This window comes from Carassius auratus, chromosome 22, assembly GCF_003368295.1.
Source record: "Carassius auratus strain Wakin chromosome 22, ASM336829v1, whole genome shotgun sequence".
Classification (NCBI taxonomy): Eukaryota; Metazoa; Chordata; class Actinopteri; order Cypriniformes; family Cyprinidae; genus Carassius; species Carassius auratus.
This window is the reverse complement of record NC_039264.1, coordinates 5637068-5709156: the sequence shown is the minus strand read 5'-3', so window position 1 is coordinate 5709156 and position 72089 is coordinate 5637068. Positions and strand designations below refer to the sequence as shown.

The following is a 72089-nucleotide window of genomic DNA, read 5'->3' as shown; positions in this document are numbered from 1 at the left end:
TCCAGAAATCCTCTACAGAAGAAGACATCACCATCAAACTCTGATTAATCAGATACTCCTGAAGGTGGAGATGCTCTTAGAACAACTGCAAAGAAAAGTAATTTAAGTGATTATTAGATTATGATTTTTAGATAAATTGATTGTTATACGTTTATCAGAGTAGAATCTACTGGTTGTCACAATTTCTTCACTCACTGTTGTATTAATGACAACCTAGAATGATGTAATATTACCAATCAAATATTTGTTTTAAGACACGATTAATGCTCAGTTTTTGTAACTTTTTTTAGTATAGATAAGAATGTCATGTAAGTTATTGTGATTTTTTTTTGTGCTGTTGGTTTTCTTCTCCCTTTTCATGCTTTGTATCTAAATCTTTAATCTCTTTACCTGTGGGCTGACATTTTTAGTGTCAACACACAGACTTATAATTCAGTATAATTTCTTACATTTGTTGTAATTTGTAGTTTTAAATTACTGGACATTTTTGGTTCAAGCTCACATTTTGAAGAGTTTTGTGTCTCTTTATATGAAATAAATCAATAAATCATTCTAAAAACATTTGTTGTCAAAAGTGTTTCAGGAGTTGGCATGTCTCTGACTTAAATTTAGTGAAAATTTATGACACAACCCCCCCACCCCACTATGGAACAGTGTGTATCCGATGTGACAGCAATGTTACCTATCTGTACCAATTTTATCTGAGATTAAGGTTTTGGGTTTAATTTAGGGTTTTGCAGGGTTTGCACTAAACTGGTTTGAGAACAAAAGAATCATGCAGCTTCATTCTTCAGGATCTGAACTGGGGCTATCTTACTGTGTAGTGAGATAATGTTAACATTAATCACTTTTCAGTTCTTATATCAGCTCTGAATTTAATGTCAATAAAGTCAATTTGATATGAAATGCTCACAAACTCTTGCAAGCAACCTCTTAAAATACTGAATTGGGAGGCATAGGACCATAAGCCAGTAGTAATAGCTCTTAAATTGCAATAATACTAAAACGGGTGTACTGTTTTTAAAAAACCATCTCTGAGAAGGTTCCCATCTCTGAAGGGAGGTGCTCAGGGGTGTCTATTCACACTGAACTACAGGAACTAAAGGCTTTGTCTAAACCACCTCACTACAGACTAGCAAAACTCTCCTCTTAAGCTCATCTGTCACATTAACTTTGAAACAGTTATAACATTTCTGTTGTCCTTGGTTAAAAAATTCACCTTTTTAGAATTTAGAATTGTTTTTATTGGAAACGGTTCAGCGAACAGCTGAAGAAAATGTTGGTGTTTATTTTCTTCTGTTTGTGCTCATGGAGTCTTGCTGGTAAGTATCTTTATGGCTTCACTTCTGTTCACATGATAATTTGTTCAGCTGCATATTATTTTGTTATTTGTTATTTCCATCATTCATTTTGCCTCTAATGTTTTCAAGCGTTATCAGGCTAATATACTCAAATACTTTTTACAGAGGAAGAACGGTTTTGCGATGACAATTTTCTACATGTTCTAAAATGACTAAAACTGCAAAAGTCTCTCTGAGAAACTGTTTGTGTTTGTTCTTCAGGTGTGTTTGGTGATGAAGTGAAGTCAGTGTCAGTGACGGAGGGAGATTCTGTCTCTCTACACACAGATTATACTGATACACAGAGAAAAGATTCGATTGAGTGGAAATTTGGATCTAAAAACATTCTCATCGCTCAAATCGACAGAAAGAACAATGTCTCAACAATACATAATGAGAGTGATGGTGGGAGATTCAGACACAGACTGAAGCTGGATCAGACTGGATCTCTGATCATCACAAACACCAGAACCACAGACTCTGGACTTTATAAAGTATTCGGCAGAACAGAGACGCCGCTCAACATCTTCAATCTCACTGTCTACGGTGAGTAGAGAATCACTTGCCCTGTTTGATTTTGAGTGTTTCTTCTGTGGTTCATTTTGGCTGAATGGACTGTATGGGAAATAAGCATCTTAAATATTTGAAATAGCATTGCTGTCTCATTTCTGTTTCACTAAATCTAATTTTATTGCTTTTCATAGCCAAATTACAGAGGGTATGTTAGTATATATGTTTGTTATTAAAATACACAAATGCTAGCTGGGCCGTTCTCAACTCAACCAAAGGTGCCTGGGTCAGTTTTTTAATTGTGTTCCTTTTTTTTTTTTTCTGGTGAAAGAAATATCAAAAGGATGAATTTTTCGTGGTCAAAAAACAAACACTGGTTACGTTATATAGAGCTGATGCTGATTTTATTTAAAGGGGAATGTCTGAAGAATAAGTAACACTGAAACTAGATATGTATCTTGTTTCCCTAAATAAAGACAGTTGTATAGGTCATATTTGTCTGTGCCACAGATATTCTTTTTCCAAGGTTTGCATGCCTGTAACTCAAGAACAATTATAGTTATGTTAACCCTTGTTCGACCCTTTGGACACTTTTGTCCTTTTCAGATTTTTTTATAATTTTGCCTGTTATTGCCAACTGCACACATTTTGGCAGAGGTGTGTATTTTTATTTCAATTTTACTATCTTATTCTATTTCCTTTAATAAATCTATTTTGCACCAGGACAAAAATGTCCCCAAACTGCTATTATTAATCGCTGTGCCATTTAACTGTAAAATGTTTAGGCTTTCTTTCTGTTGGCAAGACTTCAACACTTAATATTTTAATATTTCTTTTAGCTTTGACCTATAAAGCAAATACTCGCTTTATTCATGTTTTTTGCTTCTGCATATTAAAGGAAAAATAATGCAGATATAATTGTGTCACAGTGTGGATAAACTCTACTGCAAATCACAAATCCAACCACTGTGTGCATCAGTGGAAGAAAATTATATACTGTGCCCAAATAAAAGCTTACTGAAAGCTAATTGTTTGAGATATAAACCTCAAATTTGGAAAACAACTTGTTTAGAATTATTTAGATTAAAGGTGTAGAGTTCAACATGTTTCATAAAATATATATTTTATATAAAATATTGTTTCAAAGTTTGAGTTAATATCAGGAATTCTGATTCAAAAGAAAATAAGTATCATCTTTATGCAAAGTGACCCACATTTGGTTTTTGACCAGCGAAAATGTTTACAAAATTTAAATATCTCAGAAACCAAACCATATAGGGCCTTAAAATTGAAGATGCCAAAAGGAAAATTTGTAAAGACTTAATATCTAAAATGGCATTAATATATGTTTAATACTTCTTGAGTTACAGACATGCGAACTTGAAGAAAAAAAACTGAAAAGTGCTCTTTCCCCATTTTTGAAAGGTCACCATTGGCACATAATGTAACAAAGATTGCTAAAGTCAACAGATTTTATTAATAGACCTACAATTTCTGTGTAAAAAAAAACATCTTGCTGAAGTCATTTTGCCCCCTGTAATAAGGTGAAACAAAGTGGACAACTATGTAAATAAACATCTATGACATTTAATATTTTAGCTTTCTTCTTCATTTAGACATTTCTTTCATCAAAAAAAAAAAAAAAAGGAACACAATCAAAAATCTGACCTAGCTCTGGTTGAGTTGACACAGATTGACCCAGTATTGGTGAATTTTAAGAACAAACATAACATTTTCACACTCCCTGCTTAATTTGACAATTACAGCTTAATTGCAAATGAAGCACTAGAAATAATAATAATAATAATAATAATAATAATAATAATAATAATAATAATAATAATAATAATAATAATAAAAACATTATTATTTGTGTAATTTAGCTTGATTTCGGCTTGTTTTGTTGATATCACTTTAGATAATAATGGTCCATTAGTTAATGTTAGTTAACTGCTTTATTTAACATGATCTAAGCAAGAACAATCCTTCTACAGCATTTATTAATCTTAGTTGATGTTAATTTCCACATTTACTATAGCATTATTCAAAATCAAAAGTTGTGCCTGTTAACATTAGTTAATGCACTGTTAATTAGCATGAACTAACAATGAATAACTGTATTTTCATGAAATAGCATTAACAAACATGAATAAATAAAGTAATGTTTGTAATGAATAAACTAACATTAACTAATGGACCATTATTCTGAAGTGTTACCGTTCTGAAGTGTATCAGTTCTCATTTCATCTCGAGCTTTTTACTGACAATATATTCTGCTTGCTAAAAAAGTACACTAACCTTTGATAACATTATTAGTGGCAAATGTAAAATATGGTGTAAATTACATCACAATTATAAACTGTTGTACATTTTTAACTAGGCCATGTATGCTGTATTAGAAGGGAGGTCCACTGTCTTTAAATTTGAAAAACCTGTTTCAAACTAATACTCGTTTTAAAAATCTAAAATGTTTGCAATTATATAGTTTAAGAATATAAATTATTTTCACACAAAACTAAAAACTTAAACATGTTTATAAATATTTTTATTTTTATTCTTGAATATTTTCATTTTTTGTATTTCTAAGACTAGGACAAGAGTAATATGATAAATTCATACAAAAAATAAAAATCTATTTCCAGCTCGTCTGCCTGTTCCTGTCATCAGCAGAGACTATTCACAATGTTCATCATCATATTGTTCACTGGTGTGTTCAGTGGTGAATGTGAGTGCTGTGACTCTCTCCTGGTACAAAGGAAACAGTTTATTGTCCAGCATCAGTGTGTCTGATCTCAGCATCAGTCTCTCTCTACCTCTGGAGGTGGAATATCAGGATAATCGTACCTACCAATGTTTAGTGAACAATCCCATCAGCAACCAGACCACACATCTCAACATCAGTGAACTTTGTCACATGTGTCCAGGTAGGACAGTGGTGATATTTGCATTTATTTACTGATCACATAAGTTATATAGTGCTGATATCTCTCATTGTTTGTTTTAGATCAGACTTAGAGATTCAGTCACACTAATGGCTCATTTCGTCCATTATAGGACTGGGCTTATTTTACAAAGTGTTGATCTCTGCTGCTGCTGGTGGATCTCTGTTGGTTGTAGCTGCATTTGGGATGTTCTGGATCTGCAGAAAACCAAGAAAAAACGACCAGAAAGGCAAGTATTACCTACTAGAGAAAACACAACTTTTCTCAAACATCTTTATTTTTTTATTGAGAGTTTCTTTTTTTAATACATTTTTCATTATTGTTGAAACAGTTCAGACCTGTGATAAAGAGATCACTTACGCTGATCCGACGTTCTACAAAAGAAAACCACAGAAATCAGTAAGATTATATATTTCTATGTATGGTGCATCTCCATATGATTTAAGCATTTAGTCAAATGTGTGTGAGGTGAGGCATCAATGCAAATGCTGCCAGAATATGCCAATAATTTGGAAGTAAAACTATAAATAAATATTTTAGTTGTAAGGTTTATGCAGGGTAATGATGGTGACACTCTACATAAATAAGTTTTGAAAATACTGTAGTTTTTCCATTAACAAGCGATGTTCAGTGATTAGCGGCGAGTCATTGCAAGGGATGTGCCAATAGTGTGGCTTACAGAGGACTCGACAGTGTAAAGCAAATTTTTGTCCTTTGAAAGACTATAATAGCTAAAAGTCATAGGTTAGCTGTAGTGATATTACATTTATCATGATGCAGCATTATTTTGCTTCTTAAAAATGCATTATGTCAGGGCAGACACAAATTCAGCTTTCAACTGCTGCTTACACACTCAGAGTTAACACAAGCTTAAAGATGCATGTAAATACTGGAGATTTTACTTATTTATACAGTCACACTAAATATGCACTTTTTTATTGATTTTGTTTTTAGTTTAGCAAAAAAAAAAAAAAAAAAACGGCACAACCAGTAGTACAGCTGCAAATGCAAATTTGATATTGAGTTATAAATGTATGTACAGGCCCAATCGCAAAGTTGGGGAGGGTTCCCAAAGGGCTGCACATAAATTGGACCGGTAGCATTACCACTTCGACATAAAGAGTTCATGGTAAAAGAAGAATAAATAATAATAATAATAATAATAATAAAATAAAAACCACTAGTCTATAGCTAATTTTCGATGAGACACATGGAATGCAGGAAATTGGTGGTAGATACACCTTTGCTTTATTGGTGACAATGGTTCCATGTTCATCCTAGGTGGTACTTTTGTAAAACAGCTCCATAGGTTTATTTAAATGTTAAATGTTCTTTTTATACTTTTCATTGGTTAAATATTTACTCACAGGCAGTAAGGGTGATCAATAGTAATGAATTATATACAAATTATAGAAAATACCTATAGAAAAATTACCGTCTGCATGTGATGCTTCAGCATTCATGACTGAGTACAGAATCACATGTCAAATTTGTATAGCTTTATTCATAAATTAACCCAGAAGTTCAAGTAAATATGATAGAAATTAGTCTAGGACTTGTATATAAAGCATGGACATAGAATGAACAATGCAAGCTATGTCTGAAAATGAATGTGCAGTTCAGTTGAATGATGTAGTTTACACATGCGCGTCAAAGGTGCATTTCTTAATATAGCAGCATAGGTGCATATGTGTGCATATAGCCAGCTATTCTGCTGTTGTTTGTTCCTTGTTCCTTTTTCTAATATTTATATATAGACATTCAGTTCCACCTTCTCTTGTACACCCAACAGTGCTGTTTAGGATAACTACAGATTGCGTAAATACTATATGGGCAATTTACTAAGCAAAAAAGGTATTAAATGTTATTCTTTATTGTGTAGTGTATTTTCATGTAGAAGTTGGATGAAGATAAATGCTCAGTAATGTGAATGTGTTTGTGTTTTATAACAGAGAGTTAAAGAGGAAGATGATGTGGTGTACGCTGGAGTCACAGTGAGATCAAACTCTTGATCAAAACTGTTCTATGATTATGACTATGATTCTGGAGAAGTAGAATACTGTATTAGTATGAATATTTTTTTAGTTTGACTATAAATATATGCATAATATAAAGCTCTTATAGATACAATAGATGTTTATGATTTTATTTCTTTGAGGTTCACACTTGTGAGAATGTGATAATATATTGTTGCCACGAGATAGTTTTGTCAGTTTTGGTAACAACATTCTTATATAATGGCCACACAATGGGAAGTCCTGGCCTAAACATTACAAAACTAGTGGCATTCACTCACGTTTTTTATTCTATGGCACCATAAAGACAGACCACAAAACTTCTGTACTACATTAAAAGTTTTCTGAGGGGTGATTAAGTTGAAATTATTGTCTGGAGGCCCCTAAGGGAAATCATCCACATATATTTTCCTCTACTATCTCACATTCATTCTTTGGCATTAAAAGTGGTGCATTACTCAGGCATTACTTTCCTCTGGATTTCATTTATAGATACATTCATGACCAAAAATATCAGCCCCCTTGGTAAATATGATCAAAGAAGTGTGTGAAAATTCATCTCCATTTTTAATCCTTTTGATCTTTCATATAAAAAAAATAAAAATCACAAAAATGTATCCTTTCATTGGATAATACACATTTAAAATGGGGGGAAATATCGCTATGAAATAAATGTTTTTCTTTAATACACATTGGCCACGATTAATGGCACCCTTTTATTCAATACTTTTTTAAACCTCCATTTGCCAGTTTAACAGGTCTAAATGTTCTCCTATAATACCTGATGAGGTTAGAGAACACCTGACAAGAGATCAGAGACCATTCCTTCATCCAGAATCACTCCAGACCCTTCAGATTCCCAGCTTCTCCTCTTCAGTTCCCTCCTATCATTTTCTGTAGGGTTCAGGTCAGAGGACTGGAATGGCTAGAAGCTTCATTTTGTGCTCAGTGACCCATTTTTGTGATGTTTTTGAGGTTTGTGTTTGGATTATTGTACGGTTGGAAGATCCAAACATGGCCCATTATACGATTTCTAACAGAGTCAGTCACTTTTTCATTTTTTATCTGTTGGTATTTGATAGAATCGAAGATGCCATGTATCTAAAAAAGATGTCCAGGACCTCCAGAAGAAATATATGCCCACAGTAGTGTTGTCACGGTACCAAAATTTCAGTATTCGGTACCGATACCAGTGAAAATCCACGTTTCTGGAGCAAAACACAATATGCTAATAAAAAATAAAAAACACACTTTTTATCACTAAAAATAAAACCAATTCCATTCTTTATACTTATTTAAAATTGTTATTAAAGTTTTTTTTACAAGTAATACAATTATGAAAAACAGTTAACAAGTTTCACCCAAATTTTATTTGTCTTTTAATTAATGAAATTTGAACACATTCTACGGACACAGCTCTCTATGGACACCTCTGCAATTGAGCTGCCATTGGCCATTAAATATTTTAGTTTACTTGCCAGAGTGATATATAACTTTAGTAATTAGAAGTAAACTTGATAACCATGCTTAAATGCATATTAGTCAATTTAACTGAACATTTTAACTGGAATGGTGGTGGTGCTTTTTTTTGTCATTCAGTGATTCTGTAAAAAAAAAAAATACTGGTGAGAAAAAAAATACTGATAAGATAATACTGATACGAATTCTAATAAGAAGAACTATAAAAACACACTAAAGATTACTAAGGATTAATTAGCTGCTGGATTCATGAATATTAATCAGGTTTTGTGCATTCGCTCGAACTGATTTGCTGAAATCAAAACGAACGATAATAGGTGAGCGCCAGCCAATGAGATTGCCATTTGCGCATTAACTCAACACACTAACGTTAAAGGAAAACCCAGCTATTCTTAAAAGCTGAAGATTTCCATAGATATGCCAATATTTTGACAGAAGAATACAACCAAGGATAGTTTAAATGTAGTGCGTCAATTCTCGGTCTCTGCGTGTGTGTGAGAGAAAGCGAAAGCGATCTGTGCGCCTTCACACTAGAGGTAAACACAGGTGCGCTGTGCATCCATTGAGATGAACTGAATCACACAGATTGCCTGACTGAGAGTGAAACTTTAAAGCGCTCAGTCAGAGAGTGTTCGGCGAGTGAACATATATCTGAGCTAAACTTATACTTATCCTCCAACTCACAAAATGGCGAGTAAAATCTGAGAATTTATTAGCCATTGGCTAATATTAGACATCATTTAGTCACCAGAAGGAAGATTTAGTCGCATATGCGAGTGATGTACTCCCAATGTAGAGGGTTGCTATGTAGTAAACAAACCCGCACTTCTCTGCCATTCATAAATTCACACAGAGACACGCAGAACATGCAATTTGAGATTCTGTCCACGTTTTCTGCTTCGCGGTAATCATAGAGCTGTATGCGTCAAGAACCGGGTTTGAACGGGACCTCGGTACTACCGGTACTTAAAGAAACCTGGTACCGTCACATTTTCATTTTTTTAGTACCGACTTGGTACCGAAGTACCGGGTCTTTTGACAACACTAGCCCACAGCAGTATATTTCATTGTACACATGGGTTACTTTTTATCCCTGTGTTCACCAAGTGTTTGCTGCTAAAAAGCTCTTTTTTTTTCATTTGACCATAGAAGCCAGTCCCATTTGAAGTACTTGTTGTGTCTGATAAATGAATATGCTGTAGTTTTAAGTTGGATGAGCTAGGAGAATTTTTCTTGTAACCCTCCCAAACAACATATGTTGATGTAGGTGCTGTTTGATAATTTTTTAAAGGTTTTCTGAACCCGAGACTATTTTCTGCAGTTTTCCAGCTGTGGTCTTTTGAGAGTCTTTAGCCACTTTGAATATTCTATTTTGAGCTTGATTAGTTTGGTTAACTTTGAGTATAAATACAGGATACCTCTAGTTTAGAACATGCAACAACAATTATGGGAAAGACTACTGACTTGACAGTTGTCCAGAAGACAATCATCAGAGGGTACGCCACAGAAGGTCATTGCTGAAAGGGCTGGCTGTTCATAGAGTGCTGTATCAAAATATATTCATAGAAAGTTGACTGGAAGAAAAAGGTGTGGTAGGAAAAGGTGCACAAGCAACAGGCATGACCACAGCCTTGGGAAAATTATCAGGAAAAGCTGATACAAGAACTCGGGAGAGTGTCACAAGGAGTGGACTGAAGCCAGAGTCGGTGCATCAAGAGTAACCACACTCAGACGTCTTCAGGAAAAGAGCTACAGCTGTCACATTCCTAGAACCAAGCCACTCCTGAACCAGAGAATAACGTCTGAAGCATTTCACCAGGTGTAAGGAGAACAAGAACTGGACTGTTGCTCAGTGGTCCACAGTCCTCTTTTCAGATGAAAGTAAATTTAGCATTTCATTTGGAAATCAAGGTCTGGAGTCTGGAGGAAGAATGGAGAGGCAGAGAATCCAAAGTCCAGTGTGAGGTTTCCTAAATCAGTGTTAATTTGAGGTGCTGTGATGTCTGCTGGTGTTGCTCCATTGTGTTTTATCAAGTCCAAAGTCAATGCAGCCATCAACCGGGACATTTTTTGGGAACACTTCCATCTTCCATCTGCTGACAAGCTTTATGGAGATGCTGATTTCCTCTTCCAGTAGGACTTTAGCACCTGCCCACAGTGACACAACCACTTCCAAGTGGTTTGCTGACCATTATATTACTGTGCTTGATTGCCCAGCCAACTCACCTGACATGATATTGACTCGGCTTCAATAACACCTCAGCAGTGCCATAGACTGATCGCCTCCATGCCACGCTGCACTGAAGCACCACCCAAGTATTGAGTGAATAATTATACCTACTTTGGATTTTAATTTTTCTTTAAAAGTTTCCTACTTTTAATTTTTCTAAGCTCTAAGTCACCATCAGAATTAAAACAAAAAACTCTTGAATTATTTCAGTCTGTGTGCAATGAATCTAGAATATAAGAAAGTTAGCTTTTTTAAATTAAATTACAAAAAAATAAAGAACTTTTCCATGACATTCAAATTTGTTGAGATGCACCTGTATATGATCACTATGGTTACCGCTACAGGCACAATTGAGGCAGCCACCAGCTCCTCGGAGGACCCTGGGGTCAGGAGTCATAGCACACACACACACACACACACACACACACACAGAGAACGTAAACGTCAGTGGCAGCACCATCGTTGTGTGTTTGACAACAGAACAGCGTGTAGTGGATACAAAGTAATGGATAGATTATTATTGTGCTTCAGCCTGCTTCTGCCCTGACCCGATTCTTTAGCACCAAAACACACCCATACCCCAACAGGACCTGCTATGGTGGCCGAGAGAGCTAAACGTGCTGCAAATGACAAAAATACCTGCAAATTATGAAAACATCTTCATCAGTTTGACAAGACGTGCTGCAAATACTCACAATACAAACAAATAAAGAAATGTGCTGCAAAAACACAGACCACATCAGAAATATTTAAGGAAACCGTAAAGTGACAAATATGGCTGGGACATAATTGATCAATATTTGCTCTGACAAGATCTTTGTTTATTTTAACAATCCTGGTCATACGATTCCTTAGCTTTTTTGTGTGGATATTATTAGCCTAAATAAGCTGACTAAATACACAATTACTGGCCGCTGTGTTGATGGCCTCCTTTACTGCTACTCGGACTACTACACAGTGTTTAGACATCCTCCCTCTCAACCGTGTGTCTTAATTTGATTAATTAAAAATCTATTTCAACCATGGTAAACCGTTGCTGTATTGTGGGGTGTAAATAGCGCAACATATAATCGCCATGGGGAAAATAAAATGAGAATGGATTAACTTTCCACCACTTTCCTGCTTGGAGGTGCGACCACGGAGACCATAACATCTGAATATTAATTTATATAGCTTAAGTCAACATTGAAAATAAGGGAAATTTCCCGGGTTACTCATCCAAAATACGGGTAATTTCAACATTCATCTTTTTTATGCTCTCCCTCTCCTGACATAAAAAATTTGTACTTTCGCGATTTGTGAAGCTAGGTCTGACATGACTGCTTACAGATTGTCGTGAAATCGTGCTCTCACAACAACCACCCTATCTTAAAAAACCAAACATCACGCTAAGGTTGCTTTCAAGTAAGCGAAACGATGCTTTGAAAACATCTGTTCGCTGGAAGGACAAGGAGTAGCAACAGGACAACAGCACAGAGACTTGACAGGTCCGATGGAGGGGCTAACGGGATATTTTACAGGAAAATACTAAAACGGGAAGACAGCGGGAGAAGAGCTCAAATACATGAGAACCCCCGAAAAAACGGGAGGGTTGACAGCTTCTAACTACATTTTTGAAACACAGTTAAAAGTCCATGTGTGAATGGTTTTTGGCACTAACAGTTACTAAATCAGCAGCTAGGTAGAGCATTTGTGAACTGTACATGAGACTCCAATGACTTGTAGCTTCAGAACTATTCTGAAGTGTAGGCACTCACAAAACAAACAAGATAGCTGAAGATATCTATAATGCAAAAGTGCGGCAGCAAGTCGTCGTCAATGCTCCGCTCTTTGTTGAGAATTTCATAAGGATCCAAATCGTTAATAGTGCTGATTTTGTCCACATACCGTCTCTGACATCCCTATTTAGCGTATCCCTTTAAATCCCACAACCTTTTCGCGATTTTAACATCTTTTTTCTTTCTCCCAACTATTCTTCTTCTCGTTCAACTTGCTGTATGTTTACATTCGCGAGGCTATCAACATGGCTGCCATGTACCAGAATGCAACGCGGCACCCAAACCCTATTTGCAACACGTGTGCTGTCAAAATGATGAAGATGTTTTCTTAAGTTACTGGTGTTTTTTCTATTTGAATGTGTTTCGTGAAGTTGAGCTCTCTCGGCCACCGTGCCTCGCCCCTATTTTGATGACTAAATGTAAATGTAATGTAATATGCATCCTGTACACTCAAATTGAGCGCTCTCTTCTCGCTATCAGGACAAGACATGCCCCCTTACTGCTGATTGGCTACAAGTGTGTTGGTCAGACACTGCGGTCAAAAGCGTGTTTCAAAAATCGTTTAGTACACGTTTAAGAAGCGGAGGGCCGGGATGCTTCTACTTAGACTTATATACATAGCAGGAACTCATATTAATCCTATGTTTACCAATAGAGCCTTTTATTGAGACAGTGAGGGGGGCAGATCTGGTTACTATGAATCTGGGGAGGTAATGTTACCCATCCGTCCCTAGTGCCATCTGCGGCACTAGTCATTTTCCAAAATTGTGGAAATTACTGGGAATATACTTCAGAGATATTTTACTCATAAGAATTTCTAGGGGTGCTAATAATTGTGTCCAATGTGTATTTGAGAAAAACCTTTATTTCATAATGATATACCCCCCCCCCCCCCATTTTAAATTCTTATTATCCAATGACATTTTTGTGAATTTTTTAAATATAAGATCAAAAGGATTAACAATGCAGATGAATTTTCACAGCCTTTGATCATATTTACCAAGGGTGCCAATATTTTTGACCGTGACTATAGTTACACACAAATAACAAAAGACAAGAAAACTTAATTTTGGCAAAAATGCCTGAATATGAGATGGTTGGCATTCCCTAACTCCATTAATGTTGTTCTTAACCTTTAACTGTATCACAGTTACAAATGTGTTTCAGATATGCTTTTATTTGTGTTTTGTATCATTTAAAGTTTCTGTAAGGATTTTGGTGAATATGAATGTGTGATTCAGTTAAAACATAATAACATCATAATGGGATTTTAATGTAGGCCTGGGCTCTCAGTCTCTGCGGGTTGTTATCTAAAGCGTTACCGTTTTTCTTTTGTGAATGTGTGCATTGTTTTCATGTTTCAAAGCAAATCATTTTGTCAGTGCTGTTGTAACGGTGTACACCGCCATCTATTGGATAAACAACTTGCACTAACAGCTCTCACATTTTCACTGTAATATTTTTTATAGTATAAAAATTATTGATGTAGTGATATGCAAAATATGTCCATTTTTTATTATTATTAATTTACACTTCTTTCTGTACAATATTAAATAAACATGTTCTACACTGAACATGGCTGGGTTGAGTCTTTTGGGTCAATTTGTTGGGTTATTTTATTTCTTTTTAAACACTTTTGGGTAGTTTCAATTTACCAGGAGTTGGGTTAAACCTGCTGGGTTGGGTCACTGGGTTGTTTCCAGGCGGCAAGGAAGTCGACCGGAAGTTGAAGTCGGCTGCGTGCTGCCATCTTGTAGCAGAACTTCACTTACGTTAGCATTCCCATTGACTCCCATTCATTTTGGCGTCACTTTGACAGCGAATAACTTTACATCTGAGGCGTTTAAAGACTCCGTTTGTCCATTATTTATTTCTAAAGATACACGACAATGTATAAAGGGCTCCATTACCTTCTATGTTACATTATGGCCCCATAGAAACAGTTTTTGTAAAAAATAGGCTAACGATTGCGTCATAACCACTCGACTCTCTGTCGCATTACCGTACAGACAGGAGGAGAAGCTCGCAGGCAATTAACTTAATATGGCGTACTGGCGTTACATTTTAAAATACTATACAAAATAATTAATCAGAATACTTACTCCTGCTCACTCACGACAAAGAACTCCCCGCTCAAGCTCGCCGTCTCTGCAAGATTAACGATGGCAGTTTGCACGCACAGCTACTAGAAGATTTACATCTGTCAGACAGGTTGCTGATGTCATCAAGCTTAGTTTGAGTCTGCGCGTCAGAAACAGAAGTGCTAAAAAACTCTAAAAATTGGCTTCATTGAGTTCCAGTGGGGTCGCTGTGTCCATTTCTTTTACTGTCTATGGTTGTTTCAGGCCAACGCTGGGTTATTTAAAGAGTAACTAAACCCTAAACCAACTTTTTTAGTTAATGATCTATAAGAATGGGGCTTAATTAGTGCTGTTCATTGATTCGAGTAACTTTTTTGACATTTGAGTATAAAGTGTTTTAATTCTATATATATATTTCAAATATTGTCAGTGGGTGGAGTTAGATACCCTATAACGCACCTTGAAGATGTTTAAATCGCTCCCTAACTGTCATTTTGGAAGAACAACGGGGCAAAGCCACGGCTTTCAACTGTTTTAAGGTAAGTTTATTTAATGTTTTCATTAATAATTATTTTAAATTGGCAGAATTATAAAAAAAAAATTTCATAACAATACAGGCCAACATTATTTATGTTAAAGGGTAACTAAACCCCTGGTCAGAGCCTGACTCCACCCACTGACAATATTTGAAAAATGCTGAAAAGCGGGCAGATCACAGCAGAGATAGAGGGGACGAACCGAGGGCGGGGCTGAGCGAGAGCGACGTGAACCTGAGACCCGCAGTGACGGATTGATTGACAGCTCCTGTCAGAGACGCTAAAATTGAGAGTGACTGTAATGACGCAAGTAGCTTTGCAAACAGAGCGATCATTTGAAGTAGAGGACTTTTCTCCCCCACTTTCACCTGAAGTGGAGGATGTCGAGGTGTTCATATCAATTCGAGCAACTGGCTCAAACTGCAGTCTTAACTCCCCGCAACGCGTCGCTCTTCAGCGCGAGCTGTGTGGAGAAGCCCCTTTCCACCTCCATTGCATTGGAGAAGCAATTTTAAAATATAGTTTGTATACTCCAGCTCTAGGCGGGAACTCGCGGTCTTCCAGGCCAAGTGCATGCAACCATTGGTGCCTAATTTTAAAGTCTGCTGGTAAACTATGCAGTCCAGCAGTGCTGTCGCAACCAGCAACACACCTACTTACACTGAAAAAAGTAATAAGTAAATTTACTTAATTTTTATTTGGCAAGTTTTTGCACAAGCATTTTTCAAGTAAATTTAACACATTTGGAAATTAAGTAAATCTACTTAACTAAGTTAAGTAAAAAAAATTAAATAATAATAAGTACATTTTATTGAGTAAAATTTAATTAAATAATATTCAATTAACGCATTTAGCAGACACTTTTATCCAAAGCAACTTACAGTGCATTCAGGTTAACAATTTTCACCTTTCATGTGTTCCTGGGGAATCGAACCCCCAACATTGCACTTGTTGCTAATGCAATGTTCTACCACTGAGCTACAGGAACACTTCAAGATCTTGTGAAAATTTCACTTACTTACTTTTTTATTTTGGAAACGTTTTTACACTAACAAAAAACCCAAAACAGATATTATAGAAATTTCTAAATGTAAAATATTTTTTTTCAAAATAGTTTTATCAAATGAGGGTAAATAAGTCTCTCACTTCTGTCCCTTTAAACCAGTTTACAGCAAAGACAGCACGAAGGACTGGATGCACATGATAAATATTCTGCAATTAAGAAAACAGACAAAAGAAATAGCACTGTAAAACCCGATAAGTAATCTTTACTCAAACCGTTTGAGTAAATAGATTGCCTTGACTTAAACCATGTAAGTTTTAAACTTTGCATTTAAGTAATTAAGTGATTAACTAAGTGCTGATTGAGAATTAGTGATGAACAGCTGCTGTTAACAAACAGAATCACTGAAGAAAAGAGAAACACAAGAACTACTACAACTGACTTCAGACACAGACTTAGATGAAATCAACTGAAATAAAATACATGAAATCTCTCAAGATCTGATTAAACAACCCACAAACAGCATCACCAGCTCCACTTATTAATAACCAGACTGACTTTATTTCTGTCAGACGTCTACAGAAGATCTTATTGAGAATGAACTAAGGTTTAGATGTTGATTTATTGTTTCATTTGAAGTAACCATGTTAGAGATCAGTGTTTGCTTTAGTTGGGCTCTTGATCCTTGATTTCTGTCTTAGTCTTTTCTCTGGCTGTTATAACCGTGTGTTTCTAAAACACATTTGTTATAACACAATAGTCCAGAAGAAAATGCCATCAGGTGTTAACCTGTACCTAGGTGTAAATTGTTATACTTTATATTAATGATGATAATCATCAATTATTGAACTGTACGGAGTCTAATCTCTGATGAAATAGGTGTTGTGTAATTTGATTGATCATAGTAAAAGTGATTCAAAGAGGAAGTGATTCTGTGATAATCAGTTAATCTGAGTGACTTTTCAAACAGTGTGGTCTTCTACGGGGTCAAACAGTCACACAAAGACATCAATAATCAGAATATGAACCTCAACAATGGTGACCATAAAAAAAAATGTTGCAGAGCATGCTGGGAGCCATGGATGAGTTTTGTACTACAATAGTACCCAGAATGCATTGCAGCATGTTATTTTCGTCACCATTGTAGAGGTTAATATTCTGATTATTGATGTTTGTGTTTGACCAATTACTGGCATAGAAGAAAAATGTATGTGTACAAAAATGTTTAGAAAGTAATTTTTATATTAACTGATTATCACACAATCACTGGCAATCAATGTCACTTAGAGTTGTGACGTTCGCGAACGAACCGATTCTTTTGAACGGCTCATAAACATGAACGATGGGAGCCGAGTCGCGCTGGAGGGGAGCCGTTCTTTCTGTCATTCATTTTCCCTATGCGTGTTTCACACAGATGCACTCAAATAAGCTCCTCCGCGAGACAGAACAGTTATAGGGGGAGGGGCGCACCCAGCGTGATGATATTAAATTTGCCCAAGGACAAAAAAAGAGAGGCAGAAAAAGCCATAAAGTAAGGAACTGCTATGTATTTATTTACATTGCATTTTGTGTTCATTTAAAACTTGTTCTTTTAAAAACATTAAAATGTTCTTTTGTGATACTGTTCTTGTATAGAAATGTTTCACTAAAAGCTGTTTTGCACAGACATTCATTGCAGCCCACTTATTGTTCATTGACTTGAAGGGGCTGATGTCCTATTTGCAAAGTTTACAGTAGTAATAGTATGTAGTATGTAGACATTTCCATTTTATTTATTCTAATTTTATCTACTTTAAATATTTTTTTGTTTTCTATCAAAATGTTCTTGTGTGATGTGATAACAATGTTCTTGTGTGGAAGTGTTTGTAGTAAAAGCTGTTTTGCACAGAAATTAATTGCAGCCAGCTTTGTTTTTGATGTTTATTTGTGAGTAGGTATTGTATGAATAACATAAGTATTGGGGTGTCATATCTGAGTTTTAATTATTTGACTACAAATCTCACCTCATCATTCCTCCCAGTGATTATTTCCAGGATAAACTGAGATGCCCCCAAGCTGGCTTCTTAAAACTGACTAAATATTTAAAAAGAGCCAAAAGAGCCGTTCTTTTGAACGGCTCTTTGAAAGGAACGGATAGTGAAGATCCGGATCCCCTCAAAGAGCCATAAATCCCATCACTAATGTCACTTTTACTAGAATCACTTGAACTAATTACACAACATCTACTTCATTAGACTCCATACAGATAAATAATTGATTATTATCATCACCAATATAAAGTATAACAATCTGCACCTAGGTACAGGTTAACACCTGATGGCTTTTCTTCTGGGCTGTTGAATTATAACAAATGCGTTTTAGAAACACACAGTTATAACAGCCAGAGAAAAGACTAAGAGTCAAGAGCCCAACTAAAGCAAACACTGATCTCTAACATGGTTACTTCAAATGAAACAATAAATCAACATCTTAACCTTAGTTCATTCTCAATAAGATCTTCTGTTGTGTTGCAACACAGTCTCACCCCTATTCGTCACATACTGCCGTTTGGTCATTTCCCCCTCACGTCCATAAGCAACGTTGAGGGTACCCCCTATTCGTCACTTGACAACGTAGAGGAGGGTCGTCGGATATTTGAATGCAAATCCCTCATCTTTGGATTTTGACGAACCTGGCTTATCCATCTAGCGGTTTTTCTGCGCTGTAAAGTATGGTTTCAGGCGATTAATTTTAATGCTGCGAATATTATGTTAATGTATTTTACAGTAGCATGCTGTGCAAATACTGTTACAATCATTAATTGGTGAAGTGACCATATATTTTATTGGAGCAGAAACCCTGTTCTAAATCGGAATCACGCCTTTTTTCTTTTTTAATATAATTTTGGGCTACTTTAAAATGGCATAATTGCAGGACTGCATATTTGCTGTAGGCTTTTTTTAATTGTCCATGGTATATCTGTTTGCAATGGCTTATAGTGAGCCTACTTTGTTGTTGTTTTTTTGCGACAAAAAAAAAAAAAAAAACACCTCAACAACAAAAAAATACCAATAGCATACTTTTATAGACCTTTCATCTCAATACTAATTATGAAGTTGTGATAAATAGCCTGCTGCGGAAATGTTTATATTACTTAATATGGACATATCCTTTGGCAAAGAGATGGATGCATTCTGGGGCGTGATGTGTTAAAATGTAATTGCTAACATATACCCATATTTGGATCCCTGTATGATATTTAATATTTATATTTTTTATATGGGTGTACATTTCAGAATGACAAAGCCAAAATTCAGGCCTTGCCCAAGCTGCCAGGTCCGTCAGCAGGCTAACCGCAAAACCTGCAGTGCTTGTTTTGCCACACTGCCAAGCAAGCGGTTATTGAAAACTGCAAAAATTAATGATGACTGGGGCCAGAGGGTCATCAAAAACAAAAATGCATCTCGGGTGGTGGCCTCTGCCCAAATAGCTGTAAGTAAAAATGCTCATGCTTCATTTATTGAGTGATAATCAATATTAAGCCTAAAGTACATACAATATTTGGTACCGTGTTTGTTGATGGACAGAAGACATAGCAGCCATGCTGTGTGCTATGTATCAAGCTTCACATGCGTGCCTGGATGTTGGAAGTTGGCACATCTTGTCAGTATGAAATTTTAGAGAGACAGTCACTTTAAAAACCACACCATACATCCCTATTAAATTTATTTTGCAACACATGACACTCAAGTGATAAATGTACATCACATTCAAGCTGCTCTGATAAACAGTTTGCCAAAAAGCTCCCAATACAAAATATGCAGGTGTACTTCTGTTGTGAAAAAAAATATTGAAAATGCATTGGTGTATGTACATAAGTAGGTAATATTCTAGACTTATACTTATATTAAAATACTTCTGTAACTGATGGCAGGGACTAGGGATAGGGATGAACTATGAATCAAGTAGTACACCAAGTAAACTGTCCTCTGTTTCTGATTCAAAGTCAGTGTGGAGTAGACGCCATCTTCATTACTGTCACAACATCTGATTCATTATTTTTCAAACAAAATCGATTACTGACAGTTACAATTTAAGAAATACTCATGAATTAATATTTCTGTTTATTAATTTTACAATATGTCTTTAATCATCACATACTTAACACTTTTTGAAAGCATTAATAAATATTATTTTGCCAGATTAGGTCTTTAAATAGTAAATGGACTGCCATATATGTAGTAATGTAGCAACAAAATATATTGGAAATGTGTTAATTACTTTGTTTCATTTCAGGTCCAAAAACTTTCTGCCTTGGGCTATATGCCCATATTATTTATCAGCCAGGGGCACAAGGGCACAGGCAAGTTGATGGCAGATGTAGTAACGCATCTGCCACCGACGCAAAACAACACACGTTTCTTAACCAGCATGAAGAGGGCATATGACTTCATGATCAAACTGGATGGTAAGATAAGTTTTATGTATAGTTCATTAGTGTTTGTCGTTGATTTCTTTGACAATTTGTACTGAAGTCATATTTTTGCTATCTTCACAACAGATGTGCCCCAGCCCCAGCAAGGCCAGCCCCAGCAAGACCAGCCCCTAGACCAGCCCCAGCAAGACCAGCCCCTAGACCAGCCCCAGCAAGACCAGCCCCTAGACCAGCCCCAGCAAGACCAGCCCCTAAACCAGCCCCAGCAAGACCAGCCCCTAGACCAGCCCCAGCAAGACCAGCCCCTAGACCAGCCCCAGCAAGACCAGCCCCTAAACCAGCCCCAGCAAGACCAGCCCCTAAACCAGCCCCAGCAAGACCAGCCCCTAAACCAGCCCCAGCAAGACCAGCCCCAGCAAGACCAGCCTCTAAACCAGCCCCAGCAAGACCAGCCCCTAAACCAGCCCCAGCAAGACCAGCCCCTAGACCAGCCCCAGCAAGACCAGCCCCTAGACCAGCCCCAGCAAGACCAGCCCCTAAACCAGCCCCAGCAAGACCAGCCCCTAAACCAGCCCCAGCAAGACCAGCCCCAGCAAGACCAGCCCCTAGACCAGCCCCAGCAAGACCAGCCCCTAGACCAGCCCCAGCAAGACCAGCCCCTAAACCAGCCCCAGCAAGACCAGCCCTAGACCAGCCCAGCAAGACCAGCCCCTAGACCAGCCCCAGCAAGACCAGCCCCTAAACCAGCCCCAGCAAGACCAGCCCCTAAACCAGCCCCAGCAAGACCAGCCCCTAAACCAGCCCCAGCAAGACCAGCCCCAGCAAGACCAGCCTCTAAACCAGCCCCAGCAAGACCAGCCCCTAAACCAGCCCCAGCAAGACCAGCCCCTAGACCAGCCCCAGCAAGACCAGCCCCTAGACCAGCCCCAGCAAGACCAGCCCCTAAACCAGCCCCAGCAAGACCAGCCCCTAAAACCAGCCCCAGCAAGACCAGCCCCTAGACCAGCCCCAGCAAGACCAGCCCCTAAACCAGCCCCAGCAAGACCAGCCTCTAAACCAGCCCAAGCAAGACCAGCCCCAGCAAGACCAGCCCCTAAACCAGCCCCAGCAAGACCAGCCCCTAGACCAGCCCCAGCAAGACCAGCCCCTAAACCAGCCCCAGCAAGACCAGCCTCTAAACCAGCCCCAGCAAGACCAGCCCCAGCAAGACCAGCCCCTAAACCAGCCCCAGCAAGACCAGCCCCAGCAAGACCAGCCCCTAGACCAGCCCCAGCAAGACCAGCCCCTAAACCAGCCCCAGCAAGACCAGCCCCAGCAAGACCAGCCCCTAAACCAGCCCCAGCAAGACCAGCCCCTAGACCAGCCCCAGCAAGACCAGCCCTAAACCAGCCCCAGCAAGACCAGCCCCTAGACCAGCCCCAGCAAGACCAGCCCCTAAACCAGCCCCAGCAAGACCAGCCCCTAAACCCAGCCCCAGCAAGACCAGCCCCAGCAAGACCAGCCCCTAAACCAGCCCCAGCAAGACCAGCCCCAGCAAGACCAGCCCCTAAACCAGCCCAGCAAGGACCAGCCCCTAGACCAGCCCCAGCAAGACCAGCCCCTAAACCAGCCCCAGCAAGACCAGCCCCTAAACCAGCCCCAGCAAGACCAGCCCCAGCAAGACCAGCCCCTAGACCAGCCCCAGCAAGACCAGCCCCTAAACCAGCCCCAGCAAGACCAGCCCCTAGACCAGCCCCAGCAAGACCAGCCCCTAAACCAGCCCCAGCAAGACCAGCCCCTAGACCAGCCCCAGCAAGACCAGCCCCTAAACCAGCCCCAGCAAGACCAGCCCCTAAACCAGCCCCAGCAAGACCAGCCCCTAAACCAGCCCCAGCAAGACCAGCCCCTAAACCAGCCCCAGCAAGACCAGCCCCAGCAAGACCAGCCCCTAAACCAGCCCCAGCAAGACCAGCCCCTAGACCAGCCCCAGCAAGACCAGCCCCTAAACCAGCCCCAGCAAGACCAGCCCCTAAACCAGCCCCAGCAAGACCAGCCCCAGCAAGACCAGCCCCTAGACCAGCCCCAGCAAGACCAGCCCCTAAACCAGCCCCAGCAAGACCAGCCCCTAGACCAGCCCCAGCAAGACCAGCCCCTAAACCAGCCCCAGCAAGACCAGCCCCTAGACCAGCCCCAGCAAGACCAGCCCCAGCAAGACCAGCCCCTAGACCAGCTAATCCCACAAGACCACCAACTGATTACACTTGAACTATGTCCAATCGTCTCTCAGGCTCAGCAGCATGTGGAGCCTCTACCACCAAGGAAAAGACAAAGTAAGTAAGCTTGCATTCCACCACATCTGTAAATTTGTCCTATGTTTTTTTTTGCAATAACTGCACAATATAAAACAAGTTACAAATGGGGAATTTCACCTCTTTTAATTAATTAAGCCACTCCTCCAAGATACTGAATATAAAATTCTCAACCTTTTTCCCTTGCACCTTAAGCCCCACCATCCAGCCCAGGCCAAGACAGACAAGCCCCACCATCCATCCAACCTCAACTAAAGAAAAGACAAAGTAATCTTGCCTTGCACCCCATCTGTAAATTGGCCCCATGGTTTTGTATTCATTGTATTCAAGCTGCAGTAGGTAACTTTTGTAAAAATAAATTTTGTACATATTTGTTAACCCTGTCATTATGTCCTGACAGTAGAATATGAGACAGATAATCTGTGAAAAAATCAAGCTCCTCTGGCTCCTCCCAGTGTCCTATTGCCATTTGCAAAAAGTCATCCGCTCCCGGTAAGAAACAACCAATCAGAGCTGCGGTCCGTAACTTTGTTTGTGTTCAAAATGTAGAAAAATGTATATAATAAGCGAGTACACCATGAATCCATTTTCCAAACCGTGTTTTTAGCTTGTCCTGAATCAATAGGGTGCACCTATAATAAGTGTTTCTATTCGGACTATTTTAGATTGCTTCGGGGATACCGCGGCGGTGTAACCCAGTACTTTTGTGATTCTTCATAGACATAAACAGAGAGAAGTAGCTCCGGCTACAATGTTCTTCCGCAAGACGCAAGCAGTTCTGTTTATTAAGCGTCAAAAGTTACCTACTGCAGCTTTAATATAAAATAAGTTAACCAATGTGAATTTCACCCCCTTCTATTAATTAAGCCACTTCTCCAAGATACTGAATATATAATTCTTAATCTTTTCCCCTTGCACCTTAAGCCACAGGTACAGAAGCCACACAAGCCCCACCCTCGACCCTGGCCAAAAAGAAGAAAACAAAAAGCAAGTAGACATTATTTGCACCCCATGTGTATATTTGTTTCTATTCTTTGTACCCCATGTGTATATCATTGGGTGTAAAGTTGTTTCTGCATGTAGCCCCCTTTTAATTGGACCAAACTCAGGGTGTATTCACACTTGGTCTCTTTCAGCCCTCAAAGTGAACTAAGAACAGTGATTCATATATGAACACCTCAATCAAACTCAGACCCATTTGAAGTGAACCAAAGTTTTTTTTTGCCTTTGTCATTTAAGGTTGCAAATGCAGTCGACAGACAATTTATCCATATGATAAAATATTGGAAAGACGGATGATTGGGGTAAGATGTAGAACCATATTTTTCATTAGGCTGTCTGATTATCTCATATTGTCTCATCTTTCAATCCAAATGTGACAAAACAGAAACTGAGCAGTAGGTATCAAACTTTTTCAACTATCAACCCTCTCACAAGAAAAAAAAGTATACTTCAAGTTAATTTTATGAAGTATACATTTAACTGTACTTTAATTTTAATAACATTTTATTAGCTTCATGCTTTCTTTTTTGTCCACACTTGAATGTCTGTAAGTTTCATAAAGGCAACATTTTAAACAAAGAATTTGAGAAAATCAAATTTGTGTTAAAGACTGCGACTTGATTAGATTCAGAACGATGATCAAGCAGTTTTAAGCAGTTTTGATTTACAAGCTGTTTAATATTTGATGATCATGTTATTTTACATTTGTGTAAAATATCACTTGGTTCAGCTTTTTCTTCTCGTGTGTTTAGTTTCTGTACTAAATTATGTGCCATAGCGGATCCTATCGTATGACAGTGAAAACATGGATAGCTGGAAAATTCAGTCAATGGTGGGGAAAGAGTAAAGTACAATTAAAGTAAATTCTGATGTACTGATGCCAGTGGACTAGCCTAGACAAAATTTCAGATATGCTGAATAAGAAACATATCTGTTTTATATCAATATTCTAAATGATATTTTCACAAGTTTCATAAGACTGTATATGAAAACTATGTAAAGAAAAAAAGTTTATTTAATAGGCTACTCGATAAAAACCGTTAACAAAACTAAAAGCCAATTATACTTTGAATACTTAATTATATGTTTAAGTATATCTCGATCAAAAGATAGAGTACAAGTAAAGGCCAAATATAATTGGACTTTTCTCTCAGTATAAGTCAAGTACACTTAAGTGTAATAATTGTATTTCTACAAAGTACATAAAGTATATTTTTGAGAATTATGAAATTTAAGCATAAAGTATGCTTTTTTATTGTTTGTTTAAAATAAGTATACTAATAGAAAACTTGAATTAACTTATTTTTTGTAAGGGACATACTGTAAATCCTAAAAACATCATTATTTGAATGGTATCTGATTGTGTGTGTGTGTGTGTGTGTGTGTGTGTGTGTGTGTGTGTGTGTGTGTGTGTGTGTGTGTGTATGTTTCTGCAGGGGAAGGCAGCAGAGGTGAAAGTGTGTTGGCTACCTTGCTCTTCCTGGTAAGTGATGGCTGATGTAATTTAGTCAATAGCTACACAGTCTTAGTGTTTTAAAACCTGGTAACTTTCAGCCTTCAAAGTGAATTTTGAAGTAAAAGTGGGACCGCTAATTGTTTTGGGCACAAGGAACTATCTAAGTGAACTGAACTAAACACATGAGAACATGTGCACACCAGCCTTCAAGTAGTCATCTGGCTCAAGTTTGGTCATATGACATCTGAAGCAAATACATTCTAACCTGTTTGCCCTATACATTTGCTAACTCTGTTTGGGCTATTTTATAAAGTGTTTGCTGTACAGTTAGATAAACAGCATACAGTTCTTTTTACAAAGTGAAACCTCCCATTATGAACCAAATGTAGTCCAATTTAAAAGGCCTGTGAACAACTCTTTCTTTGTGTTCACATTATGAGTTCACTTAGAGATGATGCAGATCGCTTTCTAGTCCACTTCAGCTCTGAGTTCATAGTTACATGTAGATGCGACGCAGATGCCTTTGTTGTGCCATTGCGTCTTTGCTGACCCCCTCTGCGGCCGACATAGAGGCCTTTAATCACATTTCTGTTCCCACCCCGTTGTGGTGAGTATTTGTATAGCAACACGGTTAAACCGATTTTAAAACGGCTTAACCATTTAAAAATGGTTGACTGTAGGGATGACTGTGTCCAAGCGACTGAGTCCAGTTTTCACTTGAACAAAATGACTGATGCTTGACAAACACCATATAAAATAAACCAAAATAAATTATCCCACAGAAAAAGGGTAAACCTTTATTTTAGATGACATATCTTCAAACTTGAGCCAGAAGACTAGTTGTGAGCTGTACTGTATATGCTGTGTGTAAGATGACTTTTGGACTCTTTACAGTGGCAGAGTCTGGGAGGACACCTGGGAGCCGGCCAGCAAATTCGCCTGATGACTAATACTGTTTTACTATTTGTTTTATATATATTTCTCAATAATTAAATTCACTATTGTTACATTTTATGATTTGTCTGTCAATCATTGACTGCACTGAATAATTAATGTGTCATGACTTTGTGCTGTATTTGATGGGAAAAGTGAGACGAAAGTTGCATGTAGTGACAGTCAAGTCACCTTTATTTACAGCTTATAGCACTTTTTACAATACAGATTGTATCAAAGCAGCTTCACAGTGATAACAGGAAAATAATACAACAAAGTTTCTTTTTAGAAGAAAATTACATCCTCGTCCACCTTAAGGCAGATTAGCAAGCCAATCTTAGCAACTAAAAAAATCTAAAGCCAAGGCAACCAGAACAAGTACCAAATTGGCATTATACTAACTTATGATGAAAATTGTAGTTAGTATTGATGGTAATTTTGGAGCAAAGTAAATGGGCTCCTATCCCTGGTGACAGGATGTATTACTGAATCCTTTTTTACCTCTGATCGCTAGCATACAACACTGTTTGTTTTTGTTCTCATGGTTGTCTGTTCAGATCAATTATGAGAGTTCTTAAGACATTTCAAACATTCCCAATGAAGAGAAGAGGCACATTTATCAATTTTCATCAATGGTACCTAGGTCAGCAATGATTTTTCAGGCTCAGGCCATTTTTTCATATCCTTTGCCTCATACAAAGACAGATTGGTGTCAAATTTCACAAATAATCTCATCCTTCCTCTGTGTCAACAATCAACATACAGTATGTGCATGACATAAAGTGATCAGACTTAAGAGATCAGAAAGACCGGAGACATGAGCCTGGGAAACTGTTAAAGCCAGAAACAATTCCAGCTTGGCCATCAATATAATGTCTAATGTTTTCTTGTCATAAAACCAGGGAGAGAGGTAGGTTTCCTATGTTACCCTGACAATAGGGAGCGTTCCAGGACACTAAGGACCTCAATCTGTTCACACTGAATGACTTGACTATGGGCCGGTTTACTAAGGCCCATGACAGTGGTAGGAAATCTAAGGCCTGGTTGTGCAATGTGGGCCTCATGTCTTCATGATCAAAGGCTTCTGATCTTAATTATCAGGAAAATGTTGCATTATACATAAAATTCACTCAGTCCCCACTTATTCTAACCCTAACTCGGTTTTGTTTTTTATTCTCCATGCCAAGTATGCATAGGTGTAAAATACTTGAGTAATTTTACTTGATTACTGTACTTACAGGTAAGTATTATTTTTGGGGATTTGTACTTCACTCAAGTACAGTTTAAACTGACTACTTGAACTTGATTACATTTCTGAAGAAACAACTACTTTTTACTCCTTACAATTTTATTTCATCTTGAAAAGTACATTATATTTTTACATTATCTTATGCACATTAAATATGGTAAACAGAAGCTCAAACGTGTGCCTGACGTGAGAACTTATGATCATTGTTTTCATGCATCAAACACACATATTTCTACTTCAATTATGACTTTCATCAGGTAAATGTCTGGCTTCAAAAGTTCACCATCGAATCTGAGGAAGCATATTGATATAGCAAAGTTGCATTTTCCCGCCCAAAAAGGTTTATTGATAATTTGTTCTGTTTTGATATAGCCAATAGCTATGTTATATTATTAGCTGAATGCACAAAACTGAGTGCAAATAAAATCTGTGATGATAATTTTTTGGTGGAATTTTTTTTATTAAATGTTACAAATCTCCAAAAAAGTGTTTAAATAAACATTATATGCTAAATTAATTGTTCATGTTTAGTGATGTTTTTATCAGGTGGTGGATAAGTTGTATTTACAATGTCATTATGTGAATCATTAAGTAGGAATTAGGACTGTCAGTGAATAGTTTTTTTAATCTTAATAATTACATGCTTTTCTCATTAATCTAATTGGTCACAAATAATTATTTATCAAAATGTGTTAAATCTCTAAATGCCCCAAACAAACATTTAAAAGATGAATTGTCCTTTTAGCAGTGACGTTGAATTGTCACCCGGATCCAGTACGTATCCAGACCAGATGGTGGATCAGCACCTAGAAAGGACCTCTACTGCCCTGAAAGACAGCGGAAACCAGGACAACATAGGCCCAGATACAGATCCCCTGTAAAGACCTTGTCTCAGAGGACCACCAGGACAAGACCACAGGAAACAGATGATTCTTCTGCACAATCTGACTTTGCTGCAGCCTGGAATTGAACTACTGGTTTCGTCCGGTCAGAGGAGAACTGACCCCAAACTGAGCCTGGTTTCACCCAAGGTTTTATTCTCCATTCTGTCACCGATGGAGTTTTGGCTCCTTGGTTTTCCTTAGTTGGGGACAATTAATATCAAGCGATATCATTGACTTGATTGCAAAGAGGGACGATACATCACTGAATCAATAATGAACTGACTTTAACTGAAAACTGAGTGTTTACTGTTGTCCCTTTGCGTTATTACACACTATTTTCTTATTTAATACTGTAAAGCTGCTATGATGCAGTATGATGCTATGATGCAGATCAATATGACAGGCTTATTACTCATAATACATGGAAAATACAGCTGCAAACAGACCTTGCTTTTCCATTTGAAATTTGGCAGTCACTGTGCATTCATGAAAACTGAAAAGGTAACTTTTTTTCAGTGTTTTTGAAACAGTGTTTTTGTTCAAGATTTGCAATTGTGTTTGGATTATGTCACAATTTGTCACATGTGGAAAACGCAATTGAAAATATAATTAGCAATTCCTTTTGAAAATTGTCCTTCCATTGACGGGCTCTATAGCAGAGTAGACTGCTCTCAGCTGTAGATCTTTGCTTCAAATCTTAAGTGTTTGACAGTAGTTCACCTACAAATGAAAACTGTCATTAATTATTCACCCTGGTCTGAAAGTGAGTGAAGTGAGTGAGTAAAGTGACATTCAGCCAAGTATGGTGACCCATACTCAGAATTTGTGCTCTGCATTTAACCCATCCGAAGTGCACACACAGATCAGTGAACACACACCCGGAGCAGTGGGCAGCCATTTATGCTGCGGCGCCCGGGGAGCAGTTGGGGGTTCGATGCCTTGCTCAAGGGCACCTAAGTCGTGGTATTGAAGGTGGAGAGAGAACTGTACATGCACTCCCCCCACCCACAATTCCCAGCCGGCCCTGGACTCGAACTCACAACCTTTCGATTGGGAGTCCGACGCTCTAACCATTAGGCCACGACTCCCCAAAAAGCTCTTGAATATCATCAAAAATATCTTAACTTGTGTTCTGAAGATGAACAAAGGTCATGTGGAACGACATGAAGGTGAGTAATAAATGACAGAATTTTCATTTTTGGGTGAACTATATGAACTACCCTAAGCAGTGCACATCTACCTACATTGGAGTCTTTATATACTTTATATAAATTTAAGTTTAAATGATTTTAAATTTAAATTTAAAGAATGTTAATTGTCAATGTCATTTCACTGTGTATTTGAATAGCTAAACATGTCAAAATGTAATAGTTAAACAGCTAGACAGGTCACTCAGAAATAATTTTCTTATTTATTGCAACTGTATTTCTGTGATTTTTATTTTATTTATTTATTTTGCATTTGCTGGAAACAAAAAAAAAAAAAAGGAAAATTCCATGTTGTTTGTCATTGGTACAAATTTTTGAATGTCAGATGGCATTAAAAATATTTTTTAACAGTCTAAATAACCTGTATTCTTCATTATTTATTAATCCATGATTGCTTTGTTAAGCAAAAGTGAAATTATGAGAATAACCCAGCAAGAATAACCCAGAATAATAAAAATGCAAACCCACAAATTGTAAAAATGACTCTAACTTGGGTTTTCTCAATAACCCAGCATGCTGGGTTAAAATGTGTAAACCAGCATGTTGGGTTACTTTAACCCAGCACGTGTTCTGTCCAATATTTACCCAGTGCTGGGTTGCCAATTGGGTTATTTTTAACCCAGCCACTTTTAGAGTGTAATATATTCTGTCAATATTTTTTTGGACCTTTTTTGGAATTCTTGATCTCTAGAAAAAATATTTGCAAACATCACAATACATACATTCATTATAGGATCTTTCCATATCAAATAAAGAACATTTCTGTTTTTTTTTCTTGGAGCCATATTTAAATTTCATCTCTGGAACTGAACAATTTAGGGACTAAAAAATAAAGATGAAAAGTTTGATCAAAGTTTTATGAAAATCACATTTTTTTACTTTGACAGTGGCGCCCCCAGAAAATTTTAACAGGGGTGGCCAAATGAGGCCACAGTAAATTTTGGGGTGGCACATTAAAATAAAGAAAAAAAATGAAGGGTTTGCAATATAGACAAAAAGTTATATCTCTGTGAGTTCAAGGATTTTATTGATAACGATAATTAGACTATTTTGCTGAGTGTTATTGTGCTGATATCTTATTTTTTAATTGTGCTGACACCTGATTTTTTATTTTATTTTTACCTTTACACCATTGTTTCTAAAAGTGTGCACACCATCTTCTAGGTCAAATACTTGCATTTGGGCTTTTACCAAGCAAATGCAATCGGTATCAACAAAATTGATCTTTGCAATGCAGATAAAACAGAAGCTGCACCTGAAGTGCCATTTAGATGTTTTTACACACTGTTTAATGCAGCTCCGTGGAACATGGAATACTTTAACCTGTAGTTACAAATGAATAAATAATGTTTTGATATTATAAAGACAAAACATTGAAAACTGATGTTTGAAATTATTTAAAAAATGAAAAGGTTCCAAAAAATTTGAAATTAAAACCGCCAATATGTGGCAGCGAGTCACTGTTAATAAGTGAGTCATTGCGATTGAACGGAATCATTTAAACGGTTGATTCATTCAGGAACGAAACACTTTAATGTTGCTCGGAGACGCAAAACTGTGGCTGCAGCGGGTGCTGCACTTTTTTTTCACTTTTTAAACTATTGTGAATTTACATTCTGCATTTAAATTAATAGCACCCACTGCAAATAATCCTAGGGGTGGCCACAGGGGTGGCCAGAGTTTATACCGGGTCCGTTTTGATAGTTTATTTTTTCGTTTATACTAATTTATATTTAATGTGGTTTCCACCGTAATGGATAACTGTTCCCCCTTTCTACCAGCAGGTGGCAGTATTTAAATGACTGACTGTATGGTGTCTTTGGTAACTTTTAAATCAAGATTACTGATACAGATGTATTTATTGTTGTTCATTTTATTTTGTTTTTATTTGCCTAGTTATCATCATCATCATCATCATCATCATCATTCACCCAGCCCAGAGTTAAACCTGCTTCTGTTTTAACCTGATTATAACACTGCACTGCTATCAGCTTCTTATAGCAGCTCAGACAACAAACTCACATCAGACATGTCCTAATCCTAATGTAGGCCATCTAGCCAAAATAATGATTTACCAGTGTGCTATATACTGTGTGAATCTTTCTTCTCTATACACATTCCAGTTTGTATAACATACAAAACTCCGATGTTGTCATGCAAGTGAAGAGGATCCACACTGAAAAAAGTAATAAGTAAATTTACTTAATTTTTATTTGGCAAGTTTTTGCACAAGCATTTTTCAAGTAAATTTAACACATTTGGAAATTAAGTAAATCTACTTAACTAAGTTAAGTAAAAAAAATTAAATAATAATAAGTAAATTTTATTGAGTAAAATTTAATTAAATAATATTAAATTCATGCATTTAGCAGACACTTTTATCGAATGTGGGAATCGAACCCCTAACCTTGCACTTGCTAATGCAATGTTCTACCACTGAGCTACAGGAACACTTCATGATTTTGTGAAAAATAAGTGAAAATTTCACTTACTTACTTTTTTATTTTGGAAAAGTTTTTACACTAATAAAAAACCCGAAACAGAGATTCTAGAAATTTCTAAATGTAAAATTATTTTTTTCAAAACAGTTTTATCAAATGAGGGTAAATAAGTCTCTCACTTCTGTCCCTTTAAACCAGTTTACAGCAAAGACAGCACGAAGGACTGGATGCACATGATAAATATTCTGCAATTAAGAAAACAGACAAAAGAAATAGCACTGTAAAACCCGATAAGTAAACTTTACTCAAACCGTTTGAGTAAATAGATTGCCTTGATTTAAACCATGTAAGTTTTAAAACTTTGCATTCAAGTAATTAAGTGATTAACTAAGTACTGATTGTGAATTAGTGATGAACAGCTGCTGTTAACAAACAGAATCACTGAAGAAAAGAGAAACACAAGAACTACTACAACTGACTTCAGACACAGCCTTAGATGAAATCAACTGAAATAAAATACATGAAATCTCTCAAGATCTGATTAAACAACCCACAAACAGCATCACCAGCTCCACTTATTAATAACCAGACTGACTTTATTTCTGTCAGACGTCTACAGAAGATCTTATTGAGAATGAACTAAGGTTTAGATGTTGATTTATTGTTTCATTTGAAGTAACCATGTTAGAGATCAGTGTTTGCTTTAGTAGGGCTCTTGGCTCTTGATTTCTGTCTTAGTCTTTTCTCTGACTGTTATAACCATGTGTTTCTAAAACACATTTGTTGTAACTCAAAAGCCCAGAAGAAATGCCATCAGGTGTTAACCTGTACCTAGGTGTAGATTGTTATACTTTATATTGATGATGATAATCATCAATTATTGAACTGTGCGGAGTCTAATCTCTGATAAAATAAGTGTTGTGTAATTTGATTAATTATGGTAAAAGTGATTCTAAGAGGAAGTGTTTCTGTGATAATCAGTTAATATGAATGACTTTTCAAACAGTGTGGTCTTCTACGGTGTCAAACAGTCACACAAAGACATCAATAATCAGAATATGAACCTCAACAATGGTGACCATAAAAAAAATGCTGCAGAGCATGCTGGGAGCCATGGATGAGTTCTGTACTACAATAGTACCCAGCAGCATGCATTGCAGCATGTTTTTTCGTCACCATTGTAGAGGTTAATATTCAGATTATTGATGTCTGTGTTTGACCAACTACTGACATAGAAAAAAAATGTATGTGTACAAAAATGTTTAGAAAGTCATTTTTATATTAACTGATTATCACAGAATCACTGGCTATTAGTGTCACTTTTACTAGAATCATTTCTACTAATTACACAACACCTACTTCACTAGACTCCACACAGATCAATAATTGATGATTATCATCACCAATATAAAGTATAACAATCTACACCTAGGTACAGGGTAACACCTGATGATATTTCTTCTGGGCTTTTGAGTTACAACAAATGTGTTTTAGAAACACATGGTTATAACAGCCAGAGAAAAGACTAAGACAGAAGTCAAGGGTCAAGAGCCCAACTAAAGCAAACACTGATCTCTAACATGGTTACTTCAAATGAAACAATAAATCAACATCTAAACCTTAGTTCATTCTCAATAAGATCTTCTGTAGACGTCTGACAGAAATAAAGTCAGTCTGGTTATTAATAAGTGGAGCTGCTGATGCTGTTTGTGGGTTGTTTAATCAGATCTTGAGAGATTTCATGTATTTTATTTCAGTTGATTTCATCTAAGTCTGTGTCTGAAGTCAGTTGTAGTAGTTCTTGTGTTTCTCTTTTCTTCAGTGATTCTGTTTGTTAACAGCAGCTGTTCATCACTAATTCACAATCAGCACTTAGTTAATCACTTAATTACTTGAATGCAAAGTTTTAAAACTTACATGGTTTAAATAAAGGCAATCTATTTACTCAAACGGTTTGAGTAAAGTTTACTTATCGGGTTTTACAGTGCTATTTCTTTTGTCTGTTTTCTTAATTGCAGAATATTTATCATGTGCATCCAGTCCTTCGTGCTGTCTTTGCTGTAAACTGGTTTAAAGGGACAGAAGTGAGAGACTTATTTACCCTCATTTGATAAAACTGTTTTGAAAAAAATAATTTTACATTTAGAAATTTCTAGAATATCTGTTTCTGGTTTTTTGTTAGTGTAAAAACTTTTCCAAAATAAAAAAGTAAGAAAGTGAAATTTTCACTTATTTTTCACAAGATCTTGAAGTGTTCCTGTAGCTCAGTGGTAGAACATTGCATTAGCAAGTGAAAGGTTGGGGGGTTTGATTCCCCGGGAACACATGAAAGGTGAAAATTGTTAACCTGAATGCACTGTAAGTTGCTTTGGATAAAAGTGTCTGCTAAATGCATTAATTTAATATTATTTAATTAAATTTTACTCAATAAAATGTACTTATTATTATTTATTTATTTTTTACTTAACTTAGTTAAGTAGATTTACTTAATTTCCAAATGTGTTAAATTTACTTGAAAAATGCTTGTGCAAAAACTTGCCAAATAAAAATTAAGTACATTTACTTATTACTTTTTTCAGTGGTAGGTTTTGAAAGAATTTAAAGTATTTATTTATTCTAGATAATTATTTCAATATGGTATTGCTGTACTATGGAAATGAAGCAATTTGCCTCCTTATTCAGTTTTGTAGTTAGATTTTTGAACTTAATAGTTTTAAAAAGAGCATTTAAACATGGCCTGGAGCATTGGGTTTGGGTGGTTTTTGTGTCTGATTGAGATAATTCTTCATGTTATTCAAAAGATTTCATATTGTGTCAAGGCAATATATTACCCACATAACCTTTACTTTGTTAAGAGTTAAAAAAGTGATATTACTGAGACCCTAGTGATTGTTAGTAAAAAAAAAAAAAATCTCTTTCATATGTTATGGTCTATTATTGTCTATTGCGAGTAGCGATTTTGTTCAAATACAAGGGTATGTTAGCTAGCTAAACTTACATGTGTGTCAAAGCCATTCAAAGCTAACCAACATTTTTTCTGTTGTTTTGAGAATCAGGATCAGAATGTTTTATTTCCATTGTTGATAAACAGAATTCACAAATAGAAAATTGCTTTCGCTTAAAAGGTGCATAACAGATAAAATAATAAAATGAAATGCATAAAATAAAATATAAGGCATTCAGATATCCATTTTTTATTTTATTTTATAATCTGTAATGTTCGACGCATTTAACTGGGAGTGGGGCCGTCCACACAGTTTTATCCATTGTAGGCACCGCTCACGTTGTGTTTTCGGCTTTGGGAATGGAAAGAACACAACTCCTCCAGACAATCTCTCGGGGTATCTAGTGTCCGATTTACAAACGCCGTGGGCGCACCGCTTCACCATCTTGCTTGGAGTCAATGTTTGTCGGAGCTGCTCACATAGTAATGGTTGCTATGATGTGTGATTGGACAATGGCCGTTCTGGGGGAGGGGCCGGCGAAAGGCTAATTGAGAAGACTTAAAGGGTTAAAATGTAACATTCCAATAGACACTCCACTCAAAAAAAAACAACAACAAGAAAAACATGATTGATGGAAAGAGTACACAATCTGGCAAAAAAGTAATAATAAATAAATACTTAAATAAATGTTAGAAAAATCTGAAGGGAAAGCATGGCATAGAATTAAAAAACAACAAAATGGCAGCAGCTGCAGGACAATTCAACAAGGCAGTTTCATTCAGTATAAAGCAGAGTATGTTTTAAGAAATATCGGAACAAATGGAAAACAAGCAGTTTAAAAATGTGGCATAGAAAACATAATACTTCATATTATTGTTTTGATATGTGTTTTCCATTTGTGCCATGTTCCGTTTTGTTATTTAAATAATAATTTTTGCTGAAAAGTTTTAAATTACAAATTTTAATTAAACTACATTTTAATTTTGCATTTAACAGACTCTTTTATCCAAAGCTAACATTTTTTACCTAACAGTATAAAGTATATATGCAAACAAGTTAAAAGTTGAAGCTGAAAGCAATAGGTTTAATAAATCACATAATGAACCATATACACTATATACACACCCACTGCTCCTGGTGTGTGTTCACAGTGTGTGTGTGTTCACAGCTGTGTGTGTGTTCTTTGGATGGGTTAAATGCAGAGCACAAATTCTGAGCATGGGTCACCATACTTGGCTGAATGTCAATTCACACTTTTATATATATATATATATATATATGTGTGTGTGTGTGTGTGTGTGTGTGTGTGTGTGTGTGTGTCATGCTCCACACTCCATTCCAGTAGGTGGCGGAAACATTTTAAGTAGGTTTGCCAACCACCATTAAAATGAGAAGAAGACGACGAAGAAGTAAGAAGAAGACGTTTCCGTTATACGAGTCTTAGGCGTTACTACAGTACTTAAGATTTGAAAACATAAACTGCTTTTTCTTTAGCAAACAATATATCGTTATGTGTATTAGCCAGTCCCAGTCGATATAAACATCTCTGTGTTGGTCTTTAGCGGGTTTTGCTAACTCGTCGCTCTCAGTCGGGAGGAGGGTGTGGTTCAGAAACAAACACGACGACTTTTCATCATTTTGAAGTCAGATTTTGTTGGAATCTAGGACAATATGAAGGAGATGTTCAAAATCTTTACGTTTGTATTGCTGATATGCGGTGAGTGTGTGATTTCTGTTCATTCTTTAACACTTTCGGTTTCGCACTGGCTGATGCACAATATTAACAGTTATCACATCCATCTAGATGGAACGAGGGACATGTTATGTGACTCCTTCATTTTTATTTTTTAATTAACATTACTTGTTTGTCCCCTTTACCTTTTAAAAAAAAAAAAAAAACACGTAGACGTCTCCACCAGTACTATGTTCCTGATTACTGGAGGCTACCATTTTTATTTGTGCAGCGCCATCTAGGCAATTATATTCCGACGGAGCAGACCTGGGCGAGTACACCCGGCTGCAGTCTGCAGATCGAGGCGGGGCTCCACGTGTCGCTCCGCCCCATGTCTACTATGATTGGTTCGATCATCTTTCATAGACATACATGTTTAAGCATTATATTCACAGACAAGCAGATATGAGCCCAGAGTACGAACGCAAAACGTTTAATTAAGTTAAGCATATTCCTCCTATAACCTGCTTGTCTGTAAATAGAATGCTTTATTAATAATTTGTTTACTGAGTTACACCATTTTAATGCATTAAGCCATTTACTTTGACGTTTAGAATGTCCCAATAATTCATTTGTAAGTTTTAAACACAGTTTTAATGCATTAAGCCACGTAATAAGAAAAATATCCCGAATCACTCCAGCTGATTTAAAAGAATCGGCTGAATAATGATCACAAAATGGGTATCGGAGAAGAAACCAATTGAATATATTAATTTAATATGAATAGATGACACTTTATAAAGTTTATCTCAATATTTGACTGTAGTGGCTGTGAGACTGCACTAAAATAAGAGCATGATGAAATTTAGTTCTTTACTATAGCAACAGATTACAAGTATGTCCTTTCAGAATCATCGCTGGCTGATAGAAATAAAAGTTTCTCGATTTATTCACTTTAAAATAATGAGGAGCAGCACATTTTCCTGAAATAAATGAGAGGAAAAGTCATATAAAAATTGAAATGGCACATAGCAGACACATTGGCCTATTGTGTTTATTAATTGCATGACATATAATTATGTTACAATAATTGTCTTGTCATGTTATATAAATTAAAACAAAACTGTTACATCCTTTGCATTTCCTTTCTCAGACTGTAATGATATGAAATAATACAATTTTCAAGAATTGAATTCATAATTCTTCTGTCTGAAGACCTGATCCTCCTCCTGTGGATAATCAACCCAATTAATTTATTAAATGTAGTGGGTTGTTCGTCTGTTAGCCTAAAAATCAGCTTCATTTAACAAAACAATCATTTCAGGAACATTGAGGGTAACAGGCAAATGTTTTTCTTCTCTGCATTATAATGAAGGCTTTGTAAAACTGCACAGGGTTTTTAGCTTTTTAAACAACATATTCCTACACCAACTATGCACACATTTCCTGTAATGTATGTCTATGAAAGATGATCGAACCAATCAGGGATTCGTTTCCCAAAACCATAGTTGCTAACCTGTTAGCAACTTAGTTGGTTGGCAATGGGAAATTGCATTGGAACCAACAGGGTTGCCAACTTAGCAAGTATGGTTTTGGGAAACGCACCCCAGAGTAGGTAAGGGGCGGAGCAGCCCCTCCTCGATCTGCAGACTCGACCTGGGGCCAGCTGAATAAATATAGTGACTAGGTTAAGACTGTCTTAAGAACTAGTTTCACCAACTAGCAATGGACAATCGGATAAATTAAAAACGCATTGTTGGAAAAATAAATAAATTGATGACTAACTTTTATACTGTTCTAAGCAGTTTATGCAACCAGCCCCTGATTCAAACATCAAACAAATAAATGCAAATACTAGGTCGATGGAAACTATACATTTTATTTTTTTACTTTCCATCAAATTTTTAATGAAAGAACTGGTGGGAATTTGAGTGTGTGAGGCAATGTCAGCAATCTCCATTTAGCCTATTTAGCTGTGCAAAACAGTACATTGTTTTTTTTTTTTGTTTTTTTTTCTCTCAACATTATCAGCAATGTTTAATCTCTGAGAAACTGTTTTTGTTTGTTCTTCAGGTGTGTTTGGTGCTGATGAAGATGAAGTGAAGTCAGTGATGGAGGGAGATTCTGTCACTCTGAACCTTGATCCTACTCAGATACAGGGATTTATTCAGATACAGTGGAGGTTTGGTAAACTGGGCTCTACCATTGCTAAAATTGTTGGAAAAACAATCTCATATGAAGATGAGGAGATATTTGAAGATTGTCTGCAGCTGGATCAGACTGGATCTCTGACCATCAAGAACATGAGAACCAAACATTCTGGTCGTTATAAAGCCGAGATCAGCCACAGCACTGGGACGTTGGACATAATATTCATTGTTACAGTCTTTGGTAAACACAATTTTTTTCATAATTTCACACTTTATATTAAGTGTCTTTAGCAAATATGTGCTTATGTCAAAAAAAGAGAAAGGAATATATATATATACACACAGGGAGTGCAGAATTATTAGGCAAGTTGTATTTTTGAGGAATAATTTTATTATTGAACAACAACCATATTCTCAATGATTCCAAAAACTCATTAATATCAAAGCTGAATATTTTTGGGAGTAGTTTTTAGTTTGTTTTTAGTTGTAGCTATTTTAGGAGGATATCTGTGTGTGCAGGTGACTATTACTGTGCATAATTATTAGGCAACTTAACAAAAAACAAATATATACCCATTTCAATTATTTATTTTCAGCAGTGAAACCAATATAACATCTCAACATTCACAAATATACATTTCTGACATTCAAAAACAAAACAAAAACAAATCAGTGACCAATATAGCCACCTTTTTCTTTGCAAGGACACTCAAAAGCCTGCCATCCATGGATTCTGTCAGTGTTTTGATCTGTTCACCATCAACATTGCGTGCAGCAGCAACCACAGCCTCCCAGACACTGTTCAGAGAGGTGTACGGTTTTCCCTCCTTGTAAATCTCACATTTCATGATGGACCACAGGTTCTCTATGGGGTTCAGATCAGGTGAACAAGGAGGTCAAGTCATTAGTTTTTCTTCTTTTAGACCCTTTCTTGCCAGCCACACTGTGGAGTACTTGGACGCGTGTGATGGAGCATTGTCCTGCATGAAAATCATGTTTTTCTTGAAGGATGCAGACTTCTTCCTGTACCACTGCTTGAAGAAGGTGTCTTCCAGAAACTGGCAGTAGGACTGGGAGTTGAGCTTGACTCCATCCTCAACCCGAAAAGGCCCCACAAGCTCATCTTTGATGATAGCAGCCCAAACCAGTACTCCACCTCCACCTTGCTGGCGTCTGAGTCGGACTGGAGCTCTCTGCCCTTTACCGATCCAGCCACGGGCCCATCCATCTGGCCCATCAAGACTCACTCTCATTTCATCAGTCCATAAAACCTTAGAAAAATCAGTCTTGAGATATTTCTTTGCCCAGTCTTGACGTTTCAGCATGTGTGTCTTGTTCAGTGGTGGTCGTTTTTCAGCCTTTCTTACCTTGGCCATGTCTCTGAGTATTGCACACCTTGTGCTTTTGGGCACTCCAGTGATGTTGCAGCTCTGAAATATGGCAAAACTGGTGGCAAGTGGCATCTTGGCAGCTGTACGCTTGACTTTTCTCAGTTCACGGGCAGTTATTTTGCGCCTTGGTTTTTCCACACGCTTCTTGCGACCCTGTTGGCTATTTTGAATGAAACGCTTGATTGTTCGATGATCACGCTTCAGAAGCTTGGCAATTTTAAGAGTGCTGCATCCCTCTGCAAGATATCTCACTATTTTTGACTTTTCGGAGCCTGTCAAGTCCTTCTTTTGACCCATTTTGCCAAAGGAAAGGAAGTTGCCTAATAATTATGCACACCTGATATAGGGTGTTGATGTCATTAAACCACACCCTTCTCATTACTGAGATGCACATCACCTAATATGCTTAATTGGTAGTAGGCTTTCGAGCCTATACAGCTTGGAGTAAGACAACATGCATAAAGAGGATGATGTGGTCAAAATACTCATTTGCCTAATAATTCTGCACACAGGGTATATATATATATATATAAATATATATAAATAAATAAAAGATTCCAAGGGTGTGTTAAAGTGTAGGTACAAGGTCAACAGTATACTGAAAATTATAGATGTAATTACATGCAGGTATACTAATGCAGTGTAAAATCATTATTGTACACAATAAGTGCATAATATAAAAATTATTAATTTAAATGTTAGTACATGTTAGTTGTTAAAAACATTTACTGTAAAGCAACCTATTTTTTTATAATTTAAACAAATTAAATGTTGATACTTTACTTTTAAGGTTCATTATTTAACATTGTCTACATTACATGAACTAAGAATGAACAATGCTTAAACAGCATTTATTAATCTTAATGTTAATTTCAGCATTTACTAATGCATTAATAAAATCATGAGTTGTGTTAGTTAACATTAGTTAGTTCACTGTGAACTAACAATGAACGACTGTGACATTGACAAAGATTAATAGTGTAATAAATGTTTTGTTCATTGTTTGTTCATGTTAATTAACAATGTTACCAAGTAAACCAATTCAAAGTGCTACCAGCTGAAATGAGTTATTAATAGATTTATAAGTCTTACAGAGCTTTAGTTTCACAATGCTACAGTCGTGTTCTGAATATCATCACAGCTGTGAAGTTATCACATGACTGATATTCAGAACAACAGTGTGATGAGCAGTGTGACATTGATTTTATACTGTAGAACTAGAATGTAATTAATACTGACTGACTCATTTCACAAAAAAGAAGGGTCCCAATACTTTTAATTCTGCCAGTAATAGTATTAGATCCAAAAAAGTCAAAGCCTAATCATTGTATAGAAATAAGAATTGTAATTTTATCTGTTGAACACAGACAAGTGCAGTGATTCAGACAGTGAAATGTTGCTGTATTGTGATATGAAATAAGACGCCTCGTGGCCAGTCAAATTAGTCAACAATATCCACCCATACCAACCATTGTAGTACATGTCAAACTGATTAATTTGATTAATTTAGCATATTTTTAGTAACCATAAGCAGTAATAACCAACAGTAAGTCTTAAGATTGTAGTTATCCGAGTAATGGTGTTCAGTTTGTTGAATTTAACTGTAAATCTGTTTCTTGTAGTGTCTCCGGATGTTATTGATGCTGTTAAAGGTGAAATGAAGCTCATGTCAGTGACGGAGGGAGATCCTGTCATTCTTCAGACTGACGTTCCTCAACTAACCAGAGATATGTTGGTAGTGTGGAGGTCTGGAGATGAAGGAAAACTCATAGCTAAACATGATATCGAGGCCAAAAGCTCACCATTTTATGTTGAAACTGATGGGAGATTCAGAGACAGACTGAAGCTGGATCAGACTGGATCTCTGACCATCACAAACAGCAGAACCAATGACTCTGGACTTTATAGAGTGAAGATCAGCAGCAACAATCAAACAACATATAAGAGATTCACTGTTACTGTCAGTGGTGAGTAACTCAAGACTTTTGACAATGATTGTTTATTAGCTGTCAGTGAACTGTTCAGGTAATGTGAATCAAACCTGTTTTAAAACTAAACTTCATTATAAAAACTAGGGATGGGTCACGATTTTCAATTAGTCGATTTAATGACCGATTATTGATTAGGCTGTGCAGTTATTATCTAAGGATGTGAACCGTGCCTGAGCGAGTCTTGCCCCCAAAGCCCGGTTCGGTTAACTGTGATCGATCAGAGCGGGGAACTACTGATACGTGCAGCATTATAATGTGAACATTTCTGAGCAGCAAACACAATAGATTTATAAAGCAATTTGTTGTGAGAGGGTCTTCTGTGTCACCGCATCCCAATTGACTCAAAATAATGAACCACAAAGTTAAAACGATCCACTGTGCTGAGCGAGAAACTTTCTGTTTCCCACATATTAAGTCATGCTTACGATCTAGCTGTATTAAAATGATTTGTTATTTGTTGAATAAAATGTTATATTACACTGGTTGATAACCACATTTTTTAAACCATTTAAAAATTCAACTCTGCTTTGTTGATTTTTATGAAGTAAATAACGTTATGTGACTATTCACAAGTTTTTAATTATGGTATAAATGCTTGGAAATAATATGTAACATTTTAATCGCAATAAGCTTTGGTTTGGGCTTTGTTACTTTTTATTTTAACACAAAGCCTCAGTCAAACAATAAAAATAAGAATAATATATATATATAAATAATATGAATACTGTAGAATGAAATATAGAACGAAAAGTAATGTGCATGAAAGTACACTGTAGTCTTAAATATTAAGATACCCAGGGATATACAAGAGGCAAATGTGCACACAGGTTGACACTGTCAGTGTGTCAATGTGAGGTAGTGAATGATTAATATCTTACTGATATAGTGAACTTTAAGTGGAGACATGAAGATGTTAAGAGGTTGGTTTTGAGTTTAGGAGCTTGATGGCCTGGGGGAAGAAACTAGTGCTGGGTGGTAAACCAGTTCATACCGAAAACCGGGGTATATTTTTGTTACGATGTTAATTTTGAATATACCGCCATACCGGTGTATTTAATTACTCAGTGTTCAGAACGAACATTATGCTGCGCCGCGCCGCACTGTTTCAGACGGACCCTTTACAATGTTGCACTTCTAATCAGCGACTGCGAGGCGTGGTGAGGGTACACCCAGCAGTGCTCTGGTGTTAAGTTTTTAACGCCTGTTTCACACTCCGTCTGCAGTGCGTATTAACGGATTCCAGCTGCACAGGGTTGCGGTCCGTCAGTGTGTTCAAGGAGCGGTGCATTGTCAGCAGCAGTGCAGCAATTGTTAACGTACTGAGTCTATTTTTGCTGTGCTGCAGTCCCTGAATTAAAGTGAAAGCACATTGTTTGTGGGAAAAATGAACATGGATTGACATGGAAACGCAGTCACATGGGTTTTTGGCTAGGTTTTAAACAAGAAAAATTGCACTTTTAGATGAACAAGTAGGGCTGTCACTTTTAGTTCGAAAATCGATTGCACGATCGGACCAACCAAAACAAGTTTTGAAAATGAAAATAGGGAATCGATTTTGACCAAATATGTACACTATTAATTTTAAAATAATTAAACAAAAAATATAGATGTAACAAAACTCACAAACAAGCAGAAAAAGAAAATAAAGAATTCCAAAAGTGCAGTATGCCTTGCGAAAGCTAGAAAGAAAATACCAGCAATTTTTACGCGCCTATAATACCCAGTGACATCGAAAGCGACCTCTTATGCTTCGTTCACACCAAACAGAAATAGAGCGTCTGGCACCAATGATTTCAATGTTAAGTCAATGTAGACGTGTTTACGTGCGTCTGGAGGTCTCGCGGCGCGGTAGACGCGAATTCGCCTCATTCACGCATCTACACAGCAAAATCCCCAGTGTTAATTTAACACTCTGAGTGTGGATTATATAAACACTGAAGCAGAGTTGAAGTTAATGAGATAATTAAGAAGTTAATTGAGTTATGATTGACCATTATTGAAGACACCTGATGTTAACAAGCAGACTCACCAAATGAGAAAAATCACAATTTGTGTGTCACCATTATAGTGGTCAGTGTTTGCTTTAGTTGGGATCTTGGCTTGTGACTTTTTAAATTAAAAGTTTTTGTGTCAAGCCAAGAGCAAAAATCACTGGGTGTTGATGATTATGTTTTAATGTAATTGTTCCTTGACCTTAATCACTGAACTCTTTTACGTCTCTTCTCTTCTTATGGATCATTATTGATTGTAACAGCTTTGATTACACAACGAAAGAGTCTGTATTTTCTATAAATTTTGTAGGCATCTCTTGTGATTCTGTGATTCAGATTTTTTTTTTTATTAAAGAATTTTAATTTTAGGCACACACAAATAACAAGAATCAGCATATGAATCTCAAAAACGGTGACAAACAGCATAATCCAGATAAACAGATCTACTCTGAACATCACAAAACTAGATACTAAAAATTCACATAAAAACAGCAAAAATAAAATATAGTTAGAATAAAAAGTTAAAAAGACAGATCAGCTCATAATTTATTCATGCCGCAATGCATGATGGGAGCCATGGATGAGTTTTTATTGGCTACAACATGCTCACCGTTGTTGTGATGCTCACGCTGATTCTTGATGTCTGTGTGTCTAAACTAAAGAACTCTTTCTTTATGTAGAACTAAGTTTTAAAAACATGTCATATTATGGCAAAAATGCTGGATCACTTTTTTATCCATCTTATTTATGTACACAGTAAAGAAACCTGAACTCAGGCATTCAGGTCAATCCATGACAATAAGTCCAAACCACAATCAATACCATAAGATTGCCTTTGCTGTGGTCTGTCTGTATGGTATAACTCAGTCACCAGAGCCACACAAAATCTAAAGTTAATAACTGAAGGGTCAAGATCCCAACTAAAGCAAACACTGACCACTATAATGGTGACGCACAAATTGTGATTTTTCTCGTTTGGTGATTCTGCTTGTTAACATCAGGTGTCTTCAATAATGGTCAATCATAACTCAATTAACTTCTTAATTATCTCATTAACTTCAACTCTGCTTCAGTGTTTATATAATCCACACTCAGTGTTAAATTAACACTGGGGATTTTGCTGTGTAGTTACAGGAGATTCTGAGTTATGAAAAGGACCATTGCAAGCTGATAGCGACCAGCTTTTGTGATGGAAAATAGGCAGTAAAGCCTGGTTCACACCGGACGCGAAGCGGTGCGGAACGGAGGCCGCTTCCTTTCGGTGGATCTACCGTAGAGTCAATTGGTTGTACTTGGAGATAGCGGGTTAACTCCGTGTCAGCGCGCGCTCTGATCGGTAAAGGGGCAGAGATTTCAGACCTCCATTTATTAAGGAGATCGGTCACAAAACTCATCATCCGAGCCAACGTTTTTGGAGCAAATTTCAAAGCCGCACCCGCCCGCCATCCGCTGATTGTTTTGCGGTCTATGGCCATGCAATGCTTTGCTGATGCGAGTCGCAAAAAAAATGCCATTGTCTGTTCTAGAAAGGATGCAGCAAAGATATTTAATGCTATTGTATGAGGCATAGGCCTACGCTGAGTTTCATTTACAATGAGATGCATTCTAGTGCAGTGCAAGTGAACGCGGCGCGCTGGTGCTTCCATGTCGGTTATCATTGTCTGCTATATTTGCTTTTTATTTATTAAAATACACGCAATTGGTTGATGAAACATTTATTAAAATTAAGACAAAATTTGTACAAAACGAAATTCGTTTTTAAGAAAGGTTTTCTACAAAGCAAAATTTTATGAAGTGGTAAATATCATGTCTGACGATTTACAAAACTTCATTAAGTGGTAAAAACCATGTCTCCCGATATATTGCGCATCTTATGATCCTATCTAAAAAATGTTTGTAAAAAATATTTTAATGACACGGTTTTGGCGGTTAACGTCGGTTAGAGGTTATAAATATCGGTTTTGATTATTTTTCAATTAATTGTCCAGCCCTATGTTGATCAACTTGTTTTCCTATCCAATAAATTTGTAATGGCCATAGCCTTTAATTATGCCTGCCTAGTGCCGCCTAGCCTAAGTGTCAGTTACGTTTCAATAAAAAAAAATTGCCTGTTCTCGAGTCCATTTAAAGTTTCATTTTTTTTTACAGTTGTTTGAAATGGATTGAATCATTATTTAAAATAATCTTGGAGATTTTTGAATTACCTAAGTCATTAATTTATGCAGTGATGTTTTTCTTTTTTTCTTTTTTTTATGGCAGCCGTCCCCCTCTGCATATATATTTTTTCGAGAATGTTGCACTCCTGTTGGTGTATGTTATTCTGCATGAAACTTCATGCCAATAAATAAGAAATATTGCTGACTTGTGCATTTCCAGCGCTCTCTTTACGTTCGTCCGTTATTTGACGTTCAAAATGGAAACGTCTTTTTTTTTTTTTTACATGGAAAATCGATTTTACAATCGATTCGATGAACACGTATCTTAAAAATCGAAAAAGATTTTTTCACAAAAGTGAAAGCCCTATGAACAAGGAAAACAATATATATGTTCACTTTTATGGAAGCAGAAAAACAAAGTTCATTAAGACCCGTGGGATTGCTTGTGATAAAGATTCAAATGCAAAATGCACTAGACTGTTTCTGTCTGTGGTGTTTTAATTTTAAATAGTTTAACAAGAAAAGTAGGCTAATTATTGTTTAATGGTTTTGCCGCTTGCTTGAGCAGCTTATTATACAAACCTAGAATTAAATGCATGAATAATGCGTTGTTTATATTTAAGTTTAAACTAATGTCTATATGAAAGATTGTTCCTGTTCTGTGATAAAAGACTTACAATGCTGAAAAAAAAAGATATATATAATTTTTTTTTTTTTTTTTTTTTTACATGATATGAAATCAAAACAATGAACAAATGTTGTGTTTGTGGACTAAACCTATGTGGATCAGTAGCAGACTGCAAACGCATCCTGTGTGAAAGCAAAATGAGTCTGTGCTGCGGACTGCATATGCACTGCAGGCGGAGTATGTGTGAAACAAGGAGCCTGGTCTGTTGTTTGGAGGTTTTTTGGTTTCCAAAAATCCGACTGTCGAGCTAAAATTGTCGCCAAAGGCGGCAACACGAGCGATTTGCTCCAGCACCTTAGCCGCAAGCACGTCTTGGAATATTAACCAGCAGAAAATGCATTGCACACCTGATTATGCATGAAAAAAAAAACTCCTAAAACGGAAAACCAGTATAATAATAATAATAAAAAAAATGTTATATACATTTTTGGTCAAACCGCCCAGCACTAGAAGAAACTCCTACTGAGTCTCTCTGTTTTTGCCATCAGGCTACGGAAGCGCTTACCAGATGGCAGCATAGTGAAAAGATTGTGTCGTGGAAATTCTAATTCAATAACAATTTGTAGAGACTGAGAATGAAAAACCAAACCAAAACCAAAAAATTTTGTCTTCGTATTGCTTTAATTCTCTGCAGAGAATGATCTGGTTTACACACTGCTTGAGTCTGTGTGCAAAGAGATAACACACAGACTCACAGACCACTCTTTATTTTATGTAAAAAGATACATTGAAGGACAGACTCTGACCTTTGAGCCAATCATGTTGCCCAGTGCACATCACCCTATAACACATGTACATCTCATGCACCTCTCACTGGTACGGACTGTCGTGGTACATGGTTCCTCTTTAGTAGTTTTTCAGCCTAAAGCAGTTATTCACATGGGTTACACAAATAACTCAGTGTCCCTATGGACTATATATACTACCTTGATCATTGTATGTTAAAAGATACCTAAATGAGATTAATGCAATCAATGCAAGATTAGCAAAACTAAACATTTCCATAACAATGGTTACTGGGGTGGATGGAGTCCTTGTTGATTTTAACAGCTCTGCTTTTGCAGCATTTGAGGTAGATGTCCTGCAGAGAGGGGAGAGCAGACCCTGAGATGTGCTCAGCTAAGCGCACAACTCTCTGCAGGGCTTTGCAGTCTTGACTGGAGCTGTTCTCATACCACACTGAGATACAATGCAAGTCAATACACTTTCTATATCCCCAGAATAGAACGTTTTCAGGATTGCTGGTGAGACCCTGAATTTACTCAGCTGTCGCATATGGTACAGTCTTTGCCTGGCTTTATTAACCTGTGTTTGGATGTGAGTAGTCCAAGTCAGGTCCTCCGAGATGTTTACACCAAGGTACTTGAGGCTCCTCACCCTCTCCACGGGGGTCACTCTGATCATAAGAGGAGTATAGGGCTGCTGCTGTCTCTTCCTGAAGTCCACAATCAGTTCTTTAGTTTTGATCACATTTTAGAGAGAGACAGTTGTCCTGGCACCATGATGTTAATTTCTCTACCTCATCCAAGTATGCGGTCTCATTATTGTTGTGAATGAGGCCCAGAACCACAGTATCATCAGCAAATTTGATAATGGATGTGTAGCTGTGCGAAGACACGCAGTCATGTTTGTAGAGAGAGTAGAGCAGGGGACTCAGGACACAGCCCTGTGGGGCTCCTACGTTCAGGGTGATGGAGCTGGATGTGTACTGGCCTAGTTTCACCACTTGAGGTCTGCTGGTGAGGAAGTCTTGTTACCAGTTGCAGAGTGAAGAATTCAGGCCGAGGTCCATGAGTTTAGAAGCGAGCTTTATGGGGACTATAGAATTAAAAGCTGAGCTATAGTCAATAAATTGCAGCCTTACATAGTTCCTGTTATTGCTGTCAATGTGTGTGAGAGAAGAGTGCAGGATGTGAGAGATGACATCATCAGTGGATCTGTTGGGCCGATAAGCAAACTGAAGAGGGTCCAAACTATCTGGGATGGAGGAGCAGATGTAGTTTTTAACCAGTCCTTTGAAAACCTTCATGACTATTGTTTTGAGTACAACTGGACGATAGTCATTCAGACAAGAGGGTTTATTGTTCTTAGTAGGGCTGCAACAAACGATTATTTTGATAGACGATTATTAGGACGACTAATCGTCGATTATTTTACTGATCAATCAATATGATTTGATTGATTAATTCGGCTCTTGCAATTAGTTAAAATACTGTTATACATAAGAGTCTAAACACTTCAGTTTTGGGAAATAATATTATGTAATTACAATTATTATACAATTAATTTATACAAATAAATATATTTGACAAAATTAGATTACAGAGAAATCTTATTTACGATTTAATTACTATATGAAAATTAACTGAGTGACAGCTCATTCTGCCTAGCATCTCCTTTCGTCAGCATATAATATGGATAAGAATCAAAATAAAGGTAAAGGTAAATAAGTGATTGTTTTATTTTTGGATAAACAATTTTATTCACAAGATACACACTACCAGTCAAACATTTTTGAACAGTAACATTGTTTTTAAAGAACTTTCTTCTGCTCATCAAGCCTGCATGTATTTGATCCAAAGTACAGCAAAAACAGTAACATTTTGAAAGATTTTTTACTATTTAAAACAACTGTTTTATGTTTGAATATATTTTAAAATTTTATTTATTCCTGTGATTTCAAGGCTGAATTTTTAGCATTATTACTCCAGTCACATGATCCTTCAGAAATCATTCTAATATACTGATTTGCTGCTCCAAAAAACATTTTAGAAGTATTAATTTCTACAATAAACCCCCCTTCCACGCCAATAAAAAAATACAAATAAAAAATGATATTGACTCCAAGCTTTTGAATGATATTGCGTATAATGTTACAAAAGCTTTTTATTTCAGATAAATACTAATCTTTGGATCTTTATATTAATCAAAGAATCTTGAAAAAAAAATGTACTCCACTGTTTTAAATATTGATGATAATTATTATTATTATTAATAATAATAATAAATGTTTCTTGAGCAGCAAATCAGCATATTACAATGATTTCTGAAGATCATGTTACACTGAAGACTGGAGAAAATTCACAAGAATAAATTACATTTTAAAATATATTCAAATAGAAAGCAGTTATTTTAAATCGTAAAAATATTGCACAACATTACTGTTTTTGCTGTATTTTGGATCAAATAAATGCAGGCTTGGTGAGCAGAAGAGACTTCTTTAAAAAAAAAAAAATCTTAACATTACCATTCAAAATCATTTGACTGGTAAGAGTAATCAAGAAGAGAGAGCGCGCGCGAGAGAGAGACCGAGGCGCGAGAGACAGAGGGAGAGAGAGAAAGAGAGAGCGCTTCAAACAACACAAGCGCTGTCTTGCTCTCTCTGCTTCGCGCATATTAATCAATTGATTAGATTCGATTAGATTTCATATCACAATATATATCGCAGAAAAATTAAATATTGCAATGTCATTTTTTCCCAATATCGTGCAGCCCTAGTTATGATAATCAAAACAGTCCTGAACTGGATTAAACTTTGATCTCTGCAAACCAAACTATCACTTTCATTAAATATTTAATAATAATGTTTAATACCGTATTGCATAAAATACTATAGATGTGATCTGTTGGCGCAGTGGATAATACCTTTGGTGTGAGAGACCCGGGTTTGAATCCACTGTGAGACACCAATGTGTCCCTGAGCAAGACACTTAACCTCTAGTTGCTCCGGAGGTGTGCGACCTCTGACATATATATAGCAGTTGTAAGTCGCTTTGGATAAAAGCATCAGCTAAATGAATAAATGTAAATCTCTGCGATGCGGAAAACACAGTCTGGTCCATAGAATCCAGTCATAAAAATGGAATTCAGCTTAACACGGACGGAATATGCCACATTTTTTATGTATAAATCAAAAGTAGGTCAGTACACTTGAATCAAAACGCGATATGGACTAGTGTCTGTGAATATTAAGCCACAAAAAACAATCTATGAATCCTGCACACTCTGCGTGTCTGTGGAATCGCGGACTGGCCATCGGGAGAACCGGGACAATTCCCGGTAGCCTGGCAGACAATTTGGCCATCTATTTGGCCATCTATTTAGCACGTGATTGAACGATGGTAACATGTTTATTGGTACAGTAACAGTGGAAAAAGAAATGTAATGTCCATCAACTCAAGTAAGGAGGCTGTACAATGGGTCGAGACGATCCAGATAAACAATAATGATGTTAAAGTGACACTGGATACAGGAGCTAAATGTCATGTCAGAAAGAATGTACAAGTTGCTAAACATAGCAGGGAGATTGCAGAAGTCAAGCTCCAAACTTATTACATATTCTGGACACAAGATGGCACCACTGGGCAAGAAAGCACTGAATTGTGTTTACAAAGGACAGAAATACAAAATCCTGTTTGAAATAATGAAGCGTGATGCACCTGCCATTTATAGGACGATCTGCATGTCAACCAGGAGAACACCACATACAAATTGATCCAAATATCAGACCAGTTGTGCATGCGCCAAGAAGGATACCTGTAGCTCTCCGAGAGAAAGTGGTTGAAGAACAAAGAATGGAGCAGATGGGGGTCATCGCAAAGCAAACTGAGCCAACTAAATAGGTCAACAGCATGGTAACTGTAGTTACATCGAAGAAAATGTGCATTTCTATGGATCCTAAAGATCTCAATCTGGCAATAAAAAGAGAGCATTATCCAATGCTGACAGTAGAAGATGTGGTCCAAAGTATGCAAAGTACTTTTCTGTGCTAGACGCAAATCAAGGGTTTTGGCAGATAAAGCTGGATCATGAAAGTTCAAAGCTTTGCACATTGAACATGACAATTGGGCGATACCGTTTTCTTAGGCTACCTTTTGGTATATCCTCAGCGTCATAAGTCTTTCAGAGATCCATTGCACAAATGATAGAAGGATTGGAAGGTGTCTGTCTGACATAAGTGCACCTTTGAAGAAATTGCTGGAGAAAGAGACCAAGTGGCACTGGGAGGATGCTCCACAGCTAAGTTTTGAAAAACTGAAATATTTGGTAACTCAAAGTCCTACTTTGAAATTCGTTGATGTGAGCAAACCGGTCACATTGTCGGTAGATTCCAGCTCAGAAGGAATAGGAGCTGTGATTCTGCAAGAAGGAAGACCAGTGGCTTATGGCTGGAGAGCTCTGAACGACTGTCAGCATAGATACGCACAAATTGAAAAGGAGTTGTTAGCCATAGTTTATGGATGTGAGAAATTTCACCAGTATGTGTACGGGAAAGGAAATCACGATTGACAGTGATCACAAGCCATTAGAGAGTATATTTAAGAAGCCGCTGCATCAGGCTTCTGTGAGATTACAAAGAATGCTTCTACGACTACAGAGATACAATCTGAAGGTGATGTACAAACCTGGTAAGGAACTATACATAGCAGATGCTCTAAGTTGTGGTTTTCCACATGAACAGAAGGAAAATCTGCTGGACGAGGATCTAGCAGTGAACTGGATTACGTCACAGCTTCCTATTTCAGAACAGAAACTGGATGCTTTCAAAAAAGCAACAGCAGAGGATGCAGAGATGCAAATGTTAAAGGCAGTGCTGAATGGATGGGCGAAAGAACGATCTATGATGCCAAGATCAATACAGCAATACTGGACATTTCGAGAGGAAATCGGTTATGAAGATGGTCTGTTATTTAAAGCAAATAAGCTCATTTTTCGAAATCAGCTAAGACAGAAAATGATCAACAAAATACATGAGTCACACCTGGGAATTGTCAAATGTAGGGCAAGAGGCAGAGACATTTTGTACTGGCCAGGTATGTCGACACAAATTGAGGATGCAGTATCCAGATGTGCTACCTGCAATGAAAACAGGAACAACAATCAAAAAGAGCCATTGTTCCAACATGAAGTGCCAGGAAGACCTTGGGAAAAAACAGGTACAGACATTTTTTACCATAGTGGTTCAGCATTTTCAAGTTTTGCTGAGGAATGGGGATTCAAGCATGTGACTTCAAGTCCTGGTTATGCACAGTCTAATCATGGACAAGCCGAGAGAGCAGTGCAAACAGTGAAAAATCTCTTAAAGAAAGCACAGAGTAGTCAATGTGATCCGTACATAGCACTACTGGAGTACCATAACACACCAATGGAAGGGATAGGATTATCCCCTCCACAATTACTGATGGGGAGACATCTCAGGATGAAGCTACCAACATCATCTGCATTGCTTACCACAGAGACAATGTCGCAAGTGCATGAGCAACTTAAGCAGAGACAGAAGAAACAGAAGCAGTACTACGACAGGATGGCTAAATACTTACCTGATCTGCAACCTGGAGAAGGAATAAGGATGCAAAAGGGAGATTCATGGAAGCCAGCTGTTGTTCTAGAAAAGCATGAACAGCCACGTTCTTTTATAGTAAAGACTGCTGATGGAAAGCTGTTCAGACAAAATCGCAGACATTTAAGAAAAACTCTTCAACATTTGGGAAAAGCATTGAGATGGATACTGATAGTCAGCAGTTGGTTGATGCATCACAGAGCAATGCACTTGACAGTAAGGACATTTCAAATGAAAGGAATGGTAAGGAAAGCTTAGAGAAAGAGCAAGCTTACCGTACAAGGTCTGGAAGAATTGTAAAATGCCTGAAAAATACAAAGATTGAGAGTTAATACAATGTTTGTGCATTGTTGGATGTGAAATGAGGTGAAATGCAATAGTTTATGAGTATAAATGCATTTGTGAAAATGTGTTGAATAATTTTGTAGTTATGCTGAAAGTTTGGTAAATGGCACTCAAATGTTGTGTTTAAAAGTTTATGCATGTTCTATGCATCAGTATAAAGGAATATACTTAAGAAGGGGGATGTAGCATATTGTATATGTTATACAAATGAGTTTATGAGGACATCTAGTGGTCATCTGATATAATGACATCCAGAGTCACGTGTGTATTCTTGGTTACTGAAGGTAGTTGAATAAAGTTAGGTGATGGTGCAGCAACTCGTGTTCGTCTGTCAGTCTATAGAACAGAACACAGGCCAGCGGGGGAAGGGAGACAATGCCAGAGGGTAGTGCTGCCAATAACTGTAGAACTGTGGACATGCTATTTTTTTTTTTAAAATAAAAATATGAAATATGTTATACAGACATTAAATTCAAATTAGTGCCGTCATTCAGGCTGTTCACAATATGTTTTAGCACGTAATGTGTTTTAAGCCTAATATTCATGTCTGAATTAATCTGTTCTAATCTTAATTAATCTGTAAACTTAAAAAAAATGCTATGAATATTCATGCTCATTTTTAAAGTAGAAATGTCCTAGGCTCCTACAGCCTTAGCAGTTGATAATAGACGGCAGTGTTGAGTACTCGAGACTCGGACTTGGTCTTGAACTCGGTCTCGAGATCGTATTTTAATGGTCTTGGTCTCGTCATGGACTCGAGTGCGTCATTTTGATTCTGTATTGACTCGGACTTGAACATATTAGGAATCTGACTTATTCCAAGTCCATTCGAGTCCCAATCAAAATATTTCATGATTATTACTGTATGTTAATATTTCTTTAAATTAATATATGATTGTATGGCCCTGTGATTTCTGCGATGCATATCCAGTCATAAAAACTTAATTTACAGTGCAAAATGGCTCAGAATTAATTTTGAATGAATTAATCAAAAGTAATTGCACTTACATCAAATCACGATATGGACTCTAGTACCTGTAAATATTAAGCAGGAACAGTCTATTTAAATATGAGTCCTGCATGTTCTGCGTGTCTCTGTTAATCAATGGAGCAGAAGCGCGTCTTCCTTTATTTACACACACTGAAGCACGCGTGATGCTCGCGGTGATTTTAGCGTCTGCTGTCTCACTAAATAAGGACGTGAACACATGAACAACATCTCCAGAACTGCTCTGACAGTCACTTCATGAGCATCTGACTGTTTGATTTGAGTAAAACTAGCGTCACATCACATACACAGAACTGTAAAGGTATTCACATTTGCCAGAAATTGATTACTATTGTTCAGCAGAATGTACATAGCCTATTAAGGAGTAATCATACAACATTTCTTCCGGGTTTTATTTTTAATAGTAAATCCCCTGTTTACCAAAAAATAAAGTTTGCTTAATTTTCAATAATTAAAAGATAAATTAATGTTTTATGTCTTCATTTGATAACCAGAAAAATGCTAATAAACAACAGAATTTCTGAGGGGGAAAAAAGTCATAAGGCTATTTTTAGAAGAAAAAAAATGAATAAATTAAGTTGTTTATGCATTTGAATAATTAGACAGGCTAAAACACCGAATTAGGTAACAATAAAACATGTGAAGAAAAAATAAAACCTTTCATAGGGCCCTAAACTTAATTTTTGTTAAACTTTTAATAATTTTTTTTGTGAAAATGTGTTATGATTTTAATTAATTAGACATGCCTTTTTAATACAATTAAATTCAACCATTAAAAAGGAGTTGAGAAAAATTGAAACAGAAAAAAATGTTAACAGAAAAATTTAAACGGAATTTGAAAAAAATACCGTGGTAATACCAGTACCATGACTTAGGTGTCCTTGAGCAAGACTTTGAACCCCCAACTGCTCCCAGGGTGCCGCAGCATAAATGATGAACACTGCTCCTGGTGTGTGTTCACAGTGTGTGTGTTTGTGTTCACAGCTGTGTGTGCACTTTGGATGGGTTAAATGTAGAGCACAAACTCTGAGTATAGGTCACCATACTTTATGTAAGGTCACTGCAGACTGTATGTCACTTTAATCAAGTAAATAAAATACAGTGTACATGCAATATTATATTTTATATACCGTTTTTTATTGTTTCCACCAAACATTTTACATACTCTAGAAGAATTCATTAGGTCTTGTCTCAGACCCAATCTCTCTGGTCTCGGTCTTGACTCGGACTCGAATGAGCTGGTCTCGACTACAACACTGATAGACGGACTGTTATATAAGTGTCGTCATTCTGTTTTTTTTATATTAATGTGTTTCAGCAATCATACAACCATCAATTGGCTTGCGTTAGGATAAACCTTACTCTAATTAAACAGTTTGTTATCATACAGATTGAAAGCCTGAATAGTCTCTCTCCCTCTCTCTCGTTTTATGCCTGTGTGGGTGCATGTGGAGGATGGGGGTGATTATCGACTACTAATCGAATAATACCCAGTGATTATTGATTATTACTTTTGCTTGAAATGCACATCCCTAATACGAAGACGTCATACTGTACTTTCAGATCTCACAATTTATTCCCCTTTATTAGCTAAAACAGCTTTTTGTTACATAAACAATAAGTGCAAAATAAAACATTTATCAAAACGGACAGTGCAGAGGTTTCAGCCCGTTGCTTTCTTTAGTGTTCAGTGAACAAACAGAAACTTCAGTCTTTTGTAAACACAACTAAAAAGATCAGTCTCCAGCTGAGCTTAATCAAGCTTTATCTGTTTTAAATAGATTTTTGGTCTGATTATACTTTTGTGCGGGCAACTTCAATAACTTGTCTGATAATGATGCTAAAGTATTTTTAATTGTTTAATCTTCTTCATTGTTTTGAATATATGTAATTTTCACAATCATTAACATTACCAATCTACTTACCAAATACACACTTAGATTATATAGTGCTGATGTTTGTAGAGTTATATAGTTATCAGACACACATTCACACTAATGTCTGTCTCTCTTTATCAGTTCCAGATTCAGGTCTCTCTGGAGGTGCTGTAGCAGGGATTGTTATTGTTCTTCTGCTGCTGGTGCAGGCTGTAGCTGGTGTGATGTACTTCTTCCGTCGCCCCATTACCACCAAACTACCAAACCAAACATGTAAGTATTACAGTTGATACAGCAAGAGAAAAACACTGAGCTTTATTGTGGTTCAGTAGAATTTAAATATATATTATGGTTTTTCAGGCAGCATTTCAACTTTAACTACAAGTTCTGCTTGTAATAAATAGGGCTGTCAAAAATGTATTCGAATTTCGAATATTTGTCGAATTTAAAATAAAAATCCACATTCTTTTTAGGTGTGTGTTAAGGAGGTTGCTTTAAGGCCAGACTCGGGTATACTTCACAGTCTGTGCTCCTTTCCGTCTTGAGTTCCCACAGCTTTCAAAAGGCAGACCATCTCGACACGCAGTAAAGCTTCTTAATAACACGTTAAGCCTTATAACGGTTTTCTATGGGAGGAAAAGGCTTAACGTGTTATTAAACGAGTTGATTCATATTCAGGGCTCATCTGATTTTTTTGTAGATAGTATACTTTATTAGTAGGATGTTTAGTGAGTTTGGTCTTTTAATATCACTGTCTTAGTACATTAAGCCACATTAAGCGTTTTAGAATGTCCACTTCTGTCTCATCGTTCACCTCGTGCGTGTGCTGTTGTACACACACCGTCTACGCTGTGTCAAAAAATTGCCTGCACGCAGGCGGAGTGCGCGGCTGTCCGCTAGCCCTCTTGATGATAAAATGCAGACGTGGATGTGGACGGCCAAAGTATAATTTGGCGATGACAATGTAAGTTTCATTGCATTATCATTTTCTTGTTAGCCTTTCCAGTTAAAGCCACTAGATGCAGCACTGCTGTGATATTCTTTCAAAATATTGTTGAAAAAGAGAACAGCAATGTGGAGAAGACATTGTTTACATCAAAACTGAAAGCAAGCCGTTCACACAGAACGCATATTTGGTACATTTTCTAGAGGCAGAAGAGAGCTGGATGTTTAGATAGCCATGTAAAATGTATGTATGTTCAACTTTTTAAAAACATATAGAGAATTTTGAAAGTGAAGTGACATTCAGCCAAGTATGGTGACCCATACTCAGAATTTGTGCTCTGCATTTAACCCATCCGAAGTGCACACACACAGAGCAGTGAACACACACACACTGTGAGCACACACCCGGAGCAGTGGGCAGCCATTTATGCTGCGGCGCCCGGGGAGCAGTTGGGGGTTCAATGCCTTGCTCAAGGGCACCTCAGTCGTGGTATTGAAGGTGGAGAGAGCACTGTACATGCACTCCCCCCACCCACAATTCCGTCTGGCCCGAGACTAGAACTCACAACCCTTCAATTGGGAGTCCAACCCTCTAACCATTAGGCCACGACTTCCCTGTGTATGACTTTGGGTGGGTTTTTCCCATCCCAATGCTTCTCATGTTTTCAAATGTAAAATGTACTGTGTATTTGGCTTTCCGCGCTTTGTATTAAACTATACATGCATACATGACACTGTTTTATTTATAGTTGTTTAAGTGAATAATTAAGCAACTTAATTATAACTGGTTTAAACATTTACATATCATTCACTTAACAGTCATGTATTCTAATGCTTTTATTAAACGTGCATTAGTAATATTTTGCTCGATTCACCCACTTGTGGCATCAGGAGAGAAGCAAAAAGCTTATCTTCACCCAAACTGAAATTATGCATTTTAATTTTGAATATAATTCAAATTTTGATATGCAAGTTAAAAATTTGAATTTAGTTTTTCAGCCATTTTGACATCCCTAGTAATGGATTCAATAATTAATGAAGTGTGGGATTGTCTAGTATTTAGCTGAATTACATTAATATACTAATTACTGAATATTTTTAAAATGCTGAATTTAAAATGTTTATGTAGTTTTGTTGTTGTTCTATTGAATTAGATATTTTGCAAAACTAGCCTAAAGTCATAGTCCTGCTGTCCTTCTGTCTATCACCTCACACACGTGTTTGTGTCATTGAGTGACTTCATTCATTTTGTTCATTTAAAAATTAATGACTATTTATACAGAAACTCTAAACCGAAACCCAAGAAAATGGTATGGAGAAAGTTTGGACACACCTTCTCATTCAAAGAGTTTTCTTTACAGTTTGACTCTACAGTTTTCATAGTCATGAAAATAAAGAAAACTCTTTGAATGAGAAGATGTGTCCAAACTTTTGGTCTGTACTGTATATAACAGTCATGTTTATAATTCAGCAAATATATCTGAACATATCTGGACAGTTAGTTGTTTATTTATTCCTATGAAGAGATAGTTTGTTCTAAAATATCAATTCATCATTCAGCCATCTTTGTCATATGTGTATGACTTTAGTTTTTCTGTCAAATACAAAATAAGATATTTGGATAAACATTATGTAGCTCTTTTCTGTATAACAGTAGTTTTTAGTGATCATTTCTGTCAAACTATTTTAAGTATTAATACGTGTCATCTGTCATAAAAGTATCATGTGACTCGTTTACTGTATTCAGAGTCTTCACTCATCAAAGCTCTCACTGAAGCTCTGAAATGCAACACAAAAGGTATTTGCTTCCAACATGACAGAGAAAATTAGTTGACTGAATCTTTCATAGGTGAACTTTACACATGTTTGAGTATGACAAATAATATTTGAGAATTACAGCAGGAAATTTTTTTCAGGAAACAATCACTTAAACTGCACATGAAGCTGTTGTGTGAGTTCAGATGATTTACAGCCTATGAAATTATTTTCTCTTGTCTTTTAATGTCATTTGTGAAGGTCATTATAAACTCTCATTACATGGAAAAGAGCTGCTTGAAGATTTGCTCATTCCTACTGCTCATTCATCAGATGAATGAGGGCACGTAAATAACAATGTTATATTTAGTTATGATTATGAAAAAGATGTATATTCATATTTATGAATGAACAGTTTAAAAACAACTTTTTTCCTATGACTAAAACTTATTAGAAGCACGTATGAAGAATCAGACAGTATCCTCTCAGTCATGAAATGATACTGACATGTTCAATACAAACTCAATAATAATCTTCTCTTTTCTGTGTCTCTGTGCTGCTGTCAGGGATAGTGCAACATGGAGATCATGTGACTCTAAACCCTGAAACTGAAATACAGAGAGGAGATGAGATACAGTGGCTGTTTGGAGCTGAAGAGACTCTCATCGCTGAAATCAAAGGAGAGAACAGAGAGATGAAGACACATGAAGGTCCTGATGAGAGATTCAGAGACAGACTGAAGCTGGAGACGACTGGATCACTGACCATCAAGTTCATCTTCACTAAACACTCTGGACTCTTCACTCTGAAGATCAGAAGAGGAAGAGAAACCTTATACAAAAGATTCAATGTTTATGTCAAAAGTGAGTCGCTCCAGTCAGTTTAATAATGATTTCATTCTTCCTCATTCATTTATTTTTTTTCTGAAGTGAATTCAGCTTTAAACTTATTAATATTTCGACTCCCTTCGGAGTTTCCTCAGATCATTTCAGTCTTCAGTGTGTTTCTGTCTTTGGTTATTTTACAGTGTTTTTAAGAATCACTCCATTGGCCTGTGTCGTCATATAACAACATACTGTGACAAAGGGACAAAAGCCCCCCAAAATGAAATCACAAATGAAAGTTTGATGTTCACATGCACACATTCTTGATCTAATGGCATCTGTGTGTTTCTGTCTTTCTGTGCACTGTTTCACACATGAAGAGATGATGAGAATAGTGATGGAGGGAGATCCTGTCCCTCTACGCCCTAATACTGGTATACAGAAAAGTGATGAGGTTCAGTGGCTGTTTGGAGATGAAGAGCAGATTGTCCTGACTGAAATCAAGAACACAGAGGTGACTAAATATACTGGACCTGATTGGAGATTCAGAGACAGACTGAAGCTGGACAAGGAGACAGGCACACTGACCATCACAAACACCACAGCTGCACACACTGGATACTACACTCTGAAGATCACAAGAGAAAGAGAAAAAATATACAAAAGATTCCATGTTTCTTTCAAAAGTGAGTCGCTCCAGTCAGTTTAATAATGATCACATTCTTCCTCATTCATTTATTTTTTCTGAAGTGAATTCAGCTCAAACTGCTTAATGTTTAGAGTGTAATGTCAGTCAGAGATGTATTGAATGTTTTTATACAGAACTGTGTAAAAAGCAGTGTAAAGATCATCACTGATAAAACAGCATCTGCATGATCTGTGTAGAAATGTCAAACTCTGTTGTTCATATGCTCACATTATCTAATAACATCTGTGTGTTTCTGTCCTTCTATGAACTGTTCTCACACATGAAGAGAGGAAGATGACCGTGACGGAGGGAAAATCTGTCACTCTAAAACCTGCTAGAGAAATAAAGAAAGATAATTTGATTCGGTGGCTGTTTGGAGATAGAGTGCAGCAGACTCTCATAGCTGAACTCAATGTAAAGACCGGAGAGATCTCACCATATGCTGATGTTGCTGATGGGAGATTCAGAGACAGACTGGAGCTGGACAAGACGACTGGAGATCTGACCGTCAAGAACACCAGGATTGAACACTCTGGACTCTATAAACTACAGATCATCTCCAGCAGTGGTGTTACAGAACAGATATTTACTGTCACTGTCAAAGGTGAGTAGCTCAGTCAGTATAATCATGATCACAGATCTTCATTGGCAGTTATTCTCCATAATTCTGTTCTTCTGCAGATAATTCAGATCAAACTGTTTAATGTTCAGACTAGGGATGCACCGATCATGATTTTTCATGGCTGATTCAGATACTGATTTTTTTTACAAGCAAACTGGCAACAAACAAGAAAGAAGGAAAGTATGCATAAACAAGATGTTTATTTGGTATTTAATATGCCAAACTGGCTTTTGACTTTTTGAAAACAATAGTCCATCTGAAATTAACAGCAGTAACCGCACAGTAAGTAGCCTACATTCAATACAAACATAGATGGTACAGACGTCAGCATTTAGCTTTTGTTTTTGAATTGGGTTGAAACTAAAGAGAACTGGCCTTAAATAAAAGATTAACTGTAACCATGTGAAATTAAAGGCAACAACTGCATAGTTCTACAGTCCAAACAACACAATCATCACACATTCAATAAGATGTTTCTTAATCAGCGTTCAGCATTTGTTTTAGTTTTTAAATTTGGTTTTAAATAAAAAAAAAGGTCTTTACCAGTGAGACTAAATAAAAGTATGCTATATAAATGAATGATTCCAAAATGTTAAAATCAAATAATGTTGGTGCGAATAAAACAAAGATGCAAAGTGTTTCATTCATCCAATAAAAAAAAAATTAGGGTAATGATTCACAACTATATTTTTTTACTCTAGCCGATGAAAAATAAATAACTATTGTCTCAAGTAAAAAATATAGATGTGAATCATTACCCTAAATGTTTTTAATTGGACGAATGAAACACGTTTTTTCAGTGTGCTACAGCAGGTGATTTATAAATCGAATTAAGTCAATGTAATTTTAAGGTAAAAAAAAAAAAATCATCCTATACAGAACTGACGTTTATTTCTGGCTTTTCAAAAGTATATGCAAGTTCTAATTTACAAAAAAAAAAAAAAAGCATTTCAGTTTTGTCACAGTTAAGTCCATTTCGTTTCTCATCCAACACATGAGAAGCTGAACTGAACATCCCTTAACTGTCTCCGCTTGTGCAGGGACAGATACAGTACGGTCGCGCAGCTTCAGTGCGCAGGAAAGGGACTCTTATTTGTGCGCCAGTACACCAACAGATGTTCACTTCCTGCTATCTGTGCCTCAGACATGTAGCTCTGCACTTCCAGTGCTGATCGGCTGCCTCTGTCCTGCGCACAGATTTTGAAATACTTCCACACAAATGACATGATAGCGAGTGATTAAAATGTAGTCTGTGCACACGGGCACACTTCTGGAAAAATCGGCTGAAAAAAGACCAAAAACTGGCCGATTGGCATTCAAGTATTTTAAGCAAAAAACGTCTGTTTCCAATTTATGGCCAGTCAACCGGTGCATCACTAGTTCAGACCTCATTCAGAGTTTGTTCAGTAGATTATTTCATTCAGCTTTAAATCTCAGAAACTTTAAAAACAGGAACACTGTTCTGTTGCTGCTCCAAAAAGTAAGCTATTAAATTATATCAGTACTCTGTATAAAGTTGCCTTGGATTTATAGTATTGTCTTTAAGTCATCAAATCTGAAGCAAACATTAATATGAAATTTCTGTTTAAGAAAACAGCAAATGGTCTTAATTTCAGACTGATAAAACAGCATCTGAATGATCATGATGCAGACATTTCAAACTCTGATATTCACATGAACACACTTGATCTAAAGACAAGTTTGTCTTTGTTTTTCTCTGTTTCTGTTTCTGTGTTCTACTGTGACAGAAAAAGTGGAGCAGAAATTACTGAAAGGAGGAGATTCTGTCACTCTGAAGCCTGATACTGAAATACAGAGAGATGATCTGATCCTGTTGATGTTTGGAGATCAAGACAAGCTCATCGCTCAGATCAGAGGAGGAACAGTAGAGACGTATGATGATGTTAATGAGAGATTCAGAGACAGACTGAAGCTGGACAAGACTGGATCACTGACCATCACAAAGATTGAAGCTGAACACACTGGACGCTATAAACTACAGATCATCAGCAGCAGCGGAGAGATCTTGTGCAAGAAATTCAAGGTTGCAATACAATGTAAGTAAAATGTCTTTAAGTTTATTTTGTAAATTGTACACAAGTGTAAGAGTGATGATGCACTGAATGAACAGTTTCACACTGAACTGAATTTTAATAATCAAAGGTGCTCATTATAGTGTGTGACTGTAATTTGACTTTTTTTTTTTTAATTTATCCAATCTGTTCAAAATAATGACTTAAAACAGAGCAAGAAATGAATACACCAATTAAGAATAAATAATTTACCTGCATTTATAAATATTGAATGTGTATTAAAATGTATAATTTTGTTCTAAAATATTACAGTTATTAATGTCACAAAATTAGTACAGTGGCAGATCCTGACAGAGTTGATATACATGTAGACATCTGTCCAGGGCTCACAACACACTGAGGGACGACATGAGACACTTCCTGCAGCTTTCAGATGTGATTTCTCTCATTTATATTTCTCTCATAGCATTATTTTAATGTGGAGAGCGCATTAACATGAGAGCACATGCAGGTGATGTGTGAGTGTAGTTCTCTTAGATATACTGTGTGTGTGTGTGTGTGTGTGTGTGTGTGTTATTAATTGTCTCGGCTCTAGCTCTGATATCGTGTGTGCTAAAACTTTATCCTTTGCAATATATTGTTGTTAGAAGCTGTCAACCATCAGACTTTGATTTACCAGTGAAATAACATTAGGCTATCTTTTAATTGAAAAGAAATTAAGGATTCATTATTGTAGGTCACATATACAAATTTAATTATACTTTGTAGGTATTTTTACTTATAGTTCTACAGTAAAAGTGTATCTGTGTATGTTGTATCTTTATACCTTTTGTGGGCGACGTGTCTTATTGTGCCCTGGGCACCAATTAAACCATAGCCGCTGCTACTTGTATATGTATACACACACACACACACACTTAATGAAACTTTACTAATACTATAATCTCCTCATTTCTGTTTCTATGTGCTGCTGTGAAATGAAGTGAGGAAGACGATAGTGATTGCAGGAGAATCTGTCCATCTAAAGACTGATCTTACTAAAATACAGAGAGAGGATGAGATAGAGTGGAGGTTTGGATATAAAAACTCTCTCATCGCTGAAATCAAAGGAGAGACCAGAAAGACACATGTTGTTGCTGATGGGATATTCAGAGACAGACTGGAGCTGAACAAGAAGACTGGAGATCTGATCATCAAGAACACTACAGCTGAACATAAAGGACGTTATAAACTGAACATCCGCAACAGTGAAGGGAATACAAACATGACATACAGTGTTATTATCACACGTGAGTCTCTCCAGTCAGTGTAATAATGATCACAGTTCTTCATGTATTCAGACTTTTTTCTGCAGGTAATTCAGATCAAACTGATTAATGTCACTTCATTCAGAGTTTCCTCTGTAGATCATTCTTAAAAATCTATTATTAAAGATTAAAGTTGCTGCTAGTGTTGTCAAAAGACCCGGTACTTCGGTACGAAGTCGGTACTAAAAAAATAAAAATGTGACTGTACCAGGTTTCTTTAAAATCCGGTGGTACAGAGGACCCTGTTCAAACCCGGTTCTCGGCACATACAGCGCTATGATTTCCGCGAAGCAGAAAACGCAGACAGAATCTCAAAATCCAGTCATGAAAATTAAACTTACATTTTAATATGGACAGTCATGGAATTTGTCAAAGTTTGCATATATTAATCAAATCAAATCTCCATATGGACCAGTATCTGTAAATGGTAAGCGACAAAAGTTGTTTGAAATCTGGATCCGTGTTCTCCGCATCTCAGTGTGAATGAATGAATGGCAGAGACGTGCGGGTTAGTTTACTACATAGACTGAAGCGCATGACGCTTGCAGTAATTTCAGCATCTGCCGTCTCAATGAGGACATAAATACAGAAACAATAGAGTCACTTCACAAGCATTTTACTGTTTCATTTGAGTTAAACCAGTGCCAAAATAAAAGTTCATTTTTACATAAAGGCATTGTGCTAGAAATATTACTACTATTTAGTAGAATGTATGTAATACTGCTACTACTATTGAAAACTTTTTTTAATGAAATAATCACACAATATTTATTCCATTTTTTTAATTTTAATATCAAATCCCCTTTATTTACCAAATAATAAAATGTGTTTAAATTTCATTAATTAAAAGACAAATTAAATTTGGGTGAAACTTGTTTACTGTTTTTCATAATTATATTACTTGTAGAAAAACTTTAAACACAATTGTAAATTAGTATAAAGAATGGCATTGGCTTTGTTCTTAGTGATTAAGAGTGTTTTTTTTTCCAATTATTATTAGCATATTTGTGTTTTGCTTTGGTATCGAAATTGGTACCGAGAACCGTGGATTTTCCCTGGTATTGGTACCGAATACTAAAATTTTGGTACCGTGACAACAAAAGTTGCTGCTTCACCACAATGAGTATTTAATTCAGCTTTTATTTCTGGGCGCTATACCGGTATGAACTACCGGTATTATGTTGTTCAATGATAATTATTTTGTGATACCGTGGATACCATTTATATATTCATGAATTCACATTTTCCATTTCTATAGTTTTGTTCAATTTGTTACGCTTTGCGATTTTTTTACTCTGCATAACGTTCCTGATTATCATGCAGACACTTGATTGAATTGAGCGCAAAACATTACTTTAAAAATATTAATTTTGTCATCAATTTAAGATATTAACATTGTAATTCAATCAACATGACTCGCAGTTCACACTTGAGCACTCGGTTATTGGTTGTAGAAGTTGTGGTTGCATCAATAACAGACCATTAGATGGCGCGACTGATAAATCAAAGTTATATTCAACATTATGAAGCTGCAGGCCCAGAGGCCCAACTACAGACTCAGACCTAAACACTCAGACCAGCACACCCAGAACAATTTTTTTATTTTATTTTTTTCCAGACAGTGCCTCCTGCTGTTTGGAAGATTGTGTAACTGATTAGATAAGATTACCTAACCTGAATTCAGTTGCTGATAGATTGCAACTTACACAATTTCTCTACTTTACAATATAACACTGACTGAATGCATTATTATATAAAATATTACAAATGATAGGTTATGATTTAATGCAAGTCTGGTTTATTTTTTTAATTGTATTTATAAATAGAAATTTAGTTATTTAAATATTTTCATAGTCATATAAAATAATGCTATCTTTCAACACTAATTTTGATCAAATCAAACACTAAGCTAGCAATAATAGGTTACGCACCATGTGTTTGAAAATAAATGAGGAAAACAATATTCACGGCTTATCACTATCTAAATTATCGTTAAATACTAAAAGTGGCTATTTTTTTGTTGGTGTAAAAAGATGTTACGTTGATTTATGCCATAAAGCCTGGTCATGTTCAAGAATCGCTTTAATAAAATGAATAACCTTACTCACCGTGTTGCTACTTGCTAGCAGTTTTAAAGTGTTGGAGATTATTACAGTACACACACTACAAAACAAATGTTCACCCAAATGGCAGGAGACACTGTTTGAAAAAAATGATATGTCTGGGAGTGCTGGTCTGAGCGTGTAGTTGGGCCTCCTGGCCTGCAGCTTCACCCTACTCGTTATATTGAGTTAAATAACTCTGACACAAAAGACCATTTCAAATATTCATAAGAGAATCATGAAAAAAAATAGTTCACTCAAAAATATCAAGCAGCACAACTGTTTCAAACCTATATAATAATCTGAGAATATTACTGAGCAGCAAATAATCATATTAGACTGATTTCTGAAGGTAGTGTGAAACTGAAGACTGGAGAAATAATGCTGAAAATTCAACTTTGATCACAGGAATACAGTAGCCTATGTGTTAAAACAATCAAATAGACCATTTAACTGGACAATCTTACACAATATTACAGTGTTTACTGTAATTTTAATAAATAAATGTAGCCTTGGTGAGCATATAAGCAACAATTCACTGACAATGGCACAATAAAAGACTTTTCATGTCCAATCCCTTAATTTTTCTAGTTATATAAGGTTAAAATATTTTTACTGTGATTTCTTTCTTGTATCGCAATATAATATGTAAAATATAGTGATGTGAATTTTAGCTCATGTCGCCCACCCATAGCACTCTGTAAATAACACAGAAATGTTTATTAGATTCTTCTCGTCTGAAACAACGCAAACTCTTTAATTTGAGCTGATGAAACAGCATCTGAATGATGTTTCTGTATCATTTTGATCTCTGTTCTTCACTTTAACACACTTGATCTAATGGATGTTTTTGTGTTTCTCTGTTTCTATGTGCTGCTGTCACAAATTAAGCGAGTAAGAAGATGGTTACTGCAGGAGAATCTGTATGTCTACACACTGGTCTTAATGAAATACAGAGAGAGGATGAGATAGAGTGGAGGTTTGGAAAAGAAAACTCTCTCATCGCTGGAATCAAAGGAGAGACCAGAAAGACACATGTTGTTGCTGATGGGATATTCAGAGACAGACTGAAGCTGAACGAGAAGACTGGAAATCTGATCATCAAGAACTCTACAGCTAAACATACTGGAGATTATAGACTGAAAATCCTCAGCAGTGAAGGGAACACAAACAGGACATACTTTGTTAATATCAGAGGTGAGTCTCTAGTCAGTGTAATAATGATCACATTCTTCTTCCTCTCAGATATTTTTCTGCAGGTGATTCAGATCAAACTGATTAATGTTCAAACTCCATTCAGAGTTTCCTCTGTAAATCATTCTTAAAAATCTATTATTAAAGATTAAAAATGATTAAAGTTGCTGCTTCACCTCAATGAGTATTTCATTCAGCTTTTATTTCTATCAACCCTCTGTAAATAACACAGAGATGTGTATTAGATTCTTCTCGTCTGAAACACTGCAAACTCTTTAATTTGAGCTGATGAAACAGCATCTGAATGATGTTTCTGTATCATTCTGATATCTGTTCTTCACTTGAACACACTTGATCTAATGGATGTCTTTGTATTTCTCTGATCTAGATGCTGGTGTCACAAAACAAGCGAGGACTGAATCATTGATGAAGGAAAAGTCTGGTGAGAATCTGCTGTTTGTGCTGAACATCTTTAACTTTACAGCACTATCATTATCTGATGTTTATGATTTGGCTTCATTCAGTTTATTCATTCAGATTTCAAACAAATGACTGTAAGTGAATTAAAGAGTAAGAGAAATCACTATCTGCTGAATCTTTTCGTGCTACACACATCTGAGATGCAGAAGTCTAAATTAACTAAGTAAACTTTACCTGTTCTAGTAGATGCATGACTGAATTCACAAATATAATAAATGTTCATTTGTGAGAAAAGTGCTTAGATTGAATTCATCAAAATAGCAAAATGTGCTGCTGACAATCGGTTAAATGATTTTGTACATTGTAGATTCTCCACTGTTTTGATGTCTCATATGAAGAAATCCAAATCTGTATTTTCCTTCAGATTCCAGAGGAAACAGAGAGAATAAATCAGTGACTGTAGAGATGGAGAAGGATCGGCTGTTGAATGGAGAGGATCCTGATTTACAGAATGAGGAGGAGGGGACGAGTTCACTTTAAGAACATAAGACCCGCCCACCAGTGTCAATCACTCTGACATCATCAACATTCAGCTCCAGCTTCAACAACACAAACATTTTTAATGTGAAAGATGCTATTTGTTATTACTCTGACTCTCAACAAATCTAAAGAATATGTTTTCATCTTTTTAAGTTTGGCAATTTTTTTATCCATAAACAAATAATTATGGGCTCAATTCCTGCTCTCACATTTTCTGATTGAGGTTGACTCAGTGCTCATCTTTTTGTTTGACTGGCAATACAAAATGTGTCAGTTTTTTTAAAACTATATGAAAAATATATTTCTATTGACTCTGATTAAGTTCAGACAAATCTTTAATTGCTATTTTATTTTTTTTTATTATATTTTTCCCCTTATTGTAATCTACTTACCGTTTTATTGTTTTAATTTTCCTTAAATGTATACAGTTATTCTTATCTTCTTTTAATAAAAAAAGCATTGTTATGTTTTATGAGCCTCTAGAATCCGTCCAGTGAAAGTGAGAAATGTTAAACTCGCATGTAAAATGTTTCTTTGTCATTTTAAAGTTACACTTCATACCTGTTACTTTATTAACATAATACAGTTTTGATTTTGTGTGATTGTAAACAGAGAGTGTCATGTGCTTTGTAGAAAATGTTTTACCAAAGCAGTGCTTCTCTAACCATTGTATTCTCTGTTTTTATATCATTTATATCAACAGCAGTACCAGATTTAGGATGTTCAGTATTGATCAAAGCTCTGTATTCAAGCTTAAGCATTTGAAATTAGCTTTATTGCACTTGTAGCAAAAAAAAAAAAAAAAAATTCAGTGCTAGTAGTTATACCACGTATTTTGCTTTGTGTTGTTTTATTAAATTAGACAACAGCATGTGCTTGATGAATAATGTTAATGCGATAGATATTGATATATCTCTGATCTTAATGTCTGATCATGTCTGTCCTTTGGTGGACAAACACTGATACAGCTTTTGCTTCCTATCAGCTGTCTTTGAATGCAACACATTAACAGTGTGCCTAAATTTACATTTGTGTGTACTAAAAAATAATAAAAAACAAATTGTGTGTGAAATGTGTTGCTGTATACTGTATGTTCTATTATTGATGTACAAAATCAGATCTACAGAGTAAACTGATATATGACCACTGTAGGACCTCGGTGAACAAACACACAAATAAACTGCACAATTGGCTACGCCATTAATGATTAGCTAAAGGGGAAGAATGCTCCAATTATATGGACCGGTCTCCTGTCAAAAAGAATCAATAGCTAAAACCATATGTCAGTTTTAAGAGAAGTGATAATGTGATTCCACAACAGAGAACGTCTGTTCCAAAATACCAGATAAACAAATCATGAGCTAATCATGTGACGTCGACATCCTGAGTCTTTCTTATTGAGATTTTTTTAATCATTCCGAGTCGATAGATTTACCAACTCATTTTGTTTAGAGTTTAATTTATTATCATTATTATTATTATTCAGTTGAAAAGTACCATCTAGACGGGCTTTTATTGCGAATATTATAAGTGTTGGTTCGAAATTACCTTATTTTTCGGACTATAATTCACACTTAAGTATAAATCGCATCAGTCCAAAAATACGTCACGACGATGAACCAAGAACCAAGAGAAAACATTACCGTCTACAGCCGCGAGAGGGCGCTCTATGTTTACAGTGTAGACTACAGGAGAACTGAGCAGCATATAGCGCCCTACTTAGGCTATTAGACGTTGCATAACTTTTTTTCTATGGATGTTCACAAATATTTCAGTCGAATTAACTTTTTTTATTTTTATTTGGTAAATCTGACTGTTACGTTTTACAGTATCTTGCTGTTTTTCCCTTGACTTAATAGCTACAAACTGTAGAAAAACAGTTATTTCCTGGCAGCAGGGGTGCCAGTAAATAGCCGTTTTTCTACATTGTGTTTCCTGTAAATTAATTACAGTTTATTACTGTTAACTTATGTTTCATGCCGGGTTTTTTTTCTTCAGCATAAATCTTGAACCCTTTAAATCCCACAACAAAATCCTTAGTTTTAAATGAACACTTATAATGTGTGCACACTACAGAGTGTTAGAGTAACACTGAATCAGTGAAGTTAATGAGATAATTCGGTGATTAATTGATGATTGAGCATTAGTGATGAACACCTGCTATAAACAAACAATTACTAAAGGAAAGAGAAACACAAGGACTACAACTGACTTGAGCCACTGCCTTAGATGAAATCAACTGAAATAAAAGAATTCATCAAATCTCTCAAGAACTGATTAAAAAAAAACTCCTAAAACAGCTTCACCAGATTCACATTACTAACCAGACTGCCTTTATTTCTGTCAGATGTCTACAGAAAATCTTATTGAGAGTTAAATAGGTTTAGGTGTTTTTTTTTTTTTCATTACCATGATGGAGATCAGTGTTTACTTTAGTTGAGCTCTTGAACCATGACTTTTCAACACAATTTTTTTTTTACTTTTACATGCTTTAACAATGAAATCAACTCAAGTGAGTAGCGGGGCAAACCGAAAGTTGATGCCAAATGTCCAGCACTCTTCTCTTCTCCACTGCTCCCTCCGACTTCTTGTTTGTACCCTATGTGTTTTTACCTATGTAAAATCTAAAATAAGTTGTTATACTTAAAGTTATTATAATTTTTTTTTCTTATTGTGTTCGGCATGGTTGGCCGCATGTGATTTCATGACGTACCGCGGGTTGAGACTGGTTTAGAGCTACAGGATTTGTGGAGTAGCAGGACCCCCAAATAGATTGAGATTGACTAAAGTTTTTATTTTTTATTTAGATATTAAGATGCAATGTTTTCAGTTTATTGATGACCTGACTTTGTCCTGTGAATGCATTGCTCTCGGAGACAGTTAACAGTTATTTTATCATACTTTATTGCATCACTAACAGTTCATCTCAGATGACGGCAAATTTCTTCATCCACCCGGATAAGGAGAAGCGCTTTAATTTCACTGTTGCTTCAGTTGGATGACATTTATTTTATTTTATTAAACAGTGCGTGAATGCGTCACATTGTTATGATTGGCCCGGAGTAGATGTCTTACATCACTGCGTTCTGAACTCGTCCGTGCTCATACCGGTAATTTTCCTTCTGTGTTCACACACAGCAGAATTCCGGCAATTTACTGGTAATGTTACAACTTCTCATACCGGTAAATTGCCGAAACGAATTTACCGGTATTTTTGAAAAGATCCTGTTCACACATGATCTCTTTACGGCAATTTACTGGTAATCTTCCGGAAAAGCCTGTATTATGTATGGATTAATGTGTATTGGAGATGCA

At 36.5% G+C, this 72089-nt stretch overlaps 3 protein-coding genes and 3 long non-coding RNA genes across 6 annotated transcripts in view; all 6 read left to right on the top strand.

The window, feature by feature from the left end:
* LOC113039490 (SLAM family member 5-like) overlaps positions 1–508 on the top strand; it is a 17161-nt gene extending 16653 nt beyond the window's left edge. Inside the window, exon 3 of the mRNA XM_026197387.1 lies at positions 1–508. This exon is cut by the window's left edge and continues 467 nt beyond it. The gene's annotated coding sequence lies outside the window, so the exon portion shown is untranslated.
* A 21913-nt stretch (positions 509–22421) lies between these two features.
* LOC113039497 (uncharacterized) lies at positions 22422–23604 on the top strand. The gene is made up of 3 exons (XR_003275027.1): positions 22422–22637; positions 22812–22883; positions 23541–23604. It is a non-coding gene; the product is annotated as an uncharacterized LOC113039497 (long non-coding RNA).
* A 246-nt stretch (positions 23605–23850) lies between these two features.
* Positions 23851–26019, top strand: LOC113039499 (uncharacterized). Its single transcript, XR_003275029.1, has 3 exons — positions 23851–23920; positions 25055–25101; positions 25969–26019. It is a non-coding gene; the product is annotated as an uncharacterized LOC113039499 (long non-coding RNA).
* A 10113-nt stretch (positions 26020–36132) lies between these two features.
* LOC113039485 (uncharacterized) lies at positions 36133–59945 on the top strand. The gene is made up of 5 exons (XM_026197378.1): positions 36133–36451; positions 38480–38797; positions 41570–41914; positions 56486–56617; positions 59611–59945. Exons 1-5 carry the CDS (start codon positions 36406–36408, stop codon positions 59928–59930), a joined length of 1161 nt encoding a protein of 386 aa, XP_026053163.1. The 5' UTR covers positions 36133–36405; the 3' UTR covers positions 59931–59945.
* A 95-nt stretch (positions 59946–60040) lies between these two features.
* LOC113039492 (uncharacterized) lies at positions 60041–61327 on the top strand. The gene is made up of 2 exons (XM_026197388.1): positions 60041–60554; positions 60843–61327. Exons 1-2 carry the CDS (start codon positions 60200–60202, stop codon positions 61166–61168), a joined length of 681 nt encoding a protein of 226 aa, XP_026053173.1. The 5' UTR covers positions 60041–60199; the 3' UTR covers positions 61169–61327.
* A 6837-nt stretch (positions 61328–68164) lies between these two features.
* On the top strand, positions 68165–69846 carry LOC113039480 (uncharacterized). Its single transcript, XR_003275017.1, has 2 exons — positions 68165–68256; positions 68659–69846. It is a non-coding gene; the product is annotated as an uncharacterized LOC113039480 (long non-coding RNA).
* The last annotated feature ends 2243 nt before the right edge of the window (positions 69847–72089 follow it).

Coding starts and splice junctions, on each gene's coding strand:
- LOC113039485 (XM_026197378.1), top strand. CDS start 36,406: ATGAAGGAGATGTTCAAAATCTTTACGTTTGTATTGCTGATATGCG. Junction 36,452..38,479: donor GTTTGTATTGCTGATATGCG/GTGAGTGTGTGA, acceptor TTTGTTCTTCAG/GTGTGTTTGGTGCTGATGAA. Junction 56,618..59,610: donor CAAACTACCAAACCAAACAT/GTAAGTATTACA, acceptor TGCTGCTGTCAG/GGATAGTGCAACATGGAGAT.
- LOC113039492 (XM_026197388.1), top strand. CDS start 60,200: ATGGCATCTGTGTGTTTCTGTCTTTCTGTGCACTGTTTCACACATGAA. Junction 60,555..60,842: donor ATTCCATGTTTCTTTCAAAA/GTGAGTCGCTCC, acceptor TCACACATGAAG/AGAGGAAGATGACCGTGACG.